The sequence below is a fragment of the Nesoenas mayeri genome (assembly GCF_963082525.1).
Source record: "Nesoenas mayeri genome assembly, chromosome: W".
NCBI lineage: Eukaryota > Metazoa > Chordata > Aves > Columbiformes > Columbidae > Nesoenas > Nesoenas mayeri.
In genome coordinates, this window is record NC_137553.1 from 9723601 (window position 1) to 9795689 (window position 72089).

Here is a 72089-nt window from a genome sequence, read left to right on the forward strand (position 1 = left end):
AAAAATGAATTATCTAATTAAAAAACAAATTGTAAAATTGGGAGAGGAGGCGAATTTGGCTTGCCCTCAGTCTTTGCCTTTGGCCCTCTTGCGTATCCAAACAAGGCCAAGGGCAAAGGAAGGGTTAAATCCTTTTGAAATCCTGTATGGGAGACCCTATAGTGTACAGAAGGGGATGTCTGCACAAGAAGGGGATGAAATTATGACTTCTTATATGGTAGTGTCGTGAGACGATGTGGAGAACGCAAAATTGTCGGCAGGACCTCTTTGAGCACGACAGGCAGGCTGGCGAGAGTAATGAGTCTAATTCAATATGAATTTAACATCAATACCCTTTAATGAACTCTTAACAACACTGAATATCACTGTCCGCAAGACCACGTTTTTCCAACCCTTATATACTCTATACCAAAAGGCCATGCGGCAAGCACAGGCCACAATTAGCTACACCTGCAGTCATTCTTCCCCCCCCCCACTATGGTGATTAGCTGCAGGGCACTGTCCACAAACTATTCATGCGCAGCGACGATGGCAGTGCCCCTCCTGCAGCCTGGGTTGAGGGCAGACCAGCTTCTGTTTACTTCCGTATGGTCCTAGAGCACCTCAGTCACCCCAAGCCCTGGCTTGTTCACAGCATACGGCCCAAAAACTCTCCACATGGTAGTATTGGGTAAACAACTTAACAAAATTGGGAAACGTGTTTGGAACTCGGAGTAGGGGTTTGGATGGGCCAGTACATAACATCCAATTGGGAGATTGTGTGTATGTGAAGTCTCTTGCAGAAAAGACTTTGGAACCACAATGGGAAGGTCCATTTCAAGTCCTCCTGACATCCTTCACTGCTATCAAGATTAAAGAACAGAACGTCTGGATCCATCATTCTAGAGTGAAGAAAGCCTGGAAAACACCATGGAGGGTAAGCCAGGTGCAGCCTGGAAAATTGTGTTTTTCACGATCATAGCTTTAGGACATGGTTGGCATGCAAAAAATTGGCATGTAAAGCTCACTCAAATGATTGGGAACAATTTGAACTTTTCAGACTCTTAGATATGCACGGTCCTCCCAAGAGGAATGGAATTTCCACTATTCGGAGTACCCCATCCAGACTGGAGTAGAGAAGGGGATGTATGGGGAAAGTGGGATGCAAACCAGAAGCAAACCTGTCTTTGTGGGTAGGACCTGAGTAAAACAATAGGAAGACATTTCAAATTTGTACCTTGGAATCAAACTGAAATTACGATTTATTCTATATGTATCAACTCCATAGATAAAAATCACCAGTTGGGAAAAGTTTCCAAATGGCAGTGAATGTAGTCAAAGGGTGTTGGAATCTTTAATATAACCAAGCTGAAAGAACTGGGGTTTAATTACAGCATACAAAACATTGAAAACTTTAACTTCCCTTCCAACATAGCAAAAAATTTCAGTCTAGCTCCTGGGTGGTGGCAGCTTTGTGGAGATAAACGAGCCAGGAAAAGCCTACCGGATAATTGGCAAGGCCATTGTACAGGTGGATACATAGTACCTCAAGAAAAGGTGTTTAACCATTCATACCCACCCCCAGGTATTGTTAGGACATTATGGAGAAAGACGTGTTCAGTGCCAAATAACCCTCTTGTAAAGAGGCCCTCTGGATTTCATAGTTTTGCTAGATGGTTTATTCCTCAACTAGGAGTTAGTGAACTAGAAAAAGCCATAGTAAATATATCAGCCACAATCGAGAAAATCGAAAATGCCACTATGGATGCTCTTCAGGGGCTCCAGGAAGAGATACCATCACTAAGCAAGATAGTCCTACAAAATCGCATGGTCCTAGACCTCCTGACTGCAAAAGAAGGAGGAGTGTGTGTGGTGATAAACCTAACTTGTTGTTCATATATTAATCAAGAGAAACGGGTAGAAACGGATATTCAAAAGATATGGGAGTAATCTCAGATCCTCCATCTAGTTACTAGAGACAATACATCATGGGGATTCTCTAATTTATGGGAAGGCCTCACTTCCTGGCTTCCCAACTTAACTTGGTTGTGATCCTTATTTGTAGCTTTAGTGGGAATATTAGCTTTAGGGATACCGGTCTGTATAATGATGATGTGTTTCTTGTGGTGTTGCCAGAGTACTGGGAATACTTACAGCAACTGGAAGAAACATCAACTAAGACAGGAGCTAGAATCTAATAGGTATTTTGTGAAGACATTAGATAAAGAATCATCATATTAGTAAAAGAATTTATTAACCTCTTAGAAAAGGGGGGAATGATACAGGGAATTGACAATTAACTAATTAACACTTAAAGAACTAACCCTACCCCACATCACTAAAGACACTTAGAGAGCTAACCCTTTAACCCACATAGCCTTGCTTAGCTTTATGTAACTTATTGTACGAGAAACAGGACTTCACTGACGCCTTGCAAAGATAATAATCCTTAGGTGCATCCTTGGGTGAACTAGATAACAGAAACTTGGGCACAGGACAGGAGATACACCAGTTTTAACCAGCTCAGCAGTCTGAGTCCTAACCAACTCATCACACTGGACCAAAGGTGACCGTGTACAGAGAAAGAGGACCTGGGTTCACGATCACTGCGCAGCTGCAACCAGGAGGAGCCGGGGGTGGAGACTATGGAAATGGTCTTCCATAACTCATTGTAATAACTGCCTTCTCGGGGACAGGTTATGAATATGTATAGGTGTTCCTAAAACTTTCTTGAATATCTAACACTTTACTGCATTTAACCAAGCTCACAGCTACTGGAAATTTACACACGTATTAGGTGAAATGATTCCCCGTGTGTCCGGTGTCATAAATAAATAGGTAAATACATACCTTCTTTACAATCTCAAGGGTTGTAAAGTCATTTCTGTGCCTCAGAGTTGCACTCTTTGTTAAGGAGAACCTTGAATGTATCGAAGCCAACTATGGCGATTGTGGAAGCCCTCTCGAATGCATCTGGGTCAAGATCACAGGGGTCGTCTTCAAGGGAGATCTTACAGTGGGCATCTGTTACCAACCTCCAAACCAAGACGATAAGGCTGATGAAGCAATATTTGAGTCACTTAAGTAAGCTTCGAGGCAACAGATGGGTGACTTGAACTACCCAGACATTTGTTGGAAGAACAATACAGCAGTTCACATTGTTAGCAAACGAGACACATAACCACAGACATAGTTATATGCGGTGCTTTTATTTCAGCGCTGGGAAACCAGGGGTTCGCACCCAAAGCTGGTTTCAACAACTGATTCAGATTACACCATATTTATACAATTTGGTCACATACATATTCATTACAATTCTTGACAACCATTCCACACCTGTTCTAACACAAGCTATCTGTTTAAGCGATGCTAAGTAACCTTTGCATGTTTATCAGTTATTTCTCAGTTACCTGTTTTAAAAGAATATGTCATAAATCTATGTCAATTTTAAGAATAGGGTATGGTTACTAAGTACAAAGATTCTATGGTTACAAAGTCTGCTTATACAAAGATTCTATGGTGACAAGGTTGGTTAATCTTTAAAGGTTGCTACCTTAATGTTCTCCTAAACTTGGATACAGTTTACAAAAGTTAGTTCAACTATAACATTTCCCCCCTTTGAAAATGCTTTTCTATTTTTAGACAATGCATTTTCACTTCATTTTAATCAGCTCCTTCAACAACTGGCCCTGATTGTGGCTGGTCAGTGATTGCTTTTAATTGTGGCCATGTGCGTTGTGTTTCTTCATAAGCTGGAGGGTTATCAAAAAGAGGGTTAGTATAATTTCTGCTGAGAACACTGAAGATATGATCGTTCCTGGTATTTACTCGACTTATTAGACGCTTAATACAAGCATACAGCAAAAAGAAAAGAGCAATCAGGACTATGAGTACAAATAAGCTTTCCAATGAAGAATGTACCCATCCTCCCAAATTCAAGTCAAATTTACCTAGTAAAGCCCCAATCCAGCTTTGTTCTGCTTCTTGTTTTTCCTTTTGCAATTCCTCTTCCGTTTGGGTTAGTTGGGAGATGTCTTTCTCAACCTCAGAAGTTACATTTGGGATATGAACGCAACAGTGATCGACCCTGTCTTTCAGATATCCACAAACACCATTTTCTTTCAGCAACATTATGTCAAGTGCCATTCTGTTCTGCAAAGTCATTTTGGTCATGGCTTGCAATTGTATATTGAAATCTCGAAAACCTTTCTTAGTTATCCTTACTAATCGATCCATCTGTCCAATTAATTTGTCAGTCATTTATCTGTTTCTATAGGCTGCAATTGGTGCAAATAAAGATTCTAGTGCCCAGCCAAATTTAACACTGCTTGATGGTTTGTGCCACACATCATCTTCATCTGTCGGGAAATGGCTCAAAGATAATGGACATGAATCCATGGAACAATTGTACGATCAGAGCTTGTTCTGATAGAGATAAGTTGGTAGCTTGACATGACTCAGGAACTTAGCATAACTAGGCCTCAGCAGAAATTGCTGATCTTAAGAGAAACGGCAAGGGCACTGTGACCTTGACAAGTTTCATAAACAACTCTGAAGAAGTGAGAGCTGAAAGAACAAGGAACTTGCATAGCTAGCTAACCGCAAGTAGGAAGACCATGCAAATGTAATCATTAGAGCTTAAGCCAATTAGTAAGTGACTAGTAAGCATAATTAGTGCAACTTGTATAAATATGTGCTGTTATCGTTAATAAATCGAACTATGCTTTATCACTCACGTTGAGTCGTCTCAGCTTGTTCCTCCGCCGCTCGCAATTGGCGCCCGAACAGGGACCCTCGACAAAAAGGGACTTAATTCAACATAAACGGAGACAACTATGATTACAGGAGCGGCAGACGCAGAGAAGCACCGGTACCGCAGCAACCGGGGGGTCAAGAGCGACTGAACGCTGGTCACACGGTGTGTCGTTCCGAAGACCTGAGCCATCCGAAAGGGGTTCACCGTCTGCAGGGGCTACCATAAAGGGCTGCAACTGGTGCCAGAATCTGGGAGGCATCGGCACCTGGTGCTAGAATCAGGGAAGCATCAGCGATAATCATAGGGTAAGGATATATTTCGTGATATATGGATATATAGAGTATAAGTGCCGGTGAATATGGATCTCGAGGAAGCCCTAGATTTATTGCAGCGCTTTTTAGAAAAGCGGGGAGTAGATTGTATCAAGCATTTAACGGGGTTAGTAACGTTAGGTAAAGTTAAGGGTTGTTTTCAGAATCCGGATTCTCTTTTTGATGTTAGTGAATGGCAAAATTTAGGGGATGTGTTATGGGATATGGTTATAGATGATCAGCGAAGAACCTCAGAAGACTATTAACTTGGTGCAGAGGCAATGGGTATCCTGCTGACCTGTCAGGAGTTTTTTAAATAGAGACTTGGGAAAAAATGGGAACTGTGTTGTGGAAGGCAATTAGTCACCGTGAAAAATATATTCTCAGCCTTGTAACCACCTGGAAACTGATAATTACTACAGTGAAGCAATTAAAACCTGAAAAGACTGTTACGAACATTAGTGACTCAAAACTTGAACTTTGGGACAATATAGGGCAGAAATTATGGGATAAAGTCAGCAATGGAGATAAAGAAGCTAAATCATTAGTAACTACATGGAAGCTTATAATCACTACCTGAAAAGATCTTAAGGCTGAACGGTGTCCTGCTGCCGGAATTTTTGCAGCGTTGCAGCCTGATAAATATCCTGAAAGTTGCTGTGAAGTTTACCCGGTTTGTGTCTGCGATACCCTCCCTATTCCATCCCCTGCTGTGCTTTCGGCATGCCCGATAATTCAGCAGTCTGGGGCGGGGGGAGGAACAATGCCGAGTGGGTGGCCTCCTGTACCATCGTCTAACCCTGGTGAGAACAGCAAGTCCAGAGGATTGGAGTCAGAGAACTTGCTCAAAGAACCTGTGAAAGCTGAGAATGCTAAAGTCATAAACAAGTGTACTATCAGTCCTTTTACCAATTTTACCAATCTGCTTTTACTGCCTTTTAACCCTTCAACTTCCACGAGAGAACAGAAGAAGTCACTGGATAAGAACCGGACAACAGAACTGTGTGACAGATTAGATCAGCTAACAGCAAGTGAATCTGACAGTCGGCAATGCAGTCATGATAATCGTGACAGGAAAGGGGGTGCTCCTGGGGAATCAGGGTATAAAACTTACAAGTTAAGGAAGTACTGGTGTTGAAATAAGCAGTAGAGAATGCTAATGTTTGCTATCAACGTGTTATTTGCGAGTTTTACAGCACATATTAAATGCTTCTGTGTATTGCCCCTCTGAAAATCAAGCAGCTTGTCAGGAATGTGAGTTAATTGTTTTACTGGTTGTTGTTAGAATTGTTTCTTTGTTGTATAAGTACACCATAAACCTTCTCTCCACTTTTCCCACTCATGCTGCAAGCAGCCCTGTGCTTTTCCATGGGGTCAGAAATTACTGTTTTCAGTCATGTTCATAAAAAATCGGTATTGGGAGGTGTTTCAAAACATAGGGAAGCATTTGGAAATATGAGGAAGGAAGATCTTGCAAAATATTGTAATTAATGGTGGCTGCTGTATAAGTTAAATGATTGGGAAAAGTGTCCGGGGAATAGAATATTGAAGTATAACACCTTGTTGCAATTAATGTTGGTTTTAGGGCGAGAAGAGTAGGACAAATTAAATCCCTACAAGAGATCATTAAATCATTTCAGACAGCTGAGAGAGAGTTAACTGATAACACACAGGTCACAGTAAACTTGCTGATGTCTGCACAATATTTTCCTTATTAACCTGTTTTCTTTGTAGGTATCTGTTTAAGCATATTATAGTTTGGTAAGTCTTTGCCTGTTATATGGTACAGTAAGTTCACAGACTGTTAAATCATGAGAATCGGTTGACTCAAAAGGTGCGTTTTGTGATAGTACAGAAGATCATGAGTAATTTAGTTCCTTACTGCGTGAACGTGGTGTTAAGATTTTGTGTGTAGTAGCTGTTATTTTTTTTCTAGCATACTAGCTTTATTCCAATATCCAGACTTGCGCAACTCTGTGACAGGCTGTCTCTCATCTCAGTGCACTAAATTTGGCTTTTTTGTATGCACATCAAGTAAAGAATCCTGGTTTTAGAATAACAGTTTTAGTGCACCAGCTGAGACACTAATAAAAGCCTTGCCCAGTCCAGCTTGCTGTGGCGCCGGGGGGGCGGGTGCTGGTTGGGCTCCAGCGTGCACTGACCTATTTTGTCAGGGAGACCCAGTGGCACCGCTACCTGGCCGAGCAGTAAGTGGTTCAAAGGTGCAATGCAAAAATTGAGATATTGTCTTGAATAAGTGTAACTGTGATCTATATGCATATTTGACCTTGGTATTTGGTTTTCGCATATGAGCTCAATATTATAATTTGCATATTTATAATGGGAACCGGTTCCATTGCTAAAATTCCGCCTTGCTTCCCCTTAGGATGCATCCTTACACATTAGAGCTTATATTGTTATCTAGCAATTTTGAGACCAGAAAAGAATTTAAATTGTTAAACTCTGTTTTGAAAACAAACAAACAAACAACAACAAAAAACAAACAAACAAAAAACACCTAAATGCTATAATGGATGTGAACTTGGTATTGTATGAAGTTATGAAGTTGTATTTAAAGGTTGCTGGAATGTGAACCGATTTGGATCTAGGACAATAGAATAATGGATTTATGTTTATCATACTGGTTTTTGACATCTGTAAATTGTAAAAGGTAAATGGAGCTAAGGAATGTAACTATTGCTGAGCTACTTGGAATTGCATATAAAGTGTATTATGGTTGGAATGAAATGGGAAAACAAAAGAGCAGAATATCCCAGGCCTCTGTGTAGGTTGTAACTGAGAAGTTTCCCAGAGCCTCCCACTTTGTACCAGCCATTATGCCAGCTGTGTGACCTTGGTTATATCTAAACTGCAGCAAGAAAGGAAAAACCTAGCTGCCCGTTTTTAAAGCGGTGATAGGGGGGGTTCTCTCTCCCCCCCACTGCAGCGATGTAATACTGAATAGAACAGTCTGAGAGTGAAGTTTAAAAGCATCCTGAGCAGACCCGTAGTTCTAATGAAACTGGAAAATTAAACCAAAAATTTGTTAATAGACTTATTCTATGGTAACTAGTTGTAAGAGACTCCTTAGTAAATTCACCATGCTAGTTTTTGAGGTCATGGGAGAGAACGAAAGAAAGGCCATTTTTTGAGACAAACGGAATGCCAAATTTAGAACAAAGTTTTAATACATGAATTTTTGTATTTGCCCAAAAGTCCTATACCTCTCTTGAGTCAGGATTTCTTAAGTAAATTGTAAGCTCAAATAACGTTTTCTGAGAATTCTGTTTAGATGCATGGCCTACAAGAAGCTGCTTGGATGGCGCAGATCTGCTTGCTGCAAGTGAGAAATCTCCAAGGAAATTTCAAATGCTGTATTTCCACTAGTATTAACAGCCAATGTTTCGATAAAGCAAATACTACACTGATAGATCTGAAACAGGACTTCAATCCGGTAAGGGAAAACATTATCCAATAAATATGACAACAAAATGGACTTAGAGATTTTGAAGAATAAATTTATGACAACCTTACAAGCTGACTGCATTCAATTGGACTTGCAGAATTGTCTGTTTATAGCTACAACATAAAAAAAAAAAACAGCAAACAAACTGTGGCTATTGTGAGACAGTATGATGAGATTGCTAGCAGCCTGATATACTGATTGTTACTCTGATCAAGAAAAGCAGGGAATGAATTTAAGTCTCAATAGGCCATGATCCTTTTGTCATATATGTACCATTTGTGAAATTTAATTTTGATTTTTTTTTATTTGAAATCTCTGTCTTTGTAAATTGCACTAGCTGATTTTCTTAACAGCACAGCTTTTAGCATGCATAAATGTAAAATATAAATTGCTGCAGAACCTGCAAGTCCTTAACATCAGGTCACAGGCCATACGTGTGTCTGGTCTGATCCTACATATTTGCACAGTTTTTGCTGATGGTTCTGGGAAGTCTCATAAAGCTGTGGTGGTTTAGTGTGAAGATAACAATTGGCATCATTCTGTGAAAATTATTGAAAGTTCGACCCAATTAGGAGAACTTGGCGCAGCTTTACATTACTTAGAGCTTTTTAAGGAGGAACCTCTAAATTTAATTTGTGATTTTGAGTGCATAGTCAAGATCCAATGCACATATCTAGTTTCTGAACTTTGTTTGTTTGTTTGTTTGTTTTTTTAAAAAAACAAAAAGGGGAGAGAAGTAGGGAAAACATCACAAAACCAATTGTCAAAAGGATTGTATGCGATGAATCACTTATATGTATGTGGTGCAGCCCAAATTTGCCCTGTGATGAAACACTTTGCAAGTATGACCCAAAACCATGCTAAATCAGAAAGAACCTACATTAGTTATGGTCAAATCACTAGTTAATGGTCAATGGAAAAGGCCACGCCAATTGATAACCTGGGGGAGAGGCTATGCTTATGTCTTTACAGATCAAGGGCCGCAATGGTTGCCAGCACGAAATGTGAAACCTGTGCTATCTTCCTGACAATGATTGCTGCAGCTGTTGCATTTTGGATGCCTGCACAGACAAAGAATAACATGTGGATTACTTTAGCCAATGTGACTGACTAAGACTCTATATGCCTAGCTATAGCATCTCCAGAAAAACCGTTCTACACATGCTTGGTTGGCATCCCCCTTGATGACTACAGCAGCATCACACAACTGTTTCAAAATAGTGGTCGGTGCAAAGGCATTGCAACGAACTGTAATAATACCAACATGGCACTTTGGATTAATTGCCTCCCGGAAGCAGGTATTGAACCACAGGAAGTGGAATTGCTGGCATCTATGCCCATGGATGCTTGTATCCAGCTGCTTTGTGAAAAGTGTCAGAACAATATACAAGAACATGAATGGATAAAACTGCAAAATGTTAATGCTACCCTTGGTGACTACAGAAATGAAACTCGATGGTGTAATGCCTCACAGAAGAATCCAAGGGATGTCACTGATAATGTGGGACAGCGACCCCAAAACCTCCTGTATGGTGTATTCTTGATCTGTGAAGATAGAGCCTGACCAGGAATTCCTTCTAATGCTGTTGGAGGACTGTGTATTTTGGGACTATTAACTCTCTTAACGCCCAATGTATCTATGATAACAGATCACAGAAGAGGAAGACGAGAAAAACACTTTTTGCGTGTATATGAGTAAAAATGTGATGATAATGTAGATTTTTGAGGATCAGGTTTAAGGGTTTTAGGATCTCTTGTATCTGGTGTTGGCATAACTAAAGCTTTAAATACTTTAGAAAAAATTAGGATGCTGGCTAGTTAAGCAAGCTAACAGAACTTCTAAGGCTTTAAGTGGACTTTTTGTTAGATGTAGATTCTGTAAGACATGCTACACTGCAGAATACAGTTGCAGGAGACTTTTGTTATTAGATCAAGGACATGGGTGTGAAGAATTTGATGGTCTCTGCTGTATGGACCTAAAAGGTAAATAGATTTCAACCCATAAGGAAATTCAACAACTTATGGACCACTCCCAAAAGATTCAAAAGGATATGGGGTTTTTCAGCCTAGAAAGTTTGACGAACTGGCTGGGACTGGGAGGATGGGTCAAAGACCTTTTGCAAAGTCTGTTAGCTATTGTGATTATTGCAGTTATTGGGCTTTCGTGTTTGAGCTGTGCTTTATCTTGTATTAAGAGAACATTTGAGCGCACGTTGGGACAAGCTCTGCTCGTACAAAAAGAAAAGTGGGAATTGTTGGGAAATGGCTCAAAGATAATGGACATGAATCCATGGAACAATTGTACGATCAGAGCTTGTTCTGATAGAGATAAGTTGGTAGCTTGACATGACTCAGGAACTTAGCATAACTAGGCCCCAGCAGAAATTGCTGATCTTAAGAGAAACGGCAAGGGCACTGTGACCTTGACAAGTTTCATAAACAACTCTGAAGAAGTGAGAGCTGAAAGAACAAGGAACTTGCATAGCTAGCTAACCGCAAGTAGGAAGACCATGCAAATGTAATCATTAGAGCTTAAGCCAATTAGTAAGTGACTAGTAAGCATAATTAGTGCAACCTGTATAAATATGTGCTGTTATCGTTAATAAATCGAACTATGCTTTATCACTCATATTGAGTCGTCTCAGCTTGTTCCTCCACCGCTCGCACTTCATCTATCTCTTGTTTCTACCTAACCTGTAGAAGTTCTTGCCTATTTTTCAAAGCTGACTTTTTCCAAATGGGACATAGGGTTGGTAGCCCCAAAGTAATTTCCCTTACTGGTTCTGCTACCGGTAAAAGTGTTGTCCAGGTCTCATCACTTAAGGCCCAAACTAGGTGTCCCATACTACCTATAACACCTTTGCAATCAATTACAGTATCACAGTATCACAGTATGTTTGGGATTGGAAGGGACCTCAAAAGATCATCTAGTCCAATCCCCCTGCTGGAGCAGGAACGCCTAGGTGAGGTCACACAGGAACATGTCCAGGTGGGTTTTGAATGTCTCCAGAGAAGGAGACTCCACAACCTCCCTGGGCAGCCTGTTCCAGTGCTCTGCCACCCTTACTGAGAAGAAGTTTCTTCTCAAATTTAAGTGGAACCTCTTGTGTTCCAGCTTGATACCATTACCCCTTGTCCTATCATTGTTTGCCACCGAGAAGAGCCTGGCTCCATCCTCATGGCACTCACCCTTTATATATTTGTAAACATTAATAAGGTCACCCCTCAGTCTCCTCCAAACTAAAGAGACCCAGCTCCCTCAGCCTTTCTTCATAAGGGAGGTGCTCCACTCCCTTAATCATCTTTGTTGCCCTACGCTGGACCCTCTCCAGCATATCTATCTATCTCTATCTATCTCTCTCAATGCCTATTCTATCTCCCTCAATGCCTATTTTGGTTGCTTCCTTTGGATCCAGTTGTTTCTGACAAATGCAACCTGCAATTACTGCAACTTTAACAATGGATAGAGGTATCTCTTTCACATCTGTCTGGCAGGTTATTACTCGTGAACAATTCCACCATGGTACTGTCATTCCTCCTGTCACATTGGACCATTGTACACACCATGGAATTGCTTCACTATATTGATATTGTTCTACAATACTTAATGTCCACATATTATTCCATGATTTGGTTATGTTTTGATCATCCTGGTCCTTGCATTCCCAATAGGCTCACTCAACCTTTTCATATACCGTTTTAGTGGTCCAACTTTCATAGGTGCACCAACCTATACTATTGAATCGTCCTATCTTATCGAATTTTGCTCCTGGCAACTTTAAGCAATCCTCTTTGCTTCCTGGCGTTCTCAATTTTTCCTGTTTCTTTACCCATTGTTCAGTTGGCACTTGCTCTATTTTAGTGCGATATTCACACACTATCTTACCAGTTTTGTTTATTTCTGGTAAGGTCGTAGATATTATTCCCCACTGTATTGGGTCTTTGGCTGATTTCGGGATGGGAAGGCAAGCAGTGATGCTACTGATATTTTGAGTCAGTGCGAAGTCTCGAATTAGTCCTATCATCAGATTCTCTGCCTGATTCTGTACACTCTGCACTACCTGTGGCTTTTGAGTGCTTTTACTATCTCCTATAGCCCTTCGTGACCTACACAATTGTTCTCTAGCGACTTTGCAGACTAGAGGGGCACTCTCTCCCTTAGTCACCACATATATTCCTCTTTTAAGGGGTACTTCCACGAAAGCAAGCAATCTAGGTATGTACACTGCCAAGAACAAAACACAATAACAAAATTTAGACATTCTGTGGTGTGATCTTAAGCGTGGTAGGACCCACTATTTGTGATTGCCACACCCTTGGGACTCTTTTCACTCGGGTGTAGTGTATCCAGGAGTCTATTCCAGCAACCTTAATTGCGGTAAATGTAGTTAAGAGTACTTGATAGGGTCCGTCCCAACGTTCTTTTAAAGGTTCTTCATTCCAAGTTCATATATACACCGTGTCTCCAGGCTCTATATCATGTACCAGATTCTCAAGCGCTAGTGGGCGATTCCACACTAGTGTGGATCTGAGTCGATTTAGTGTCCTGCCAAGAGACAACACATAACTGTATAAATCCTGATTACCTTTTACATGTACACTTGGATTTGGGTCAGGTGCTTCATATGGTTTGCCATACAGAATTTTGTATGGACTTACTGACATTCCGCTCCTAGGTTTAATCTGCTGACTTCCTTTACCAGTTGTGCAACAAAGTCTGGTCACCTATTGGATTATATCCCCAGTGGTACCCCAAATCTAGGGTTTATTTCCTTTAGTAACCATTTTGCAGTTTATTTCACCTGGTTGGTGCGACAAGGGAAAGCTTCTGGCCATCCTGAAAAGGTATCTACCCCAACTAGTAGATATCTAAATCCTCGAGTTCTGGGGAATTCCGCATAATAGATTTGCCAATACTCTCCAGGCTGTATGCCTGTCTTAATTTTTCCCATTTCTATTTTTCTTTTTACTAAAGGATTATTTTTCAAGCAATTTTAACACTTAGCTGTAATAGACTTTGCCATTGTTAACATCTGGACTGAGATAATTTGTTTTCTCAGATATGTTACCAATGCTTCTGCACCCCAATGACACTTCTGGTATTCCGCCTGAAGTATTCCTCTCATAATAGTGATTGGCACCACAACTTGTCCATTGGTGGTTACATACCACCCAGAATTATCCTTGCTGGCTCTTACTAAACTTGCCAATTTCTCCTCTTCTATAGAATATTTAGGTGGCTCTGAAGGTAATAAATCAATTGCTCTTACCTTCTGGGAGACAAGACCCACCATTGTCCAAACTTGTCGTGCCACTGATCGAGCTGTCTGATCAGCAAGCCGATTTCCCTCAATAATTTTCGATGTTCCACTTTGATGAGCTTTACAGTGCATAATGGCAACTCGTGATGGCTTTTGAACATCATTAATCAAGTTCAGTATTTCCTTCTGGTGTTTGATGCTTGCTCCTTGAGAGGAGAGTAATCCACGCTCTTTCCAGAGGGCTCCATGCACATGAACAACACCAAACACATATTTTGAGTCAGTCCAAATATTGACTTTCTTGTCTTCACTGAGCTCCAATGCCCTAGTTAGAGCAATCAACTCAGCTTTCTGTGCTGATGTGTTTGGTGGTAGGGATTTGGCTTCAATTACTGTTTTGACAGTAGTAATCGCATATCCTGTGTACTGCACTCCACTTTCCACAAAACTACTTCCATCAGTAAAAAGTTCCCAATCAGTTCCTTCCAATGGGGTATCCTTCAAATTGGGACGACTTGCATGGGTGTATTCAATGACCTCCACACAATCATGTTCCAAATCCTTTTCTTCAGTTTCTGTGCTTAAAAACACAGCTGGATTCATTAAGTTAGTTATTTTTAAGATAACATCATCTTGTTCTGTCATAATCGCTTGATATTTCATCATTCTACTTGGGGAAAGCCAATGGCCCCCCTTTTGTTCCAATACCGTAGTCACCATATGGGGTAAAAATACTTCGATCTTTTTCCCCATGGTCAATTTTTGAACTTCTTGGATTAATATTACTGTAGCAGCCACCGCCCGCAAGCACGCCGGCCATCCAGCACTTACCGGATCAAGTTGTTTAGAGAAATGGCCTACGGGCCTTTTCCAGGATCCCAGATGTTGGGTCAATACTCCTAAGGCAATTGGCCAATTCTTCTAGAATTCCATATGTCAAGAATTTCTCAATCAAAGATACTATTCCTAGTCTATCTTCTAATTTCAACGGGTACTGCCTCAACTGCACTGGTTTAGCATCTTCCTTCAGCTCCACTTTCACAGGTTGAGCTGTTTTTGACTTCCCGGGTATGTCAGTTTCCCATACTGTGGGAATCACAGCTTCTTCTACTGCCTGAGGTATTTTTACAATTGGATTTTCTTTTAATAATAAAATTTGTCCTACCTTTGACTTCAGAATTTTCATTACCAAATCTCCATCTTCAAATGTTATTATGGCATCTAATTTAGTCAGCAGATCTCGTCCTAAAAGAGAGACTGGACAACCTGGGACATATAAGAACTCGTGGGTTAGTTCCTTTTCTCCAAAGCACAAATCCAAGGGTTGTAAGAATGGCCGTACCTCTTCCTTCCCTGTGGCACCAAAAATTGTTGTAGTTTTATGACCTACTGCTCCCTGTAAGGAATTCAGCACAGAGTAAGTAGCCCCCGTGTCTACTAAAAATTTTACATCCTGATCTCCCACTTGTATTGTCACTAAGGGTTCCTTGTCCTACGTTTCCACTTTCGTACCTTCATATAGTCAGCTGTCATTACTATATTCCCCCAACACCATAGTCTGTACCGCATTTCCTACCGCATTGGACACCTGACTCACGGGGTTCTTAACAATTGGGCATTCATTCTTCCAGTGTCCTTCCTGCTTACAATAAGCACATTGATTTAAGTCAAGTCTCACAAAGGGTCCCAGGGGAGTTCCTTGGGTATTCCATAAACCACATCCCCGACCTCCTCCTTGACCATTTCTAACTCCCTTACCACGGACTCCTGCTCCCCTGCCTTGTCCCTGGATCAAAGCTAACAGATTTTGCTGGTGACGTCTCGATTGCTCTTTTTCTCTATTATTGTAAACTTTCCAAGCTGTTTCTAACATTACGTCCAAGTCTCTTAATTGTGCACCCTCTAGTTTCTGCAAATTCTTTCGAATGTCATCTTGAGATTGTCCTAAGAAAATTAAAGCTAACTGAGTTTTCGCCTGTTCTGTTTCTTTATCTAAATCTGTATATCTTTTGGCAGTTTCTTTCAATCTTTCTAAAAAAGCTGAGGGAGACTCGTTCTTTTCCTGCCTCACATTATATAATTTTGACCAATTCATTTGCTTTGGCATAGCAGTTTGAATGCCAATCAATAACCAATCCTGATACTTCTGGAGACGGCGTAAACTGCCTCCTGTATTATAATCCCATCGAGGATCTTCTTTTGGGAAGTTCTCATCAACATTACCATCTACTTTCCCATTCCGAATATCTTTTCTCACTTTATCCCTTGCAACCCGTATAACCATATCCTTTTCTGTAGAGTCCATTAATGTATCCAAGATCACTTGTAAATCATCCCAATCAGGATTCTGCGTCTTAATTATCATCTTGATCACTCTTGCAACCCTATCTGGATTTTCCCGATAAGGGCCAGCTGATTGCTTCCAGATTACTAAATCCCCTGGTGAAAACGGGACTTTTACATAGACTGGTTCTCCCCCAATACCTACTGCCTGTTGCAGGGGTGCTATTACTTTTGAGGATCCACCCCCCTTTTGAGCTTCCTTTTCCTTTTCCCTGTTTCTAGTTCGGTGAGACACTAGTGTTACCGTTATACCTTTTACACAAGTTACTACCTCCTTATCATCACTTGAATCATTATCACTATCAGTAAGAGGCATAGGTGCAGAGGGTCTAATTGATACCGTTTCCTCAGAAGGCACGACATCAAGACACAGTAAATCCATCTTTAAATCATTACCACTGCTATTTTCCACAGCCAAACATGTCGTGCATTTCTTTTCCGCTGTACATCCCGTACATTTATTTTCGTCGTTACTCTGCACTAACATCAATCCGCAACCCTTCCTCCAATCATGCTTTTGTTCAAGGTAGAAAAAGAGATCAACATATTGTACCTCATCCCATTTTCCTTCCCGCTGACAAAACCGCATTAGCTCAACAATAATTTCATGATTCAGAGTGCCCTCTGGTGGCCACTGAACTTCATTAGGTAGTTTATACTGGGGCCACCAATGAGTACAATCTTCGATTAACTTCTTTTTATGCATAGACTGTCCAAACCCAGCCTCCTTCCAATGTTTCAGTAAACAATTCAATGGCGATTCATTTGAATCAGACATATTATCAACACAAATACACAAACCAAACCAAACCAAATGCCTTGCCTGCAAAGGTTTCCCTTTGTCTAACGGACGGCACCTAGGCTTTACCTCGGGAGCTCCCTGCCCAACCGAGCGTGGCTTTCGCCGCGTCTGACCGGCAGGCTACCAAACCAAATATTGAGTACCAAAGTAATAAAAGCACCTTCTTACCAATCAGAGGTCCGTCAAGAGCAGCGGAGGTCGGTCGCGTCCGATGCACTCCCCAAGAATACCTCGGTGCTAGCCGGAGCAGGATCAAGACGCGATCCTCCTCAGCAGTGCTCACGAGGTCCCATCTGGGTCACCAAAATGTTAGCAAACGAGACACATAACCACGGACGTAGTTATATGCGGTGCTTTTATTTCAGCGCTGGGAAACCAGGGGTTCGCACCCAAAGCTGGTTTCAACAACTGATTCAGATTACACCATATTTATACAATTTGGTCACATACATATTCATTACAATTCTTGACAACCATTCCACACCTGTTCTAACACAAGCTATCTGTTTAAGCGATGCTAAGTAACCTTTGCATGTTTATCAGTTATTTCTCAGTTACCTGTTTTAAAAGAATATGTCATAAATCTATGTCAATTTTAAGAATAGGGTATGGTTACTAAGTACAAAGATTCTATGGTTACAAAGTCTGCTTATACAAAGATTCTATGGTGACAAGGTTGGTTAATCTTTAAAGGTTGCTACCTTAATGTTCTCCTAAACTTGGATACAGTTTACAAAAGTTAGTTCAACTATAACAACATGTCATCAAGTTGCTGGAATGCGTAGAGAACTGCTTCCTCATACGAATGTTAGATGTGCCGAGTAGGAATGAGGCACTGCTAGACTTGCTACTCACAAACCAAGAAAACCTGCTTGGTAATATCTCGGTTAGTGATAGCCTTGACTGCAGTGATCACAATATTGTGGAGTTTGGAATCCTACTGAGCATGCTGAAGGTTAGTACTAAGACAAAGATTTTAGATTTTTAGAAGAGCAAACTTCTGCTTGCTCAGAGCTCAGTTGGGAGGGATTCCATGGGAAGCTTCTGTGGAAGATAAAGAAGCTAGCGAGTGCTGGGAGTTTTTCAAGAAAGCTCTCCTGGAAGCACAAAAACAGATCATCCCCCTTAAAGGTAAGGGAAGTAGGCAGAGCAAGAGACCCCCTTGGCTTAACTGCAAGCTTCTGAGTCTGCTCAAAACCAAAAGAGAAGCGTACCAGAGGTGGAAAAGCGGACAAATAACTGTTGAGAACTACAAGGGCATTGCCAGGGCATGCAGAGATAGATACAGTTAGAAAAGCAAAAGCTCAGCTCAAATTGAATTTGGCCAGAGATGTCAAAAACCACAAGAAAAGGTTCTTCAGGTACGTAAACAAGAAGAAACATAAGGAAAATAACAGCCGGCTGTTAAACAGTAGAGGGGACCAACGACGCTGAAAAGGCAGAGGTTTTCAACACTATCTTCATCTCTGTCTTTACCAGCACTACTGGGCCCCAGGCCCTGAGAACAGAAATCCAGGCTGATGCTAACGCAGACCCACTGTCAATGAAGGAAGAGTTGGTAAGGGAACTATTACAGGAGCTTGACACCTACAAATCGATGGGCCCTGTGAGTGTTGAGCTGGCTAATGTCGTTGCAAGGCCGCCCTCCATAATCTCTGAGAAGTGGCGGAGATTGGGGATGTCCCAGAAGACTGGAAGAAGGCTAATGTCACTCCCATCTACAAGAAGGGCTTAAAGGAGGATCCAGGAAATTATAGGCACATCAGTCTTACTTCAGTCCCTGGAAAAGTTATGGAATGAATCCTCCTGGGGACTATCACAAGTCAGTTGAAGCACGTGACTGGGAATAGCCAGCACAGATCCACCAGGGGCAAGACGTGCTTAACAAACCTGATCATCTTCTATCACAAAGTAACACACTTGGTTGATGTGGGGCAAGCAGCGGATGTTGTCTACCTAGATTTCTCCAAGGCTTTCGATATGGTTTCCCACGGCCTCCTCCTAGGGAAAATGACACGTTATGGTCTAGACAAGTGATCTGTGCAGTGGGTGGGGAGCTGTCATAGAATGGAATGCTACAGAGCTTTGATTTAGTGACAATTTAGGATGTATTAAGGTAGATCACAAGTTTAATATATGATTTCTAAAAACACTTTATCAAAAGCTGATTAACAAAATGGTTTAAAACAATTCAGTGGGTTTTGTTATAATTAAAACGGCCACTTGATTACAGATTCAATGCTGTCAAGGGTCACACTGTACTTACAAAAGAGAAAATAAACCCATGTATAGACACACACACACACACACACACACAGAGGTATATGATTAAAAGCTTACGTACACAGCTATAAACACACATACTCACGCACATTAATCCATAGATCATAGATATTTGAATATATATTCACACACACTAACCTATAGCTTTGTGTATGTGGAATATATGTGGATGTACACCTATGAAATTTTCCTCTCGAGTTAAGCAAACTACTCACTTTAATGCATTAGCATTCCTCAAAGGGCGATTTGTCAAAACTCGAGAAATCTGTCCTCATCCATGGCTTCGCAGCTTCAGTTCGTTGCAAGGCGTCTCTGAGGGGTGTCCTACCTTGGAGGGAGATACTGAGTCACAACCTCCTGTGATCCAGGAGAACTCAAAGGGCCTCACTTTAGGATTGCTCTTTATAGAGTTGTGAGGTCACTGACTTCAGTCAGTATTTTTCCACTGTAGCCACTCTTAGGATGAGGTAATATTCTGGCAGCACCCAGAACTCTCCAGATGGTATAGTTCTGGTATGGGTTTGCTCAGGCTGAGTCCCAGGTAGCAGGTGTACCAAACCGTCCAAAGTTGACTGATGGTCGCTACCTTTCCCAGGCAGAAAGGGGGTCTATTCCCATACGGCAGGAGTTCCAAGAGCACGGAGGGTGTGCCTTTGCATCCTGACTCACTGCTCTCGTGCCTCAGTTTTCCCAATTTCACTGTACTTACACAATGGGGAATTGTTCTTGGCAGAGCTACGGAACACGAGAGTGTGGGGTGCCTCAGTGCTCTGTCTTGCCACACTCACACAATGGGAATTGTTTTCCCCAAATCAGCCTGAGGAGGACCCTGGTAGCCAGGTAGTAGATTAACCCAGGAAGTTGGGGGGGTGGAAGGGGGGGAAGGGGGGGGGGGGGAGGCTGCAATAACTGCAGCACTGTCTGACAGTCTGCACCCAGAGGGTGGTGGTAAATGGCTCCTTTTCAGTCTGTCAATCTGTCATGAGTGGAGTCCCCCGGGGATCAATATTGGGCCCAACACTGTTTAATATCTTCACAAGTGATCTGGATGATAGGATCAAGTGTATCCTGATGAAGTTTGCTGATGATACCAAACTGAGTGGGGAAGTGGGCACTTTGGAAGGGAGAGCCACTGTGGCGGATGCACTCGACCCCCATCCCCAGCCAAACCAGCAGCAGTTTGGTCCAGGCTCCAGAGGAGGTAAGGGCCTGAGCTGCAGCCAGGCCAAGAACTCCTTCCAGGAGACCCACAAGGAAGCAGAACAGCACACTGAACATCAGTGCCCTGTGGGTGCAGGTAGTCTCGTGCATACTTTTCCTACTGTATGCAATTTGACTACGAGTCAATCACTTCATTCTATACATACAGAAGCCTGGATCAGCCCACTTTGAGCTCTCCCTGCTAAATAAGTGAGCTGTATGGCAATGATTTTACTACACACAGGTCAGTGGATGAGCCCAATTCAAGTTCAATATTAATCATTTAGCTTAAGTAGATGCACACCAAATGTAATGGATTATTTAGAGATATAAAGTTGTATGATTTTTAATATAATCTTTGATTCATGTTACTTGGTAGACGAGATTTGCTAAAGTTTTAAGCTCCTATTTATCAAAAGTAACTGCAGACTACACTAAACGCCTGCAAGATAAAGTCTACCTTGCATTTTGCTGGGAAAAATGGAACTGACTGGGAAAACAACGATCCAAGGCTAACACAGAGACATTACAGACATCTGCAAAGCGGGGCCTATTTTGCACTTTGCTGAGAAGAAAGGATTTATCCAGCCAAAATGGCACCTTCAAGGATATGGACCAAAACCAATGTCTACAACTGAACAAAACAAAGGCCCACGTGAAGTCGGAGAAAAAGAGGAGCAAAGGACCTGGTGGTGAAATTTTGCTATTGGACTGGATCTTGGTGTGAATGGTCTGTAAAGATATGTTTGTAGTTTTCTATGCTTGAGCGGACCTCTGTGCAGGTACCCAGCTTGAGCCAGCCCTTCTGCTATTCTAATCCATTACATTTATTTTCTGAGAATTTTGTTTCCTGAAAGTCTGCTTTGCATGCAGTTATGGGTGTCCCCTGAAAGTTTGCCTTTGGAGCTCTAAGTACAGGCTCCAGAGCAAACGGTTATCAGGGGAAGAAGAATCCCGAACATTTGCATCGTGACAGATATAAGCCTCGCCTGAAAGTTTGCCTCCGGAGCTTCAAAACACAGCCCCTGGAGCGAACGGTTATCAGGGAGGGAAAATTCCTGAAAGTTTGCTTTGTGAACAGATACAGGCAGCTGGAGAGAAGGTAAGTAGCATTCGGCTTGGCATATTTCCCCCATCCAGTAAATAATAGAGCAAACCCACCACTGAACTCTTTAAGGTCGCGCTTCTCTTCAAGAAATCGAAACATGGTTCTGCAGCAAGCAGAACCCTAAAATCACTCCCCCGCGACAGCCACTCTGCAGGAAGACCTGGATAAGCTGGAAGAGTGAGCTAACAAGAACCTTATGAAGTTCAACAAGGACAAGTGTAAGGTCTTGCAGCTGGGAAAACATTATCCAGGAGTGCAGCACAGGCTGGGATCTACACATCTGGGGAGCAGCTCTGTGGAAAGGGACCTGTGGGTCCTGGTGGACAGCAAACTCAATATGAGCAAACAATGTGCTGCTGTGGCAAATAAGGCCAACAGGATGCTGGGCTGCATTAGCAAGGGCATCACCTGCAGAGACAAAGAAGTCATTATCCCACTCTACTCAGCACTTGTCAGGCCACACCTGGAATACTGTGTTCAGTTTTGGTCCCACCTATACAAAACAGATGTGGACAGGCTAGAGAGGGTCCAGAAAAGGGCCACAAAGATGATCAAAGGACTGGGAAGCCTGCCATTTGCAGAAAGGCTGAGAGAACTGGGTTTGTTCAGCCTTGAGAAAAGAAGGCTTGGGGGAGACCTTCTCACAATGTTCCAGTAATTAAAGGGTGGCTACGACGAAGATGGGGACTCCCTTTTTACAAGGAGTCACATGGAAAACATGAGGGGCAATGGGTACAAGTTACTCCTGGGGAGATTCTGATTGGACACAAGAGGGACATTTTTCACGATGAGAACAACCAGCCATTGGAATAATCTCCCCAGGGAAGTGGTGAATTTCCCAACATTGCACACTTTTAAGATTCAGCTGGGTGGGGTGCTGGGCCATGTTGTCAAGACCACACTTTTTCCAAGAAAGGTTGGACCAGATGATCCTTGCGGTCCCTTCCAACCTAGTATTCTATGATCCTTTCTGTTTGGCAGTAGAAATGGTGAACAGAAATGTTTTCTTTTAAGGCAATCCTATAAGAGCTCAGAAGACTAAATGCTGGTGTGTGAGTCAATGCAGGCAGGTTGCAGGAACAACCAGAAGCCACAGATGCAACGCAAAGAGCAAATTTATTTTTGTTATCTTGTGTGGGAACGGCAGGACCTATAGCTCCAGCCACCTGGATGATAAAAGAAGATCAGTACTAACATGACCATATGGATGGTGAAAGAAGACTAATGCTAACATGATTAAATTACAGCAATTAGTCAAAACACAAAGCAGCCTTTGGACAGGTTATACAGAAGTTTGTATGTTTGCATGTTTGTGAGGAGTGATAGCCCAGGTTGAGTGAGAATGATATCTCGGGCTGGAAGACTGCCCCCAAGGATGTATGGGCGTGTGAATGTTGGGCCTGGATGTGTGAATGAGTGGGCCGGAAGACCGCTCACAAGATGAGAACGTGACTGAAAACAGTCACAAGATGAGTGTGGTGCATTTGGAATAACATTTTTTGAAAAAAAAAAACCATCCTGTTTAACCTCTTGGTCCAGGCCAGTATCTGTAAAGCTATAAATTGAGAAAGAGTTAATTAGAGCTTTTGCTTGCTTGCTTTCTGCTCTGCTGGACTCAGCTCAGCTCTGCTATGCTCTGCTCTCGCTTCTGACATGAACTCTGTGTATGTGCATCTCTGTGTGCGTTGTTCTCGATCGACACAATCTTGCTATCCAGGGAATTTCCAAAATAGCACTTAAGCTCCTGGGCAGAGGTCACACAAGCAGAGACACAGGCGCTGCAGAATCCAGCCCTTGGTGATGATCAATGAACCTGCTTGTTTTGGCCTGTATATAGGGATTCACGCAGGCACAGTTTACCACACTGCTTTGATCTTTGCCTGCAGGAATCTCAAGGATGTACGATAAGGTGCCTTTATGACTTTTTTCACAGGCCTGTTATCTAAACAGAGAGGTTCTACTTGTGATTTATGTGTTTTTCTACATCCCAGCTGCAGTTGCTTGAGCATATTTACAATTCTTCTCCTAGCCAGACATTCCACTCCCTCGCTCAAGAGACAGCTTCTGCTGGGGCTGACAAAGCCAGAGGTGTTCATTTGGGCCTGTGACATGTAACACAGAGCAATTTACAGGTTTAGTTCAGTTCAGGTTCAGTTTGTTGGGTTTTTTTGGGTAGGTTTTGTTTGTTTGTTTTTAATGTTCAGTTCTGTAGCAGCCTTAGTCAATAGTGAGAAATGTGACCTTATAGTCTCAGTCTCCATTTTGAAGACATATTTACTGACAGAATTTTCAGAAGAGCGTAAACACAAAATGGTATGTCTGCATAGAATATACTTCTCCATCCTCCAAACAGAGTAATAGATATTATTTTATTTTAAAAATAAATCTAAATAGAGATAATGTATGCAGTGGGTTTTTTTTTAAATACAAGCAAATATTCAAGCTTTGCTGTGCAACAGTAGCCTTCCACAAATCAAAGTAAGACAGTATGAGGCAGAGGCTATGTTCAGGATTAATGAGATTAATTAGTCATGAAGCTTTGCTTTTAAAGTCTATGTCAGATGGATTTCCAGGGTAAAGCCCAAACTAAGAACTTAGCCTGCAGGTCACCTTTACTATCTCAAGCTTATGGTCACATGCTTACCACAATCTATTTCTGTCCAACAGTGTAGAAGAGTGTAGAACAATTTGGTGCTAACAAAAGCAGACTATCGCTTCATAGTTAATATATTGTTTCAATGGCTTAAAAAATAAATATGATGTGTTAGAAAAGTGTTAAAAGTGTTAAAAAAATATATATATAAATATATAAAAATATATATAAATAACATATAATATATATAATATATTATTATATATATAATATATAAAATAAATATATATATATATATAAAAATAAATATGATGTGTTAGCAAAGTGTTAAAAAAAGTAAATATGATGTGTTATAGCTAAGAAAATATGCAATCCTGGTCCAAAATGTAAGTTTACATTCGAAACAGAACATACACTCAGAAGAATCTTATGGCCTTGCTTTATACAAAAGTATAATAATGTTTGTCCGATATCCAAAATTATTCCAAAATACCATAAACCAACCTCATAGCCTTTTATGAGGACATAACCAGGTGGCTAGATGATGGTAAAGCAGTGGATGTGGTCTACCTTGACTTCAGTAAAGCATTTGACACAGTCTCCCACAGCATCCTCACAGCTAAACTGAGGAAGTGTGGTCTGGACGATCAGGTAGTGAGGTGGACTGTGAACTGGCTGAAGGAAAGAAGCCAGAGAGTTGTGGTCAATGGGGCAGAGTCCAGTTGGAGGCCTGTATCTAGTGGAGTCCCTCAAGGGTTGGTACTGGGACCAATACTATTCAATATATTCATCAGTGACTTGGATGAGGGAACAGAGTGCACTGTCAGCAAGTTTGCTGATGACACCAAACTGGGAGGAGTGGCTGACCCGCCAGAAGGCTGTGCTGCCATCCAGTGAGGCCTGGACAGGCTGGAGAGTTGGGCGGGGAAAAAGGTAATGAAATATAACAAGGGCAAGTGTAGAGTCTTGCATCTGGGCAGGAACAATCTCAGGTTCCAGTATAAATTGGGGAACGACCTGTTGGAGAGCAGTGTAGGAGAAAGGGACCTGGGGGTCCTGGTGGACAGCAGGATGACCATGAGCCAGCACTGGGCCCTTGTGGCCAGGAAGGCCAATGACATCCTGGGGTGAATTAAAAAGGGGGTGGTTAGTAGGTCGATAGAGGGTCTCCTTCCCCTCTACTCTGCCCTGGTGAGACCACATCTGGAATACTGTGTCCAGTTCTGGGCTCCTCGGTTCCAGAAGGACAGGGAACTGCTGGAGAGAGTCCAGCATAGGGCAACAAAGATGATCAAGGGAGTGGAGCATCTCCCTTATGAGGAAAGGATGAGGGAGCTGGGGCTCTTTAGCTTGGAGGAGACTGAGGGGTGACCTTATTAATGTTTATAAATATGTAAAGGGTGAGTGTCACGAGGATGGAGCCAGGCTCTTATTGGTGACAACCAATGATAAGACAAGGGGCAACAGATACAAACTGGAACACAGGAGGTCTCACTTAAATATGAGAAGAAACTTCTTCACAGTGAGGGTGACAGAATACTGAAACAGGCTGCCCAGGGACTTTGTGGATTCTCCTTCTCTGGAGACATTCAACACCTGCCTGGACACCTTCCTGTGTAACCTCATCTAGTTGTTCCTGCTCCGGTAGGGGGATTGGACTAGATGATCTTTCGAGGTCCCTTCCAATCCCTAACGTTCTGTGATTCTGTGTAAAAACCAACTGTAGCAAAATGGGTGCAAATGCACAGTGAAAGAAAACATAAAGTGGCTCTCATTTTATTTTGCTGAAATTTCTTAATAAGTTTACAAGAGACTGACCCAGCATATCAGAATATGTAAATCTAGCTTTTGTGATTTATAAGAACTGCCCATAAGAAGTCATTCTAATACATATGTCTATAATACTGAAAATAATTATCATATAACTGTCACTCACAAGATAGCTCTTGTTCTAGAGAAAAGCTGTACAAGTTTCCCTTCCATCTTACCTGACAAGATAGCTGAAGATCTCATTCTAAAAGTACAGACACATCTGTGATAAAATTGCCAGACACATCTTAGGGTCCATTAAATAATTAGTAATTTGAAAACAGAGTCATTTAAAAAAGTAGGAAGACAACTGTCGTGGTTTAACCCGAGCTAGCAATACAACCACGATAGCTGCTCGCTCACCCTCTCCCCCACCCCCCACCCCCAATAGGGGAGAGAATTGAAAGGGAAGGGAGAAACATGGACTGAGACAAACACAGTTTAATAAAATAACAAAATACTAAAACACTGCTAGAATATATATATAAAATAGAAAAAACAGATACTCTACTCAAGGCAATTCCTCATGAACATGCTGAGCAGCCAGTCCTAGGAAACAGCCTGCTCCTAAAGCCGATCCCAAAGAGAGAGAAGAGAGGAAAAAGGCAGAAAAGCCCAGAGGCCTCTGCAAAATGGCAAAAGACTGGAATAAATGTCCCGACTGAACTCCCCTGGCTGCATTCCCAGAGCAATCAAGCAAGAAAACGGAAGAGCAAGAGAAAAAGGAACAAGAAACTGGAAGGCCCCACTCTTAAATCTGAAGCATGATGCTAATGGGATGGAATACTCTTATTGATCAGTCTGGATGTCAGTGAAGCTCTGTCCCAGTTCTGCCCCCCTTCTTTGCTGCCTCACACCTGTAAGAAGGACACTCAGAATGTCCTTGGCTCTCAGACCAGAGCAGTTAAAAACATTAGCTCTGTGCTGGGGTGTTATCTCCTTGTTCTCAAACTAAGTCCAAATAATGAGCATGCTAGCTATGAAAAAGAAAGGTTTCTAACTGCACAAAGAAATTTAACTTATTTTCAGTCAAACCAGCACAACTTTACAAGATACAACCCCTCCTGGCCAAACCAGCAGCAGTTTGATACAGGCTCCAAAGGAGGTGAGGGCTTGAGATGCAGCCAGGCCAAGAACTCCTTTACGGAAACCTACAAGGAAGCAAAACGGCACACTGAACACCAAAGGGTTGTGGGTGCAGGGAGTCTCATGCAGACCTTTCCCACTGTATGCAATTTGACTGCAAGTCAACCACTTTATTCTATAAATATGACAGCCTAGTTGAGACTACTTTGAGCTCTCTCTGCTAAATAAGCTGGTTGTATGGTGATGGTTTTACTAGTCACGGGTCAATGTATGACCCCAATTTACGTTTCATATCAATCATTTAGCTTAAGTAAATGCATACTAAATAGAATGAATCATCTAGAAGTATAGGGCTGTGTGTTTTTTGATGTGCTCTCTGCTTCATGTTACTTGGTGGGCTGGATTTGCTGAAATCTTGAGCTGTAGAGTTCTGCTCATATTTACCAAAAACAACTGCGGAATACACTGAACGCCTGCAGGTTGGGGTCTGGTTTGCACTTTGCTGGGAAGAGCAGAATCAACTGGGGAGAAATGGCGACTTCAGGGCTGGCGCGAGGACATTATGGACATCTGCAGAATGGGGCCTATTTTACACTTTGCTGGGAGGAAAGGGATTTGTTCAGATGAGGTAGCACCTGCAAGGCTATGGATTATAAAGAATATCTACAGCTAAAGAGAATAAAGGCACATATGAGATCAGTGAAAAAGATCCAATGAGAAGCAAGATGATCCCAAACTGAAATATTGCTATTGGACTGAATCATGGTATGAATGGTTTGTAAAGATATAAAAAAAACTATGGTTTTCTATGCTTAGTTGGACCTCTGTGAAGGTACGCAGCATGAGCCAGCCCTCCTGCTATTCTACTCCATTTTTTTTTTTCTGTGAATTTTTTTTCCTGAAAGTTTGCTCTGAGAACGGTTATCACACCTCGCCTGAAAGTTTGCTTCCTGAATTCTAAAATACAGACTCTGGAGCAAACATTTATCAGGGAGGGAAGACGCCTGAAAGTTTGTTCCGCGAACAGTTGTCAGGCTCCTGGAGAGAAGGTGAGCAGCGTTCAGCTTGGCATGTTTCCTCCATGGAGTGAATGGTGGAGTGAGCCTGCCACTGAACTCTTTTAAGTTGCTCTTTTCTTTGAGAGATCTAGACATACTTCTGCAGTAAGCAGAACCCTAAATCACTCCCCTGCAACAAAAAGACATTAGATTCAAACAAGGTTGCTCACTACAGTAAAGAACAGCGCATCTATTAATATCTAATTTTCATATTAAGATGTAGCTCTGAACACTGAGTAACTAGTTCTTTTAAGCTATATGTAGGAAACAAGTGTATACTATATATATTTTAAAGGCACTGCAAGATAGCTAGTAGATGCATGGATCTTTTGCCATATTCTGCTTATTCCTAAAGAAGGTGGTTCAGGGAATTTATCAACCCAGAAGCACAAGTCAAGCTATTACAGCAAAACAGGTTTTTTCTATTTAAGATAGGCCTTATTGTCATTATTATACCCATCCTGAAATGGTTAACTATGGTTGTTCTGTGGATGGGGGGGTCCTCTCAAATTGATAATTAGCTTTTTCTGTGATGAAAGAGACAGGTTGATTACTGGGCTCTAAACACTGCAACCCACTCCAAAGTCTCATAATAATGGTTAATATTCAATGATCACCTCCTCCAAGCTCGGGAGAGATGCATCCCATCAAAGAGGAAGTCAGGCAAAAATCCAGGAGGCCTCCATGGATAAACAAGGAGCTCCTGGACAAGCTCAAACACAAATAGGAAGCCTTTAAAGGGTGGAAGCAAGGACAGGTAGCCCAGGAGGAATACAGAGAAATTGTCTGAGCAGTCAGGGACCAGGTTAGGAAAGCTAAAGCCCTGATAGAACTAAATATGTCCAGAGAGATGTCAAGGGCACTCAGTGACAGCAGCAGCTAGTTCCGGTGGCTAAGCACCAGATTGGCTAGCTCCTGCAGCTGAGCGCTAGATCAGAGAGGACAACGGGCTTCCCAGAGGCAGGGAAACCTGAGAAAGAGGCAGTTCTGGCATTCATGATGAGAAGTGGCAGATCTCACCAGAGAGGCTGATGCGGAGAGGACATTGCCAGAATATTTAAACAGCCCCTAGGGAGCACAGGCAACCAGGAGTGCAGCGAACAGGGCCAGCAAACAGGGGTGAGGCAGTTAGCGTGGCAGTTCACGTGGAAGGGCGAGCAGCAAGGGCGAGGAAGCTCTGCCAGCTCAAGAAATTAGTGCAGTTAGTGGTTATCACCTTCGCAGGAGGAGCCTAACTACAGTAGCCACTCAGAAGAAACATACGTCCCCTGCATCTGCCATGAAGGAGGCAGCAACACAGACAGAGCTGCCTAGGAAACATGCAGCCATCCAGACCTTGGGCTGCAGGGAATGCCAGAGTCTCTCACTGGCATGGAATGGTAAGAGAGAGAACAGCTGTGTGAGGTGTGAGCAGGTGGATGACTTGCTCAGCCTGGTGGAGCTAAAAGAGGAGATAGAAAGGCTGTGAAGTATCAGGGAGGCAGAGAAAGAAATAGACTGGCAGGACCAAGCCCTGGCCTCCCTGAGACATGAAAGGCCACCAACAAGTAACCAAGACCAAGACAGTCCATTACCCTCCCCTCAACTAACTGAAGACAGTAGGCCATGGGAAAGGGATGAATGGAAACAAGTCCACACTTGTGGTAGCAGACGAAACATCCCCTTGCCCATCCCACCCTCCCAGGTGCCTCTATACAACAGGTATGAGGCTCTGAAAGTGGACGGCCAGTCAATGGCTGATGAAAACAAAGGACCATCTATACCACAGGTGCTCACATGATCTGAAAGGCCTACCCCTCGTATTACAACCACCTCCACAAGAAAGAAAAGGAGGGTTATAGTTATAGGTTACTCCCTTCTGGGGGGTACAGAGCATCCAGTATGCTGGAAGGACCCTCCTCTTAGGGAGGTCTGCTGCCTTCCTGGGGTCTGAGTTAAGGAAACTTCCTAACTTGGTATGGCACTCAGACCATTAGTGGTTTTTCATGTAGGTGGCGATGAGGTTGTGACCCATAATCCAAGGGCAATTAAAAGAGACTTCAGGGCCTTGGGACAGTTGGTGAGGGAATCAGGTGCACAGGTTATTTTCTCCTCTCTTCTTCCAGTCATGGGCAGTGACATTAGAAGAAACAGACGGGTGCACTCTATTAACACATGGCTCCATGCTTGGTGTCGCTGCCACAATTTTGGCTTTTTTGATACTGGGATGGCCTACACGGCACTGGGTTTGCTGGCATTGGACAGAGTTCACCTTACACATAAGGGGAAGAGTGTCTTTGCACACAAGTTAGCAGGGCTCATTGACAGGGCTTTAAACTAGATATGATGGGGGAAAGGGATGTAATGGGGCTGGCCTGCAACATGCTGTGGGATGAGACAGCAAGCATAGAGAGGTGAGGCGCGGCAGGCCCTAAAGTGATGAGCTTGGGGGGTGGGGTCCAAAGTGGTGATGCTCACGCAATCACATCCAACTGGGGAACATGCCAGACCAATCAGAGCAGTGATAAATATTCCTTAGCTGACTCCCAAGATGAGATCCAGAAGGCCAACAACCTCAAGGGTATGCACAGCTGCAGTAGATCTTTCTGCACCCCTCATGAGTAACCCGCATGCTTGAGTACTTCCCTGAAGTGTCTATACACCAATGTGCATAGCATGGGGAATAAACAGGAAGAATTAGAGATCGCTGCGTGTTCACAGGGCCATGATCTCATTGCTATTTCAGAGACATGGTGGGACAGCTCATATGACTGGAATGTTGTCATGGAGGGCTATGTACTTTTCAGGAAAGACAGGCCAGCAAGGCGAGGTGGAGGAGTTCACACTTTATGTGAGAGAGCAACTCGAATGTCTGGAACTCTGCCTAGGGGATGATGACGAGTGAGTTGAATCCTCATGGGTAAAAATTAAGGGACAAGCTAACAAGGGGGACACTGTTGTGGGTGTTTACTACAGGCCACCTGATCAGGAAGAGGAAGTTGATGAGGCTTTCTACAGATAGCTGGAAGTAGCCTCATGATCACATGCCCTGGTTCTCATGGGAGACTTCAATCACCCTGACATCTGCTGGGTGGGCAGCATAGCTAAACACGCACAGTCCGGGAGGTTCCTACAGATTATTGGTGACAACTTTTTGACGCAGATGGTGGGGGAGCCAATGAGGAGAGGCGTGCTGCTGGACCTTGTCCTAGAAAACCACAAAGAACTGGTTTGAGATGTCATGGTTGGGGGCAGCCTCAGCTGCGGGTGGAATTCAGGATCCTGGCATGGAGGAAGCAGGACAATAAGTAGGACTAAAACCATGGACTTCAGTAGGGCGAACTTTGGCCTCTTCAAGGTCCTGTTTGGAAGAATCCCATGAGTTAGGACTCTGGAACATAGGGAGGTCCGAGAGAACTGGTTAATATTCAAACATCACTTCCTCCAAGCCCAAGACCGATGAATCCCTATGAGGAAGAAATCAAGTAAAGGGAGTAAGAGGCCAGTATGGATGAGTAAGGAGCTCCAGTCAAAACTCAGGTGGAAAAACGATGTTTATGTAATGTGGAAAAAGGGACAGACCACCTGGGAGGAACACAAGGAGGCTGTTAAGAGTATGCAGAGATGCGGTGAGGAAGGCAAAACTCCACTTGGAAGCAAATCTGGCCAGGGATGTCAAAGATAACAAGAAGGGCTTCTTCCAGTATATCAGCAGCAAAAGGAAGGTTAGGGAAAATGTAGGCCGGCTACTGAATGAGGAGGGTGCCCTGGTGATGGATGATACAGAGAAGGCAGAGTTACTGAATGCCTTCTTCACTTCTGTCTTTACTGCCAAAACTGGCTCTCGGGTGTCCCAGACCCTAGAGATAGGATAGAAAGTCTGGCAAAAGGAAGACTTTCCCTCGGTTGAGGAAGATCAGGTTAGAGATTGTTTAAACAAAGTGGAAATCCACAAATCCATGGGCCCCAATGGGGTGCACCCACGAGTGCTGAGACAGTTGGCAGATGTTATTGCAAACCAACTCTCCATCATTTTGGAAAGGTCTTGAAGAACAGGAGAGGTGCCTGAGGACTGGAAGAAAGCCAACGTCACTCGTCTTCAAAAAGGGCAAGAAGGATGACCCACGAAACTACAGGCCAGTCAGCATCATATCTATCCCTCGAAAGGTGATGGAAAAGCTCATTCTGGACGTCATCTCCAAGCATGTGGAGGAAAAGAAGGTTATCAGGAACAGTCAGCATGGGTTCACCAAAGGGAAATTATGTTTGACCAACCTGATAGCCTTCTATGATGGTATGACTGGCTGGGTAGATGAAGGAAGAGCAGTGGATGTTGTCTGCCTTGACTTCAGCAATGCTTTTGACACTGTCTCTCACAAAATCCTCATAGGCAAGCTCAGGAAGTGCAGGCTGGATGAATGCATGGTGAGATGGATCATGAACTGGCTGGATGGCAGAGCTCAGAGGGTTATGATCAACAGTGCAAGGTCTGGTTGGAGGCCTGTAGTTAGTGGGGTTCCCCAGGGGTCAGTGTTAGGTCCAGTCCTGTTCAACCTGTTCATCAATGACCTGGACGAAGAGACTGAGTGCACCCTCAGCGAGTTTGCTGATGATACCAAACTGGGAGGAAGGGATGACACACCAGAAGGCTGTGTTGCCATTCAGTGACACCTGGACATGCTGGAGGACTGGCGTGCTAGTTTAACTGAAAGTTAGTTAATTTTCTTCATGCAGTTAGAAACCTTTCTTTTTCATACCTAGCATGGTCATTATTTGGACTTAGTTTGAGAACAAGGAGATAACACTCCAGAAGAGAGTTAATATTTTTAATTGCTTTGGTCTGAGAGCCAAGGACATTGAGTTCTCTGCCCACAGGTGTGAGGCATCGAGGAAGGTGAGCATAGATGGGGCAGACCTTGACTGACATCTAGACTGATCAATAAGACTATTCCATCCCATTAGCATCATGCTTCATATTTAAGGAGAGTCGGGATCTTCCAGTCTCTCTCTTGGGTGCTCTCTCTCTCTTACCTTCTTTTTCGCTCTTTTTGTCAGAGCCAGGGGAGTTCTGTTTGGGATGTTTAGTTCAGCCTTTTGCTGTTTTGCAGAGGCCTTCGGGCCTTTCTGCCTTTTTTTTCCTTTTTTCTCTTTTCAGGATCAGCTGTTTGGGATCAGGTGCTGCTTCCTGGGACTGGCTGCTTGATGTGGACAGAGTTCATGAGGAATTGCCTTGAGTATCTTTTATTTTATATTCTCTTTCTATTACAGATATACATATTTACTAGCAGTGTATTAGTATTTTGTTATTTTATTAAACTTTGTTTATCTCAATCCAAGTTTATCCCTTCCCTTTCAATTCTCTCCCCTATTTGGGAAGGGGGGGGGGGGGAGTGACCATATTTCATGGTTGTATTGCTAGCTTGGGTTAAGCTATGACACTTATTTTATTGCTAATTTCTGATTTTAGGTATCAAGCCAATGTTATGAATTTTAGTGCTAAAGGTGGCAGTGGCCAGTGGGCAGCAGTACTCAGTGGCGAAGTTTGGGGACACCATGGGGGAGGGGTCTGAGATAATGTTTAGACCTTCCCCCTGCCTGAGAGCCAGAGATATGATATCATTCACCAAAGCAGAAAAAAATATGGTTTTGCTTTAAATGCCTCACTTCATACTGAATATGCTCTAAATTAACTACTCAGCCATCACTGATTGAGATTAAATATTTAAGGATGAAGAAGGTGGGGTCAACCAACAAAAACTGAGACACCCCCTAATCCTGTACTGTAGCTGGGTAGATGAGGGTTGCTCAGGCTCCTGTGATGTGCACAGGGATTTCTCCCTGGGAGATATTCCTGAGAAAATAGTAAAGGAGAGATAGGGACATTCTCCTATTTCTTGAAAACTTCTCTCCCACCCTGGTTTTCAATAGCCTTCTCTCCCACTGGTTTCAAGCTATAGTTCCCTTTAATTGTACTACAGCAACCAAGGAGGCAAGAAGTACCCTGATGTGAACCTCAATCTGTAATTTACTCAACTCCCTGCGACTTACAGGCAAAAAGGTTTTGGGAACACAGCAAGAAGAATAACAGATATACCTGCCCTTGATCATGTGGCCCATTCAGTGGCCCACACCAGCAAAGGGGGGATGATTGCAGCTATATGACAGCATTAGTTTGCTCCGCATTTTTCTTGTGTGTATATTTTTCAATTGTTTGTCTATTCTCAACATTATTTTGGATTGGGATGAGAGCACTGAGTTAATGGCCACATCATTAAAATGTTGATATATCTAAAGATACAGCTAATACTGAAAAAGGAAAGTTGAAGCCCTTCAGTATGTGATTCTCCTTTTTTTTAACAGTCCACATAAACTTAGGGTTTGTATAATTGTTGCAGGTGAATTATTAAGAGAAGTCATCATTATGGGGTTAACTAAAAGGGTTTTATTAATGATCAAAGGATGATCAAATGGTAATTAATCAATGACTGAATGAAAATCAAATGGTAATCAAATGGGATTAAGCAATAATTGAATGTTAGTTAAACAGTAATTTATCAATTATTTAAATGATAATTTAGATGATAATTTAGACAACTATTTAGAAAGCTGTAAAGCACTCTACTACTTACTATACTTCTAATAATTAAGCTATAGCTGGGTATATATATATGTCACTAGCATACAATATAATTTTAGGCCTAATATAAAATGTCACTTACCTCGTTATAGATATCAGATGCTAGGTAAGGGGTCTCTCAGCCTTGAGGAGTAACCAAGTAACCTTGAGGAGCTGTAGCAGTTTTAGTTTTTTTCTAATCTCTGGCCTAGGTTCCTTAGTTCCTGAGAAGATGCAGCCTAGCACTGTTCTCAGTTTGCACAGCAAGGCTGATTTTAGTTAGGCCTGCTTGTTGGTGATGCCTGACCAAAAGTACTGTTCATTCAGAGTGGATGCATCCATCACACTCCACCCCATGAGTACAGCCAATTCACTTTACTTCACATAGTGGTGGTATGGTCACCTCTTGCCTCTGTGCTATAAATCCATCACAATAATTTATACACATTTTATTTAACCAAATAATTCTATAACTTGAATGACCAAAAAGGGGCTTTCATTTTGTCAGAAATTAAGATGTCAATTACTGAATCTTGCTAGGAAAGCATTGTTCATATTCCCAGTCTTCATATTGTTAGGACACCTTTTCGACAAAATAATGTAGGACAGCAGGAAAAAACAAGTATAGCTGCACTCCCTAAACTGTGGGGATCATTTGTACATTTGCGAATTGACTTTATTCAAATGCCTAAATGCTGTTATTTTGAGCATGTCATTTTAGATATGTTCTCAGGATGGATAAACATGCAGATGCAACAACTGTTGCAAAAAGCAGTTGCTGAAACAGCTAATTCCTTGGTTTGGTATTGCCTTAACACGAGATAGCAATAGTGTAACAAGCAGTTCTGAGGAATGTTTGTTCATTAAAGCTCCTGGAGATGTTTGTTTGAGTTCCGAGACGTGTTTGTATGCTTACTTGCTTTGTTCTGTTTGATGTAATTACCTAATAAGGAGATGTTTGTTTGAGTTCTGAGAAGTCTTTGTATGCTTGCTTGCTTTGTTCTGTTTGATGTATTTACCTAATAAGTAACCAAAGTAAGGCGACCAAAACTGGCTACACAAGAGTCAACCTCACATGATGCAAGGCACACCGTGAGTTGGAAAGTTACACCCAGAAGCTGTGGACTAGAGATGTTCTATAAAACCCAGAGGACTGAATTAGCTGGTGCGCGTGCCGTGAGAGAGACTGAGGTCTCTAGGCCGCACCCAGCGCTGTCTTTGCTTATTGCCGGATTCTAAATAAATTCTTGTTATTTACAAGATCGAGTCAAAATTTATTACAATTTGGTGCCGTGACTCGGATGAAGGATATTCGGCGGCGATCCTTTTTGAGGGAGGCGCCCCGCTTCTTTTTCTAGCGGCCCTTGGAGGATTTTGCCGCCACCCTTCACCGACGAACCTTCTAAATTGCAATAAGCAAAGTAAATGCCGGCAGCCCCTTTAAATTTGTGCACGAAGATCCGAGTGAAGACGCAGGACCCGTGAGTATAGGCCGGATTTCCACTCGGATTTGGGCTGGGATTCTTCGGGTACGACGACTGAGACGTCCAATTGCGGACGAAGCGAGTGCGGACCCTCCAGTAGTGCAGTTCTCGTAGCCCGCGAGGGAGCGAGTCACGAACGAGGGGAGCGTGTGTGAGTGTCCGTGAGTGTACCCTGGAAGATGGGACAGAAGAAAAGTAGACCTTCTGGTCCCATGGGTGGGGATTCGCAAGCGATTCCTCAGGATAGTCTACTAGGATTAATGATCAAATATTGGAATGATTTACCCCTCTAGGCGGGGTAAGAGTAAAATAAAAATTATACACTATTGTATGGAAGTTTGGGGTGGTAAGGAAATCCGTAAGGACCACCTGTTTTGGCCAGTATTCGGATCCTCTGAGGACTGGATTTGCCAAGCCCCGAATCTTTATATTAACTCAAAGGAACCATGTAGTCAAGAGGAGAGTGATCATGCGTGCTTATAGATAGGGTCAGAAACTAGGATCAATCTGTATCCCTTAAAAGAAAAGGGGGATGAGAAGTATGATAAACGAAGAAACAAGCGGCATGGGGAAGAAATTCCCGTAACACCCCCACCTTATGTGCCGCTGCCACCACCCCTGGTGCCAGCCCCTAGTCCGAATGCTCCACCACTAGCACTGAACCTGGAGGAAATGAATCTTAGTCAACCCACAGGGCCTGTCACACGTAGTAAAACTGGACAGCAGCAGTACCAGGCGATGGGACAATTATATCCGTTGCGAGAAATTGCGATGGGAGGTCCACAGGTGGGAATGGGGTATGTGGCGGTGCCCCTCAATTCCGGAGACGTTAGAGATTTTAAAAAGGAAATGGGGAGTCTTTTAGAGGACCCGCTAGGAGTAGCTGAGCGGGTTGATCAATTCTTAGGACCTAATACATGTATGTGAGATGAACTGCAAGCGATCTTGACTGTGTGAATGTGGTAATGGAGTTTTGTGTGTGATAGCCAGTGCTTTTCTTTCTGGCATGCTGGCTTTGTTCTGGCATCTGGACTTGCACAGATCTGTGATAGGCTGTGTCACATCTCGGTGTGCTGGATTTGGCTCTTTTGTATGCACACCGGATGGGGGGTCCTGGTTTGGGGATGGTATAATTACAAAATGAGAACCTGTTCCATTATTAAAGTACCACCTTGCTCCCTGTTAAGATGCATTTGTACATATGAGAATAAATTAGTGGGGGAAGTGATTTGAATGTGAAATTCTGAGTTAGCTGTATTGAAGTTAGTGTTGTTCTGTGGATAGACTGATTTGGATCTAAAATTAATGTAAGGAATTTATGTTTAATATGTTGTTTTTCTGACGTCTGCAAAGGTAAATGAGACTGAGGAACGTAACTATCGCTGAGGTAATTAGAACTGCATATGAAGTATATTATGACTGAAATTAAATCAAAAAATAAGAAAGCGAAATATCCCAGGCCTGTGTTGTAACATAAATCACAAGCCTGTGCTAAGTTGTAAGATAAACTGAACCTCCCCCGTCCATGTGGCCTTACCTGTGTCTAAACTGCAAAAAAAAAAAAAAAAAAAAAAAAAAAAAAAAGGCGCTGCTAGAAGTGGCGGAGGGGGAAGGAGGTGGGGGGAGGACAAGCCGTATGCCTCTCGGGGTAGTCTGACACCTGAAATGGTGCGAGCTTCCCTAGAGAAGTAATAGAAACTGAGGGCAACAGAAAGTAGAAATTTGGAAATGTTGTTACATGAACTATTGAGGGAAGCTCAGAAAGTGTATGTCAGGAGAGAGGATGAAAAAGAGCGGAGGACTGTACGAATGATGGTTGCAGCAGTCAGAGAAGATACAGCTCAGAAATCCAAAGATCGAAGGGCAGAGTATAAGGGGGCTAGTACTAAGACAAGACCCCTTAATAGCGAGACTACAATGGAACGGGGTGAGCCGATAGAATGTTTTTACTGTGGAAAGAAAGGGCACATTAAGCGGAACTGTAGGAAGAAAATGGCGGATGAGAAAATGTTCAAAGCGGAATAGGGGTGTCAGGGGCTCTTTTTGCTGGGGACCCAAAAAGGAACAGAGCCCTTGATAAAATTGAAAGTGTGCCCGCAGCAGCAAGAAATTGAATTTCTTGTCGATTCTGGGGCAGAGCGATCTACCATACAAGCCTTGCCCAGGGGATGCAAAATATCCTCCGACACCATGCAAGTAATTGGGGCAAAAGGGGAGCCATTTCGTGTTCCCGTTATAAAGGGGGTGATTATTGAAACCAACTCCACAATAGGAGTGGGAAATTTACTTCTAGTTCCTGAAGCTGAATATAATCTCTTGGGGCCGGATTTAATAATCGAATTGGGTGTTAATTTAGAAGTAACGGAGAAAGAAATTCGGATAAGATTATGTCCTCTCAGGGTGGAAGATGAGAATAAAATTAATCCTGAAGTGTGGTATACGCAAGATTCAGTAGGGAAACTGAACATAACGCCCTTTAAAGTTAAAATCTCTAGCCCAGAAATACCCATTCGAGTAAGACAATATCCAATATCTGAAGAAGGTCGAAGGGGGTTGAAACCAGAAATAGAAAGGTTGTTAGAAAAAGGCTTGCTTGAACCTTGCATGTCTCCCTTTAACACCCCCATTTTACCTAAAAAAAAAAAAAAAAAAAAAGATGGGAAATGGAGGCTGGTACATGACCTGAGGGAGGTAAACAAGGGGACTGTGAGTTGATTTCCCATGGTGGCTAACCCGTATACCCTCCTGAGTCACCTAAGCCCGGGTGATAAGTGGTGTGGTGTGACAGACTTAAAAGATGCCTTTTGGACTTGCCCACTAGATGAGGAAAGTCGAAATTATTTTGCCTTTGAGTGGGAGGACCCAGACACTCATAGAAAACAACAGTTGCGATGGACGGTACTCCCCCAGGGATTTACAGAGTCACCCAACTTGTTTGGGCAAGCTTTAGAACAGATTTTACAGGAGTGTGAATGCAGCCCTGAGGCGGTGTTGGTGCAGTATGTAGATGATCTATTGCTGGCAGAGCAGGATGAGGAAGTGGTTCCAAAAGTAACTGCAATTAGTATGATGAACAGATTACATGATATTACACATTGGGGAACGCAGGCATTAGTAGATCAATTTGCTACAAAATACGCTTGTATAGGAGCATATAATGTAGTGAAGCGAATTGTTGAAAAGTGCCTCACCTGTTAGCGAGTAAATAAACAACAAATAAAGAGACGAATCCCTGGTGGGAGGGAACTCACATATTGACCATTTTCAAAAATACAAATTGATTTTACAGAGTTACCGAAGGTCGGATGCTACCGTTATTTGTTGGTGCTAGTAGACCACCTTACACACTTTGTGGAGGCATTCCCAACAGCTAGAGCTACTGCACGTACAGTAGCAAGAATACTGTTGGAAGAAATAATTCCCCGATATGGAATAATTGAAGCCATTGATTCCGACCGGGGCCCACACTTTGCATCAAAGATTATTACAGAGACCTTCCAGGCACTAGGTACCAATTGGCAATATCATACTCCATGGCATCCACAAAGTTCAGGAAGAGTAGAACGAATGAATGGAGAGATAAAGAAACAACTCACAAAACTAATGATAGAAACTAAGATGTCATGGGTAAAGTGTTTGCCCTTAGCACTATTAAATATAAGAACGTAGCCGAGAACAGACCTCGGGATCTCACCTTTCGAGATGTTATATGGTATGCCCTATGATTTAGAAATACCACAGGACCACTCAGAAATAAAGGATTTCCAAATAAGGAATTATCTAATACAGTTGTTAAAGTGGAGGAAATATCTTTGGGAAAAAGGGTTGGTGGTACAACGCCCGCCCTTAGACATAAAAATACATACTCTAGAACCCGGAGATAGAGTGCTTATAAAAACCTGGAAGGAGGCATCACTAACCCCTCGATGGGAGGGACCTTATGTTGTTTTACTCACTACAGAAACAGCTATTCGAACTGCCGAAAAAGGTTGGACACACGCCAGTCGAGTGAAAGGCCCGATCAAGACCGACGCGTGGACTGCAGAACCCACAGATGAACCTTTAAGAATTAAACTGAAGAAGCAATAAATGGACTTGGATTTACCAACCTGCATTGTGCAAGTACAGAAAAGCGATAAAGCTGATTATAAATACCCTCTTTGTAAGGATTATAGAGTTGTATGTGAAAACATAAATTGCAACTGTTATCCTTTTGTATGTTTTAGTTGTACAGTGTGCCAGGGAGATTGGTGGTTGCATTGCCTAGACGGTATTCCCCCTCGAGGGACTTGTTATTCAATTGAACGAGAAATTACTGAATTAGTATTAAAACTTAAAGTCTTACGAGGAGAAATCAAGACCGAAGATCCTAGTTGGTGGAACATATATGTCTATGGAATACGACCTGAACGGTTTTGTTTCCACCCTAATGAGCCAACTCCTCTGAAATTACACATAATACAAGTGTGCTGCCGAACCACTGTAAAAGAAATAACGTGCCATTCCCCCTTGGTAAAAAGCTGCAACTGGGAAGCTTACAAGCGACGGTGCAGTCGCCGGAAACATTCGGGGCCTCCTGAAGACTATTCTTGCTGCCGAGAAGATGGTTTACCCCGTGGCTCGAAGCAACCGAGTCGACGGGCGAGGCAGAGGAATAACACAAAGTGGGGGCAAAAACCCGAATGGAATTGTGCAGCAATGTTGGGAGAACTACCCCAGTGCTAGGCAGCACAACAAATTGCAAAATCAAAGCAAGCTGAACCTAGGCAAATGCAAACCCACCTGGTATGCTGTATTAATATTATTGCTAATAGCAGGTAATGGGGAAACAGCACACAGACCATACAAATGGACCTTAATTCAGGTAGAAGAGAGTCGGGTGATTAAAGAACACTACAGTAGGATCCCCTAGTTTTTCTGTTCCACTTTGTCAGTTAGCACCTATACAACCATGTTTAGATCGAAAAGCCTATTATTTTTGTCCCTCGTCTAATCCAGGGAAGGGTTATTGCAACTATCCTAATCAGTATTATTGTGCTTATTGGGGTTGTGAAACTATTGCCTCTGCTTGGGCACCTTCTATGCGAGATAAGTTTTTAACCACAACTTGGAGACCTTTGGGATGTAAACCTCCCCAACATGATTCGACAGGGGGAATAATAGAAAGCAGTGCGTACAGGTAGTAGTTATTCCTAAAATTACTTATAATGAATCTCAGCAGAGCTGGTATGAAAACTGGTTTAGACAATCACCCTGGCTTACAACCCTCTTATCCACTATAGCAGGACCACTGATTCTTTTAATCCTAGTATTAACCTTTGGGCCATGTATCTTAAATAAAGTAATAGCGATCGTGAAAGGCAGGCTAGAAGCCGCTCACTTGATGTTGATTAAAGCAAAATATGAGAAATTGCATGATCAAAATGACACCGAATTATTAGTATTAAGTGGTAAAGAGTTGCAACGCTTTAATGAACAAAATAAGTAAACAAATAGAAAAGGGGGAAATTGTAACAAGCAGTTCTGAGGAATGTTTGTTCATTAAAGCTCCTGGAGATGTTTGTTTGAGTTCCGAGACGTGTTTGTATGCTTACTTGCTTTGTTCTGTTTGATGTAATTACCTAATAAGGAGATGTTTGTTTGAGTTCTGAGAAGTCTTTGTATGCTTGCTTGCTTTGTTCTGTTTGATGTATTTACCTAATAAGTAACCAAAGTAAGGCGACCAAAACTGGCTACACAAGAGTCACATGATGCAAGGCACACCGTGAGTTGGAAAGTTACACCCAGAAGCTGTGGACTAGAGATGTTCTATAAAACCCAGAGGACTGAATTAGCTGGTGCGCGTGCCGTGAGAGAGACTGAGGTCTCTAAGGCCGCACCCAGCGCTGTCTTTGCTTATTGCCGGATTCTAAATAAATTCTTGTTATTTACAAGATCGAGTCAAAATTTATTACAATAGGAGGACCCATTTTACTAGACAAATAATGCAGAAAATTTGTGCAGCCCAATAAACAGAACCAAAGTTCCATTATGACTATCATCCCCAATCTAGTGGGGCTGTAAAAAGCAAAAATTCATTTTGGAAATCACATTAGCAGAGATTTGTATAGAGACTGGCCTGAAATGGCAGGATGCTTTACCTCTCCCAATGATGTATATAAGCAGCATTGTGAATAGAAAACATGGGCTGTCACCTTATGAGATTTTGATTGGCAGGCCCATGCAACTGCCTTACACAGCACCCTGAACTCCTGTACAGGCAAACTTACAGTTGACAGATGAAGCTCCTCTAAAATATTATCAGGCATTAATGAAATGTGTAAGGACTTTCCACACACAGCTGAAAGAAACGTCACTTGAACTTGCTACCGATGTGTGTCACTTCTTGAAACCAGGAGACTGAGTCTACATTAATGTATACCAGCAAAAACACACACTTCAACTGTGCTGGAAGAAAACTTATCAGGTATTAATACTGTGGTAAAGTGCAAGGGCTGCTCAACTGGATCCACACTTCCCAGTTGTCATGGATAAGTGATTTAGCATCCTGCTTGCCGCAGAGCAGCGTGTAGATTACTTAAAGAAAAGTGCAACTTAACAGAGTTCTATGGCAAGGTTGACTCTACTACTTACTGCATGGAGGAAATATGCCAAGGAGAACCAGGTGAGAGTTGTTTTAGAGTGATTTCTATGGGGACAGAAGACGCAAAAGGGTAGAGGGAGGCCCTCCCACTGAGCCACGAGGTTCAGAATGGACTCCCTTGCTTTCTAACCTCCTTCTCAGAGAGGAATCTAGGTGCAGCTGGATTCAAACTTAGTCTCAGATTTGGACAACGGTTCATGTCTAAGAGACATAGAGGGTAAGGGAAAACAGGTAAGGGATTATATGTGCACACACAATTATTTATATTGCTTGGCTAGGATTTCAAAGTTTCATCATGCTGCATTTCAACCTGCTTACCTCCCCTCTAGGCTCCTGGTGCCAGGTCGCTACAATGTCTGCATCCTAGGTCACTCGAAGTAAGCTCTCAGGCATCAAATTTTGTAGAAATAAATAATTTAGTGGAGTAGTACAGCAGCAGGGTCAGCTCAAGCTGGGTGCCTTCTCAGAGGTGCTGAACTGAGCATACAAGTCCCTGGGTAATTATACCCTTACAGACTATTTACCCGCCCCTCATGAGATGTTTCAGTCCAATAATAATATTTGAGTCTGGGGTCTTCTTGCTTCTCACTGGATCGTTTTCACTGTCTTCAGACAGGCCTTTGTTTTGTTTAGCTGCAGACATTGTCGATAGCTCATAGCAGCTTCGTGCTGGCCTTGAGGTGTTATTTTGTCCAAATGAATCCTAATTTTCTCAGTAAAATGCAAAACAGGCCTTATCTTGCAGGTGGTGTCAGTGCTTTGTAGCTTGTTTGTTTTCACGAAGAAGATACAAGTTTGGTGAATATGAGCAGAACTTTATAACATACGGTTTAATATTTCAGCAAATTTAGCTTACTAAGTAACATGAAGCAGGCAACATATTAAAAATCTCATGACCTTATAATTCTGATTCTTTCTGTTTAATACACATTTACTTAACCTAAATGATTAATATAAAACTTGAACCAGGTTCATCCAGTGATCTGTGATTAGTAAAAGATCATTGCCCTACAGCGAGCTTGTTCAGCAGAGAGAGCTCAAAGTAGGCTCACCCAGGCTGTCATATTTATGGAATAAAGTGGTTGGCTCATAGTCAAATTGCATACAGTGGGAAAAGTATGCATGAGACTCCTTGCACCCACAACTTATCAGTGTTCGGTGTGCCGTTCTGCTTCCTTGTGAGTTTCCTAAAAGGCATTCTTGGCCTGGCTATAGCTCAGGCCTTTACCTCCTTTGGAGCCTGTACCAAACTGCTGCTGGTTTGATGGGGGGAGGTTGGGGGGGAGGGGATCAAGTGCATCCATCACACCAGTGTAAAAAGGTCATGCCACCTTCAGACAGAATGCAGTGTGTAGCAACTTTCACAGCAGAGCTCAGTGATCTGGATGATCTTCCTTTGATCAAACATCAACAAAAGTATAATGTACAACTCTGCAAATAGACTTCGATTATGCTGTTGTTATTATCAGACCCTGTTGAATATTTCTAGAAATCATAGCTTTGTTTGCCCTGAAATTTTGCAGTTGGGTTTATATTACTGGTCATATACAAACCTATAATAATTATTACATAGTAGAACCTTAGGAATTGAATGATACTAACCATGGGAAATAACAGAAAACTGTTGGGACTTGGAAGCCCTTCAAGGCATTACTGTATTCATAGAATTTAGTGTTTTATTCACCAATAATCTCTTGTTGGCACCCCAAATTTTAACCATGGTAGAAATAATGTCGTGTTTTCTCCTCATACTCAAAATGATGCAAATTAATAGTTGGGAAAACACTACAGCTGTCCAATGACTAAAGGCTGTTGCCACCGCTGGCAAAAAGTGCAGTTGCTGCTACTGTCTTCATGGACCCCAGCAGACAGAAGGCCTTCTCCCTTGACACCACATGGTTATAGAGTAAAATCACTGATCATAGAGTCATAGAATCATTTTGGTTGGAAAAGACCTTTAGAATCATAGAATGTCCTGAGTTGCAAGGGACCCACAAGGATCATCAAGTCCAACTCCTGTCCCTGCATATGACAGCCCCACAGGTCACACCATGTGTCTGAGGGTGTTGTCCAGTCTCTTCCTGAATATTGCCAGGCTTGGGGCCGTGACTGCCTCCCTAGGAAGTGTGTTCCAGTGTTCCACCACCCTCCAGGTGAAGAACCTTTTCCTAATGACCAACCAAAACCTCCCCTGGCACATCTTCCTGCCATTCCCTTGGGTTCTGTCACTGGTTACCAAAGAGAAGAGAAGAGATCAGCACCTACCCTTCCTCCTCTCCTTGTGAGGAAGCTGTAGACTGCGATGAGGTCTCCCCTCAGTCTCCTCTTTTTCAGGCTGAACAAACCAAGTGACTTTAGCTGCTCCTCACATGGCTTCCTCTCCAAACACCTTACCAACTTTGTAGCCCTCTTCTGGATACTCTCCAGTAGCTTTATATCTATTTTTATACTGTGGCACCCAGAACTGCACGCAGTGCTCCAGGTGAGGCCACACCAGTGCAGAGTAGAGTGGGACAATCACCTCCCTCAAACGACTGGCAATATTGTGCTTGATGCATCCCAGGACACAGCTGGCTCTCTTGGCTGCCAGGACACACCATTGGCTCATGTTCAACTTGCTGTCAAACAGAACCTCCAGGTCACTGTCTGCAAAGCTGATCTTCAGCCTCTCATTCTTCAGTATGTACAGCCAGGGTTGCTGTGTCCCAGGTGCAAAATCTGGTACTTTCCTCCTGTTGAACTTCATGCAGTTGGTGATTGGCCAGTTCTCCAGTTTGTCCAGATCACTCTGCAGGGCCCCTCTGCCCTTGAGAGTGTTGACAGCTCCTCCCAATTTTGTGTCATTGAAACTTACTAAGTATTCCGTCAAGTCCTGAGTCTGAGTCATTTATAAAGACACTGAAGAGTTCTGCCCCTAAGATAGATCCCTGCGGAACCCTGCTAGTGACTGGTCGCCAGCCCAACATAACCCCATTTACTATAACCCTTTGGGCCTGGCCCATCAGCCAATTGCTTACCCGCTGTACTGTGTGTTTATCCAGCTGTATGCTGGACATCTTGTCCAGGAGGATACTGTGAGAGACAGTATCATAGGCTTTACTGAAATCCAAAAAGATCACATTGACAGGCTTCCCTTGGTCAACTAGGTGGGTAACCTTGTCGTAGAAAGAAATTAAGCTTGTTAAGCAGGACTTTTCCCTTGTGCTGCCATGCTGGCTGAGACCAATGACTGCGTTGCCATTCAGATGTTTTTCGATAAGTCAAAGAACAATCTTCACCATGATTTTGCCAGGAACAGAAGTGAGGCTGACAGGCCTGTAGTTCCCAGGGTCATCCCTGTTGCCCTTCTTGTAAATTGGGACATTCGCCAGCTTCCAGTCTTCCAGGACCTCTCCAGATTCTCAGGAGCATTGAAAAATCACAGAGAAAGGTCTCACTGTGATGTCAGCCAACTCTTTAAGCACCCTTGGATGAATCCCATCAGGCCCCATCAACTTGTAGGGATCTAGCTGAAGTAGCAAATCCCATACAAGTTCCGGATTGACTGAGAGTTTATTGTTCATGCAGCCATGGTTTTCTAACCCAGGGTTATGGGGGCCCACAAGTCCATCTTCGGTGTTGAAGACTGAGGTGGAGAAAGCATTAAACGTCTCAGCTTTATCTGTGTCCCTGTTAATAAGGTGACCATGCTCATCGAGTAATGGGCCAATGTTGTTTCTAGTTTGCCTTTTGCCATTAATATATTTTTTAAAGCCTTTTTTATTGTCCTTCATAGTACTGTCCAGCTTCAGTTCTAATTGAGCTTTGGCAGCACAAATTTCCTCCCTACAATGGTGAGCAGCATCTTTGTACTCCTCCCATGATGCCTGACCTTGCTTCCACTGGCCATGTAATTTCTTTTTTCCCCATATTTCAAGAAGAAGATCCCTGCTCAACCAAGCTGGCTTTTTGCCTTGGCTGCTAGATTTTCGGCATTTTGGAATTGCCTGGTCCTGTGCTTTTAGTAGGTGGTACTTAAAAAATGACCAACACAGATGGACTTCAAAAGCTTCTTCCCAGGGAATCTTACTAAGTAGTTCTCTGAGCAGCCTGAAGTCTACTCTCCTTATATCTGGAGTTGAGGTCTTGCTGGCAGTTTTCCTCCTATTAGCAAAGATTATGAACCTGTCTGCTTCATGGTCACTGTGGCCAAGGGAGCCACCACTCGCCACTTATCCCATGAGACCCTCTCTGTTAGTGAGAATCAAATCTAGGAAGGCACCTTTCCTGGTCAGTTCCCTTAGTATCTGTACAATAGAATAATAGAATCACAGAATCGTTTCAGTTGGAAGAGACCCTTTGTATCACTGAGTCCAACCATAACCCAACTCTAGCACTAAACCATGTCCCTAAGAACCTTGTCTAAACACCTTTTAAACACCTGCAGGGATGGTGAATCCACCACTTCCCTGGACAGCCTCTTCCAATGCCTGACATCCCTGTCTGTGAAGAAGTTTTTTCCCAATATCCAATCTAAACCTCCCCCGGCGCAATTTGAGGCCATTTTCTCTTGTGCTATCACTTGATACTTGGGAGAAGAGACCAACACCCACCATGCTACAACCTCCTTTCAGGTAGTTGTAAACAGCAATAATGTCTCCTCTCAGCCTCCTTGTCTCAAGGCTAAACAGCCCCAGACCCATCAACTGCTCCTTATAAGACTTGTGCTCCAAACCCGTGACAAACTTTGCCACCCTCCTCTGCACTCTCTCTAGTACTTCAATGTAAGCAGCCGAAACCGCACGAACACAGCGGAAACATCCGACTACGAGTCAACCCCTTTACACTATTAATACGTGCAGCCATCAGGCTCCGTTGAGCTCTCCCTCCATAGCAGCTGGCCGCACAGCGGTGATCTCCCCTTGAGTGGGGACGCCTCTCAAGGTTACCCCTCGAGGCTGAGAGATCCCTTACCTGACACCAGGCATTGACAGGCTGGTAAGCGACATGTTTTTGCATGCGTGTAACATTTAAGATGCCTATAGTGAGCTTACGCAAGAATCTTTGTATCCCATACTAACTTTAAGTGTCCTAAATAGCATCCATCTGTACTTATTAAATATTTTACACACCTAAATTTACTGATTAGACCTCAATAAAACTAACTACTAGACCAGATCAGATCTGAGCGACCTCCGACTCTTCTCCTGTGACGCCCGGACTCTACCAAAAGCATCACTGGTGCCCAATTCTCAGCTTTGGGTCTGCTTCACTACTGAAATTTCAGTTACAGAAGACGGATGGGTACCTGTGCTTCAGTCAAATCAACATTCAGTCCTAATCCTTCCCGACAAAAGGGTCAGGAACTACATCTTCAGCCTTGCTTATTGTCCTTTTACACCTCGCATCCTCAGGGCATTGCCTTCTCTAAGGCTCTGTTTTAATCGAGTTCAGCAAGACCAAGTTAACCACCAAGCTCACATCTACTCCATGACGTCTTTGTAGCTGTTCCTGGGTTTCCAACACACACACAGACAGACACACACAGACAGACACACACAGACACAAAGAGCGCCCAACGGGCTCCGAACATTTTCATCCCTTTGCACACAGGGGCTCCAGCTACCTAGCTTCTTCACCATCCCCCTGCCCCCAGAAGCAGGAACACCTTCTAGATGCCTTAGGGAGTTTACACAGACAGAACAACAGGTGTTACCTGGCTCAGTCAGTCAGTAAGCAAGCACTGCACCAGTGCAGTTTCAAGGCAACATCGTGTGTCACTTTCCACCTACTTGAGGTAAATCACTTCCATCTCCTCCCCGGGAAGATGAAACAAAGGTGAAGCCCTCGGGTCACTTCCATGCCCGCCTCACCAAACTTCACCTGATGGCTCAGGGATGCAGAAGCCGCAAAGACGCCTTCCAGTGGGCGTCTCAGCTGCCTCTGCCTCAGTAACAGCGTTCAAGGGCAACGTAGGATGTCCCTGCTTTCCCACGCCCATCTCCCTTTTTTAATAGCTGTTAAAGAAAGATGAAGTTTGCCGTCTCCCTGTGATGTACTTTTGGTTTGGGTCTGGCTGGGATGGAGGTAACGGTTCCCTTAGCAGCCCTCATAGTGCTGCGCTTTGTAGCTGTAGCTAGAAGGGCGTTGAGAACACACCGATGCTTTGGCTACTGCTGAGCAGTGCTCCCACAGCACAAAGGCTGTCTCTCCAACCACCCCCACCGTCCAGTGAGCTGGGGGCGGGCAAGAAGTTGGGAGGGGACAGAGCCAGGACAGCTGACCCAAACTGACAAAAGAGATATTCCACTCTCCTATGGAAGCACCACAGCTGCCATTCAGGCCAATTGTTTTCTCCTGCCGTATCCCTCCTCACCAGAAAAGGGATATCAACAGGGCCTTATCAGGCAGCCAATGATAAAGCGCTCCAACAGGAGTTGGATGCTGCCAACACATCATCACGCTGTGCCGAAACCACCCTCGTACGGCATGCCTGTAGCATCACATACGGTATTTTCTAAACTTTCAGCAGCAGCCTGCGCTGGCTTTGTGTACATTCGCGTACCACTTCCAAAAAGCTAAGAGTTAATTTCCTGCCAGACACAGGAGACTACTGCTAAGCGGTTCCGGCGTCATGCTTCAAATGACTGGGCAAATCATTATCTATCTATCTATAGAACACTGTTAACGGACTGAAACAGTCCACGTACTTGCGCTTTAACTTGCAGAACTCTTTCCCCTGAGTAAGACGCACAAGACAGAGGTGATATCCCCATGCTAAATCTTTATTGTGCAACTGCCGCTCAAAGTTTTTAGTACCTTCCACAGACGCACGTCACACAAAATTAGACATCAAGAGTGGCTAGACTGACGGGCCACAGACAAAATCCATTCAGTGGCGATTTGCACACGCGCAGCAACTCTCGCGGTGCAAAAAATCTTAGCCAGGCGGACAGCCCAACTCACGGCCGCCCAGAATAGGCAGACGTACGTGACAGACAGACTGCCTGCCCTCGGGCCCTTCATCCACAACCATCTGGAATCCATCGGTCAGACCCAGGCGAGCAGCACGCTTCTTGCCAACAATCATTAAATGCCCAGGAAGCTGGAGAAGGAAGCACAAACCCATAAATTAATAAAATTAAAAGCCACACACAAAGAGGGGAGAGGGCAGGAAGGGAAGGACTGTGAGCAGAGAACCACCCAGAGAAACCAGTTAGCCAATTCCTGCCAATTCAACCACTGCACTTCAAATTACTGCCTGTCCGCCCACCCGCAACTGACATTTGCCAAGCAAAGCTACAAAGACTGACTATGCCCACCATTGGGGGGAAGAAAAAAGAGAGACATGCAATTCTTTTCAAGCTAGACACTACCGGACTACAAAACGGCCACGGAAGCCAAGTTCATCTCCGGGTTAAAGCCCCCGTTCTATCTTCAGGCAACATAAGCAATCCTGGCGCAAAATGAGCTTTAGGCTGCCTTTTGCACGGCTTTACGGAGTCTCGACTTTTATAGCTAAAAGTGAAGCATCTAGCACCTCTCAACCAGCTTTGCCCTTCCTCACCCCTGACCTGCCAAAAACCCCAAGCCCTCTTCTCCATATTAGAGGAAGAACTACTCCTCCTCCTCTTACTCTATAAACCACGGCAACAGGCATCAGACTGCGCTCCAAAACAGCACTGCATTTTGCACCAGAAGTACATACCCAGGGATGAGCATTGCTTCACATCACCGCTGCTAGTCAAAACGCTCAATTCCACTACAAGCCGGAGGCAAAGGATTACAGCACCAGAAAATCCAGAATAGCCTCCTGTGCCCCATCAAGAGGAAAAGAGGGGATGGGAAAGAGTCCAGTAAATTAGGAACTAATCACAGGTACTCTTCAACGTACAGAAAGCTTCCACAGTACTTACAGAGTCACCAGAATCTTGAGCTTCAGGTAACCTGATAATTGGCTCCTTAGGCATGACTGGGAAAAGCGTCGGAGCTCGGGACGAAAGATCACAGAACGCAAGGCACTGGAGGAAGAGTAGACAGTTAAAACGTAACTGCCTTCAGAGAAAGGTAGTAGCTTAAGCAAATCAATATGCCCCACTGGACTCGTACAGAAACAGATTACCCGATACCCCAAACGCAAGCCGAGACGTTGACTTTTTTTTTTTTTTCCCTCTCTTATGCAATATTAATACTTTCTATACTTTAAAATACAACATATTTACAGAGCCCCCTCCGGAAGAGGGATTTGGCATGCAAGATGACGGGGCAAGGGGACGGGCCAGTACTTCAGATTAGTGAGCTCCAGTACATTGTAATTTGGGTTGATCATTTCCTAAGCAGTTTTTCTATTCAGTGGGGCCCACACAGAGGCGGGAGGCAAAGGGCTTAACTGAATCGGCAAAGAATTTAGCGCAGTGGAAGATCAGCAGCCATTTGCTTTCCACGGTTCGGGGAGCTCGAGCATTGAACAAAAGCATAATCACAGGAAGCCTGCAAGTGCATAGCACGAGCCCATCTTCTATACCACACAGAAGCCCTACCTTCAAAAGCAGAAGACATCCCTAATTGTTAACCTTCAGCATTTTAACAACAAAATTATACAGGATACCAACTGAAAGTTAACATCCCGTAGGTAACGGCTGTAACTTGTTTTTCCCCCGCAGTCTGAGCAGCTCACTCTAGTTCCTAGCACAATGCGGTGCACCAGCATCCGTGAACTTTGCAAGCATGCTGCTGTCACGGTCCCACTTCACCACAGAAACAAGAACTGGGAAGTTTTGGAAGCCTGCAGGATGACGCGTTTCTAGGATTGGTGGGGCGTTTGTTTTGTTCGTATTTTTTAGCTTTTTTTTTTTTTTAATTTATTTATTATTGCTTTAATAACAATAAGAACAGCTGTTATTCTTTGCTTTAATAATCCAGTTTGGGGGTTCAGAACCGAAGCCTAGCACAGCAGAGCTGCGAAGTCTCTATAACGCTATTACGAGGCACGTCAAGACCTGCATTTCTCCTCTGCGGAACTAACTCATTGCGGTCACTACTCCGACCTTCACAGTTTACGTACATACACCGGGAATCCCCGAGGACATTGACTGCGTGTACTTAACCTAAGGTTTCAAGACTACCACCCTACACGACGTACGGCCGCTCCCATCCCTCGGCAGCAAACTTTGCTCGACTTGCAGTGCCAAAGGGATATCACGCGGCAAACGTCTGCGTTCAAGGTGCCCGCGAGCGCGGGGGCGGGGCGGGAAGGGGAGGGGGAGGTGTGGGGTGGAAGCGAAGAAGAAACGCGCACAGAGCAAAGCCGCGGCTACCTCCTCGTCCTCGTAGACGATGTCGGCGGGGACGCGCCTTACCGGGGACCTTGCCGAAGACAGCAATGGCACCGCCAGACCGCCTGCGCCCCAACAATCTCGGCAGCCACGACAACGCCCGCTGTCGCCCCCGCACTTCCTCCACTCGGCCAGGCCCTCCTCGGCTCCCATTGGGCCGCCAGATCGCCGCCGGACGATCCCGCGTCTCGATTGGCTGTCTCGTCTGTCGTTTGCGCTTGTCCCCGCCCCCCTCGGCGGGTCCGCCCTCGTCGACCCGGCGCTTACCGGCAGCTTGGCTGCGCTGGGGGAGCGGAGGGATCCGACCTGAGGGTGGAGGGAGAAGACCTTGAGCGTCTCCGCGGAGGGATCTGTGCCGTGTAGTGCTGCGACCCTGCGGGCGGGCAACGAGGTCTCAGAAGAGGCTGTTGTTGCTAGAAGTACTCTTTACTGTCATTTATTACCGCAGCAAGTCCACCCCGAGCGTGCTCGTGGCTTTTTGGTGCTGCTCCCTCCAGTCAAATGACTGCTTTTGCCAGGCCAGGCAGGCCTTGACTTTTCAGAACGTTTCGCAGAACCAACAGAGCTTGCTCTGAATTGATGTCTGAAAGCCCCACTTCAGCTGCAGACGTCTCTAAGCTGCACGCCTCCTGAGAGAAAATCAAATACAAAGCGTGTGTTCAGCACTGGTGGCTTGAGGGCTGGAGGGCAGCCCAAGATGTAATTTGCACTAAGCTGGGTAGGAGGCTTCCAGAAAAATAGGCAGTGCCCCCAAAACTGCCCAAGGGTGATCTCTGGCGCCCTGCGCCCCTGGGGATAGCAAGCAATTTGAGTGGTCTACGCAACTGTATTGTAACAGATATAAACCCTGCTTTCCTCTATATCGGGCTAAGGGTATCCTTAGCCTTCTTTGCGGCAAGGGCACGTTGTCGGCGCACGTTCAACTTGGTGTCCACCAGGAGCTCCCCGTGGAGCAAAGCAAAGCTGCTTTCCAGCCAGTCGGCCTTCAGCATATACCGGTGCCTGGGGTTGTTCCTCCCCAGGTGCAGGACTTTGGACTTCCCCTTGTTGAACTGCACGAGGCTCCCACCTGCCCCTTTCTCCAGCCTGTCTAGGTCCCTCTGGATGGCAGCACAACCCTCCGGTGTATCAGCCACTCCTCCCGGTTTTGTATCATCGGCAAACTCACTGAGGGTACAGTCTGACTACCCATCATCCAGATCGTGCATGCGGGAACAGCGACCGAAGGTTGAAATAAGAACGCTTGGTCAACATCCCCCTCTTGATCGGGTGGCCTACAGTAGACACCAACTGCGAGGTTTACTTTGTTGGCTCAGCCTCTAATCTTCACCCATAGGCTCTCAACCCCATTCATCGCTGTCTTTTGGAAAGACAGCTCTGTGCAATCAATCCTTTTTTTTTTCCTTGTCTGTTTCTTTGTTTGTTTTTACATAGAGGGCAACCTTCTGCCTCTCCTTCCCTCTGAACAGTTTCTAGCCCTCCATTGCAGCGCTCCAGTCGCGTGAGTCATCCCACCAAGTTTCAGTGGTAGCGATTAGGCCATAGCTTTCCAGCTGCACAGTAGCAGTGGCTTCCAACTCCTCCTGTTCATTACCCGTGCTGCGTGCATTGGTATGGAGGTGCTTCAGTCGGGCTGTCGACCGTCCCATCTTTTTGGAGGATCAAGCCCCAATTCCTTTGCGGCGTTTCACAGATGTTCCCCAGTCAGTTCCCGTATAGGAATAGCGCAAGAACGGCGAGGAGGCTAATTGTAAATACGCTCAAGTGACTGCAGCTGGGGTGTAGAAAAAGCACATACATCACACTAATTGTTTTATTGACTTTGTGTGGTTGACAAGTAGAACCTCTGTGTTAGATAACATAGGCCTATGAGAAACTCTAAGGCACCTTATCATTATGCCTGAGATTCCTGCTTCGTTGTGAGAAAGAGCAGAAGGCTGTGCCTGCTCAAAGCCTTGAAATACAGGCGAATGCAGTAAGCCCAGTGATCTTCTACCAGGGCTGAACTCGGCAGCGCCTGCGTCTCCGCTTGTGTCACCTCTGCCCGGGAGCTTAGGTGCTGCTTTGGAGATCTCCCCGTAGTGAGGTCACTAAAATAAAATTTGCTCTCTGCAGTTGCATTCGTGGCCTCTAGTTGCTTCTTGTGACGTGCCTGTGTTGGCTCACACAGTTCCTAATGTGTCAGCAGCCCCTGTCTCTTCTCTGTTGCTCACGACTCCGGCCCCTGCCCCCGCTGCGCCTAGATGAAAGCCCTCCTCGTCAGTCTGGCCAGCTTGTTGGCGAAGACCCTCTTGCCCCACCCGGTCAGGTGAAGCCATCAGCTCCCAACAGACCTGGCTTCTCAAAGGTAGATCTGTGATCACAGAAGCCAAAGCTCAGAATATGGCACCAGCTACATGGCCAGGCGTTCACCCGTTCAATTCATCTCCTCCTTCCTGGACCCCTTCCTCTGACTGTTAACTTTAAAGAAAAAAAAATTTATGCAGACCCTCATCCTCATCCAAGTCATCAGATAACGCGGACTTGAACGGTGCTGGAGAATCGTTGGTAACAGGGGGGTTTGGAACAATGCACGTTCTTGACAATACTTTCTAGCATCATAATTATTTGTATAACATGAGTCCCCAGGAGCACCCCCTTTATCGTCACGATCATCATGACTGCATTGCCGACTGTTGGATTCACTCGCTAATAGCTGATCTGGTCTTTCACACAGTTCTTTTGTCCAGTTCTCATCCAGTGACTCCTTCTGCTCTCTCGTGGAAGTTGGAGGGTTAAAAGGCATTAAAGGCAGATACAAATTGGTAAAAGGACTGATAGTACACTTGTTTACAACCTTAGCATTCTCAGCTTTCACAGGTTCTTTGGGCAAGTTGTCTGACTCCAATCCTCCAGACTTGCTGTTCTCACTAGGGTTGGGCAATAGTACAGGAGGCCACCCGTTTGGCATTTTTCTTCCCCCCGCCCCAGACTGCTGAACTATTGGGGGTGCCGAAAGCACAGCAGGGGATGGAATAGGGAGGGTATCAAAGACACGAATCGGGTAAACTTCACTGCAACTTTCAGGATACTTATCAGGCTGCAACGCTGCAAAAATTCCGGCAGCAGCAGACCGTTCAGCCTTAAGATCTTTTAAGGTAGTGATTATAAGCTTCCATGTAGTTACTAATGATTTAGCTTCTTCATCTCCATTGCTGACTTTATCCCATAATTTCTGCCCTATATCGTCCCAAAGTTTAAGTTTGAGTCACTAATGCTTGTAACAGTCTTTTCAGGTTTTAATTGCTTCACTGTAGTAATAATCAGTTTCCAGGTGGTTACAAGGCCGAGAATATCTTTTTCACTGTGACTAATTGTCTTGCAAAACACAGTTCCCACTTTTTCCCAAGTCTCTATTTGAAAAACTCCTAACAGGTCAGCAGTAAACACATTGCCTCTACACCAAATTAATAGTCTTTTGAGGTTACTCTCCTCATACTTCACCCCTCTCTTAGAGAGAATATGCGAGAGGAGCTGCAGTATTTCTTCTTCTTTAAAAATATTCTGCCCCATCTCCTCTTGCCCCCAGCTGCTCACCACTTTGGGTGTCCGTTGCAATGATATCGGATCCTTTATCCCTCCTCTGTCGCTTCTTTAGTGATCAGTCAGGAGTCACGCAGCCTGCAGACTGCGTCCTGGTCACGGTCCAGCCGAGCCGTTCCAGCTGGGGCTCACTCCCTGCAGCAGTCGTCCGCCTTCCGTAAATTCTCCTTATGGATCACGTCGGGGTCACCACTTGCGAGGGCGAAAACTCATGGACTCCACACAATCCAATATGAATTCAAGCGAAGCCATTTATTACAGAAACAAGCCTCCTTATATATGCAGTTATTTCCTGATCACTCATCCACACTCCAAGCATGCAGTAGCTGATTGGATATTGTCCATATTCACGAGCTGTCCACGCGCCCGAGTCTCACTGCTAATAGGTCTGTTGATTTACGTCTTGTTGAGGCCCTGTTATTGTAGAACTGCCTCACTCCCACAGCAGGTCCTGTTTTCAGCTTTCAAGTTGGCCTTGAAATTCCTTTGAGCCTGGCTAGTTCAGAAATAAATCTCCATCTAATAGAAACCCATCCACACAACAACCTCAAGAAAATCCCTCAAATCTCCCACAATTCCCCCTTTTTGTTTTTGAACCAGCCAGGCCTTGTTTACAATGCCCTCAATCATCTTTGAAATACACTGCAGCATACAACATATGATTAACAACAATGATTACAGTTACATATAATGTAGCTAAGCCTTACATAATAAGATCAAACAACTACCCACCATTTGTCAAACCCTAATTCTACTATGACAATCTTATTAACGTCCTGTTTTAGTTTGTCTGAAGTACTATGAATAGATCCAGAATGATTAAACAAGTTAATACAACATCTTTCTCTTAAATTCATCACAACAATGTCCTTACGATAACAACAACAATCTATAGCAACACGATTTTGAAGTGTAACATGCGTAATACCATCAACATCTACTATTAATTGAGTTAGTATATCAGAAGTTAGATTAGCCTGTTTAAAAGACCAATAGCTTAACTTTGATATTGTTGGAAAGTAAAATGTGGGAAAGCAAGATGTGCAGTTCCAGCCACCTGGATGATAAAGGAAGATCAATAGTAACATGACCATTTGGACGGTCAAAGACATAATACTAACATAATAATATATAAAGGGCCTTGGACAGATTACTTTGAAGTACGTTTCTCGTAATTGTAAAAAGTTATAGCCCAGACTCGTGAGAATGGTATCTTGGGCCGGATAACCGCCCCCAAGTGCATGAGATGTGTGAATGTCCTTGGGCCTGGTCTGTGAATGAGTGGAGAAACAAGTGAGACAAACAGCACATGAGTTTAGTGTGTTCTTAATAACAATTAGTGGAAAAGCACCTTTTTTGTAAACATCTTAGTCCAGGCCTGTACCTGTACATCCTATAAATAGTCAATGGTGAATAAAGAAGGCAGCTTAGGCCTAGGTCAGCTCTCTGCTTGGCCAGGCTCTGCACTTCTTCCTGAACAAGATCTCTGCCTCTGCGTGAATTTCTGTCTGCATCGTGGTATGCGTCGTTCCTAATCGCCGCAAATATGTCTCCTAAAGCTTTACCAGCTGCTAGACGAGGAAGAAGGAGTGCAGTAGATACTATGGTATGTATGTCTCATAATTTTACCTCATTTTTGCATTGACTATCTAAATGTAATATCACCCTTTTGGCTCTCCTAGCTTGGAAATCCTAGAGGGAAGGGATGCCATCCAGAGGGACCTCGCTTTTGTATTGTGGGTTGTTGTTTTTTGTTGTGGGCTTTTTTTGTTGTTTTTTTTTTATTTTTTTTTTCCTGTCCCCTGGCTGGCATTGGCTCATTGACGGCTATTTCCCCTCATCCTATCACTTGCTACCTGGGAGAAGAGACCAACACCCTGCATTCTACAACCTCCTTTCAGGCAGCTGTAGAGACTGATAAGGTCTCCCCTCAGCCTCCTTTTCTCCAGACTAAACAATCCCAGTTCCCTCAGCCTCTCCTCATAAGACTTGTGCTCTAGACCCTTCACCAGCTTCATTGCCATTCTTTGAACTCGATCCAGAACGGCAATGTCTTTCTTGCAGTGAGTGACTCAACATAATATTCAAGGTGCAGCCTCACCAGTTCCAAGTAGAAAGGGATGATCACTTTAGTCCTGCTGGCCACGCTATTTCTGTGGCAATGAGAACGATTCATACAGACACAGACAGAGACACACAGACAGAGAGTTCTTGTTAGCAGCAAGAGCAGAGCCAGGCAGAGCAGAGCAGCAATGAGCCAGGCTGAGCTGGCTTTTATTAACAGTTCTCAAGTTATAGGTGTACAGATATGGGCCTGGACCAAGAGGTTAGACAGGATGCTTTTTCAATAATTGTTATTACAAACACATCACACTCATGTTGTGTCTGTTTTCAGTCATGTTCCCATGCATATCTTGTGGGCTGCATTCTGACCCACTCATTCACATGCCCAGGCCCAACATTCACACATCATACATATGGGGGTGGTTTTCTGGCCTGAGATATCATTCTCACTGGCCTGGGCTATCACTCCTTAAACTCATAAAAAACATACTTCTGTATAACCTGTCCAAGGCCCTTTAGCTGGAACCTCACGTCCTGCCGTTACCACAATTTCTGATACAAGCCAGGATGCTGTTTGCCTACTCATCCACCTGGGCACACTGTTGGCTCACATTCCAAATCCGCCACTTTAATCCTAGCAGCCTGATCTGCCTGCTGATTGTTTTGATCTTCCTCAGTGACCCACCTTTTAGGCACGTGAGCATGTACATGACGTACTTTTACAGTCAGGTTCTCTAGCCAGGCAGAAATGTATTGCCACAATGGGGCAGCTGAAATGGGCTTACATCTGTGCTGCCAGTTGCTCTGCTTCCATTGCTGCAACCACCCCCACAGGGCATTTGCCACTGTCCATGAGTCAGTGTAAAGATAAAATACTGGCCACTTTTCTCATTCAGCAATGTCTAAGGACAGCTGGATGGCTTTTACCTCTGCAAACTGACTTGATTCATTTTGTCCCTCATCATCCTCTGTGACTTGTCGTGTAGGTCTCCATACAGTAGCTTTCCACTTACAGTGTTTTCCTATAAGACAGCAGGATCCATCAGTGAATAGGGCATACTACTTTGCCATTCTCCATTGGTCAGTCCAAGTGGGTTAAGTGATCCCTAACTCTTTCTTCTGCTACTGTGGCTACTGCTTCACTCCCTCTCCCAGACTCTGCTAGTAGTCTCAGGGACTTGGGAAGCCTGAAGGCAAACCTTACCAGGGAAAACTGATGCAAAAAAAAAGGCATTGAATAACATCAGGGAAAAGTGTAGAAACTTAGAAGTGTGTGCGTATATAGAATTTTAACTGCATTATTATTCTTTCTTTTTCTGTAACACTTAGATCTAGACCCTAACAATACATTCTTGACATAACTTATATATAAGGTGTATTTCCTCCTTGCCTATAAACAAGATTTTGAGAGTAACAAGCTCCAGAAGGAAAATGTAGCTTTCCAGGTCTCAGGTTTCAGGGAGTGCCTGAGGCCTCTCCCTGAGGCTGTGACAGGTGGAGGCAGTGTCTTTGACTGCAGTAGGTGTGCTCTGGCTGAGGAGCTGTGTTGCCAAGTTAAGGAGGTGTAGGAAAAAGTGAACAGACTGTGCAACATCAGGAGATATCAAATAGAGATTAACAGGATGTGGGGCTAGTACTGCCTTATATGGTATTTCTGAGCACTGTGAACCAAACCTCCAGCCAGTTTGGGTACTCCAAGAAGCACTTCCCCTACCTCCAATTTCCCATGATGTTAATTTACAACAATATCTTGTGAACCCCAAAACCCACCACCTCCCTTCTCACAGAACTGGAAGAACAAGGAGTAGTTGAGAAGTACTCAATGCCATTCACCACCTTCTCATCTATGGATGGTGGTTTTAGATGTTAAAGACGTTCTTCCAGTGCCCTATCCATTCAGCTGACCAAGCTCGCTTTACTTTTACTTGGAATGACATTCAGTACACCTTTACTTTCTTATCTCGAGGCTTTCACCATAGTGCTACCATTGGTCATGATCTAAGAGACCATCAGCTAAGGCCTTAGCCTTAGCTGAAATTTCTCCTACTCCTGATGTTTCTCACCATCGATATATCAATGACATTCTTCTGGGCAGACCTACACGTGAATCTGTTGCATGAGATATGACCTTCTTAATTTCAGCCCTCAAAGAATGCTGGGATCTTTGTATTCCTCCCAGTACATGCCAGGGTCCTGCTGAAAACCTAATTTTCTCAGGAGTCTCCTTGTATGCTGGTACCAAAGGTATTCCTGAAAGTGTTTTGCAATCTGTTTTATCTTTACCTATTCCCTCTGCCAAATACAACCTCCAGAGCTTCCTGGGCACTTAAAACTTTTGTTGTGCCCATGTCCCTGGTTTTAGTCAGCTAGCTCATCCTCTGTATTCCTTGCTGTGCAAGCATTCCACCTGGAACAGGAATGTGAGTCATCAACAGGCCTTAACCCTTCTCCTACAAAGTATTTAACAGTATCGGTATTTGGGACCCTTCACCCGTGCTGGCAGACTTGAACTCAGGGTCCAGTACAGTGAAAACAGTGCCTGAAGAGGATTGTTCCAGGAAGGAGGTTCCAAGGACCCTGCCCCTAAACCAATCCATTTTGTTAGCAAGGGGTGACAAGGTGTGCAAGCCTCTTATTGGGAATGGGAGCATGCTTTACTCAGCACCTTTCTTGCCCTTTCTGATATTTACAAACTCCTTGGGGATCACTCCCTTACACTTAAGGTTTTACATCTTAGTCTTCACGATGTCCTTTGTAACGTTCCTTTCACAAAGGATGTGCGCAATCCATTACCGTTCAGCATTGGGTTCTTGGTATCTCTGCTATCATTGACAGAGTCCGAGCTTGAAGTCCCAATCATTTTATTCTCACCCCTCTCTCCTTTCCCTGTCCTGTAGCTACTGATGATCCCTCCAACTCACCTATTACAGAAGCCTCTCCTTTCACCACCCTCACAAGCTCTTGTAGAGACTACAGTGCGAGCACGTATTCCCCCTACCAACACCATCACCATAGCTCTAATTACAGGGGTACTAGGACTAAATTTGTATGAAGGAATTCTGAAAGGAGGAGCTCAAATAACTACCTGCTGCTTTGCTTGTAGCCTAGACAGGATGCATTTTGTTCTTTTCTTACAGATTGCCTCATTTGACATCCTGCTACTCTGAAGAAGAAATCCTGATTTCATATGACTCTCGGTTCAATAAACTTACAGGACAAATGGGAAAACCTGGCTCACAGAGCCCCACGACTGATCCATGATCTATCCTGTGGATCGTCGACAATGGGCCTGGCAGGGAACAAAGGGATGATGATTGGTGGACACTGAGCTTGCATCCCTGAGCCAGATCTGGAGTTTATATGTGAAGGGATTTCCTTTAGAACCTTTGATATGTGCCTTAATTCCTCTAGCAGAGTCTGTAATTTCTCAATGGACCTCGATGAACACATGGAGACGACACTTGTCTTTATCTACTTTATCTACTAGTGTCAACCTGTTATTTTACAACCCTATCTGGATGCGATTTTAACTATCCTGCCCCAATTGTTGTTTATCAAGTTCTCTCAACTAACTATACCCTCTACCACCGCATCACCCCTGCCCTTATTGGTATGAATTTATCTTGGATTGAATGGGTTTTGCCACATGAAGACTTACATCGACTATTGAAACATGCAAAGGAGCAGGCACAACAAATTTTAATAGCTGTCCACCATGATATCACAGATATCAAGCCAATCCTGGAATGTGTTCAAAAAATAGTCAGACATAGCTGGTGGGAGTCCCTTTTAGGATGGTCTCCACTGCTACAGGGATATTGAATATCTCACTTCATCCCTCTAGTAGTTTTCCTCATTTTGAGCAGTTTCTTACTTGTTCTAGTCATCATATTATATATTTGTACTTGGGTTTTGGCCTGCACTATTCTGATGGTTTCTCAACACACCACCTTATTGACTGCCTTTATCACTCCACGACCAAACTTCCTTCTGTGCCTGACACCCCTGGGGAGGTGGAAGCCGTTGACATCAGTGTTGGCCTTATGCCACCATGACAAGATGACCGCTCTTTCCCTCACTGAGTCATGTAAGCAAGGGATGGAAATGTGGGACTAGTATTGCCTTATATAATATTTCCAGGCCCGGGCACACCAGGGGCGGAACTGGCGCAGAGGGGGAGCAGAGGTGGAATGTGTCAATTGGTTAACAAGCCCAGGTAGTGCTTCCATGACTCAACCAAGGAGGACCATCCAATCAGGGAATTTGCAATTCCTCAAGCCTGTTGGCTCATCTGACTCACTCATCTGAAGGAGCCACACCTCACTTCCTGCCGACCTGCCTCATAACCATGCTTATATAAGTCTTTGCACATCTTGATATTAAGTTTAGCCCTGTATAAGTGAATTGCTGGACTTACTGTCATTTTGACATGGTTGTCATTGTATTTGTTACTGTGCCGTTATTCTGAAATAACAGTAAATCTAAAGCTGTTGGTCTGCTGCCTGTTACCGTATCCCAAACATTTAACTTGACTGGGACGCCTTAAGGCCCTACACAGGATCTTCACAGAGACCTTGGGAACAATAAAACAAGGCAGAAGGGGGCTCACCTCAAGTGTAGGTACAGAAAATGCAGCTTGGGTCTGGTTGGGATGGAGTTAATTTTCTTCATAGCAGCCCATATGGTGCTGTGTTTTGGACTGGTGACCAACACAGTGTTGATCGGAAGAGACCAATGAGTTATCCTATACCATATGATGTCATGCTCAACAATAAAACTGGGGGGGGGGGGGGATGGGGGATTTTTTCCAAGGTAGCTGTTGCTCTGTTGCTCAGAGACTGGATGGGCATTGGGTGGTGACCAATTGCTTTTGTATTGTGGGTTGTTGTTTTTTGTTGTGGGCTTTTTTTGTTGTTTTTTTAATTTTTTTTCTCCTGTCCCCTGGCTGGCATTGGCTCTCTCAGACATGGGGGAAGCTTGTAGGAGCTTCTCACTGAAGCCACCCCTGTAGCCCCCACCTGCCTGCCACTACCAAAACCTTGCCACACAAACCCAATACGATGAATCAAAGATCCTGGTTCTTATGAGGGACTTAAACCTCTCCGACATCTGCTGGAAAAGCAACACAAAGGGACGCAAGAAGTAATCTCTCTTCCAACATCTCTCAAGCCCCTGAAACTCAAGACAGGGGCTGGGGGAACGAAGTCCTTCCCATCATAGGAGAAGTTCAGGTTTGAGGACCACCTGAGGAACCTGAACATACATAAGTCCATGGGACCTGATGAGATGCATCCCAGGGTCCCAAGGGAATTGGCTGATGTAGTTGTAAAGCCACAAGCCATGGCAGTCAGGCAAAGTCCTCAGTGACTGACTGGAAAAGGGGAAACATTACACCCATTTTAAAAAAGGGAAAAAGGGAGGACCCTGGGAACTACCAGCCCGTCAGCCTCATCTCTGTACCCAGTAAGATCATGGAACAGATCCTCCTGGAAGTTATGTCATGTCGAAGCATATGGAAGGATTAAAGACAGCAAACATGGCTTCAGCAAGGGCAAATCGTGCCTGACTAATCTAGTGGCCTTCTATGATGGAGTGACTGCATCCATGGACAAAAGAAGAGCTACAGATGTTATCTACCTAGACTTCTGTAATGTCTTTGACATGATTCCCCCCAACATTCTTACCTCTAAATTGGAGAGATATGGCTTTGACAGATAGACCGCTAGGTGGATAAGGAATTGGCTGGATGGTCACATCCAAAGAGTTACAGTCAACGGCTCAGTGTCCAAGTGGAAACCAGTAACAAGTGGTGTCCCTCAAGGGTCTCTACTGGCACCAATACTATTAAATATCTTCATCAACGACATAGACAATGGGACTGAGTACACCCTCAGCAAGTTTGCGGATGACACCAAGCTGAGTGATGCAGTTGATTTCCTAGAGGGAAGGGATGCCAGCCAGAGGGACCTTGAGAGGCTTGAGGAGTGGGCCCATGTAAGCCTCATGAAGTTCAACAAGGCCAAGTGCAAGCTCCTGCACCTGGGTCAGGGCAATCCCCAGTATCAGTGCAGACTGGGGGATAAATGTGCTGAGAGCAGCCCTGCAGAGAAGGACTCGAGGATACTGGTGGATGAAAAATCGGGTACGAGCCGGCAATGCGCACTTGCACCCCAGAAAGCCAATCGCATCCTGGGCTGCGTAAAAGGAAGCATGGCCATCAGGGAAGGGATTCTCCCCCTCTACTCTGCTGTTGTGAGACCCCACCTGGAGTACTGCATCCAGCTCTGGGGCCCCCGGCACAAGAAAGACATGGACCTGTAAAGCGGGTCCAGAGGAGGGCCGCAAAAATGGTCAGAGAGCTGGAACACCTCTCCTATGAGGAAAGGCTGAGACAGTTGGGGTTGTTCTGCCTGGATAAGTGGAGGCTCTGGGGAGACCTTATTGTGACCTTTCAGTACTTAAAGGGGACTTCTAGGAAAGATGGAGACTTTTTACCAGGGCCTGTTGCAACAACCAAAACCATTCTGTGATTCTGTGAAGCTCCATCACAAGCACTCTGGTTAGGCAACCAGGTTAGTACCTAAAAGTATTTGGTTAGGTACTTTTAGTCTTTAAAGACCTGACAGCTTTCCTCAGCTCCCTTGCCCTTCAGAGCCTCCTCCCGTGGGATCCTACTTTCCAGTTTCCTGAATGAGCCAAAATATGCTGTGCATTCCAGATGATTTCTGGAGAGTGTCAGGTATGCCTTCTTGATACAGGTACTAGATGAACCAACCAGGGATGATGCACAGCTGGATCTGTGTGGTGGGTTAACCTTGGCTGGCCACCAGGTGCCCACCCAGCTCCTCTATCACTTCCCCTTCTTAACAGGACAGGGGGAGAAAATAAGATGGAAAAGCTTATGGGTTGAGATAAGGACAGAGAGGTCACTTCCAGTTACCGTCACAGGCAAAAAAAGCTTGACTCATGGAAAATAAATTGAAATTATGTCACAGGGGGAGTAAAAAAGCAAAATAGGCCCTGCTTTGCAGCTGTCTGTAATGTCTCTGTGTTAGCCTTGAATCATTGTTTTCCCAGCCAGTTCCATCCTTCCCAGCAAAATGCAAGCCAGACTTTATTTTGCAAGCGTTTAGTGTAGTCTGCAGTTGCCCTTGGTAAAATTTTAGCAAATCTAGTCTACCAAGTAACATGAATCAAAGAGTATTACAACTGCTGCTGGTTTGGCTGGGGGGGGGGTGGGGTGGGTGGGTGTCGAGTGCATCTGCCACAACTTAGTTCAAATTAAAATACATTTGTGTAGTGAGAAACAAAGACAAAAAAGTTACACAACATCTTCCCTCCACCCACCCCCTTTTTCCCAGTCTCACCTTCAGTCCTTCATTCCCAACTGTGCCTCTTTCATCCCCCCCCCGAGCACCACAGGGCAAGTGGGGAATGGGGGGGGGGGGGGGGTGGGGGGGTGTTACGGTCAGTTCATAACAGTTCCTCTCTGCTGCTCCTTCCTCCTCACACGTTTCCCCTGCTCCAGCATGGGTCCTCTCCACAGGTTGCAGTCCCAGAGGGCCCAAAGGGGGAACAATAAAATAGAAAAGAAAGTTCACGCAGAGGGCTCAACTTGTTCAGGAAAAGGAAAAGTACGTGCAGCACAGGAAGTTCTCAGAGAGAGAAACTCCATTTTGGTTAAAAATTAAGTCATTTTTATATCACAGAGACATAAGAGGGCATGGGACATACTTTTCCGAGCAGCCAACAGATGCTGCTAATTTCTGGTTTTCACCTGGAACAGCCAATAGATGATGAAGTTTTCTGTTCTTTCAGACCAATTTTTATTTTTCCAGACTGTTTTCCTGTTCTTACAGTTAGACCAGCCAATGGCAGCTACCTATTCCTACTTCCTCAGGATGTTTTCCCTTTTTTCCAGACTATTTTTCACCTTTTCCATGTTTATGCTCTTATCGGTGGTATCTCAGGATGTCTCCAGTTTCAAGGTACCCAGCTGTACTTCAAAGATGCCAGCTGCACTTTTCAAGGATGCTTTGGGTTCACAGGCCTAGTTCCCAGGCTGGCAGGCAGTTCTGTTTGGTAATTTCCCCTTTCTAACCAGGTCACCTTTACAGCTGCTCATATCAGGTGTAACAACTACAGTATTGGTGTCTTGAGAGTCTTGCAGAAGATATTGTATTTGAGGAGTTAGTGATCTTGGGCAAGCCATGTCAGCCACATTAGGCCTAGCAACCCATACGTTAGCATGAGTGACTGCTATACAGCCCTATGTATGTAACAATGCCAGAGAACAAGGGACTCTTCCAAGCAGATATTTGAAGAGGCCAAAGTCTGCTCTCCTGAAGTCCAGGGTTGTGATCTTGCTTTTCACTTTCCTCCCTGCCCTCAGGATCCTGAATTCCACCATCTCATAATCACTGTAGCCAAGGCTGCCTTTGACCTTCACCCATAAGGTCTCAGTTGAATGCAAAAAGGCTTTACGCACAAGGAGAGGCAAGCTACAAAGGTACGTTGAAGAAATATTGCCTGAGAATGTAGAGATGGTGTCAGGAAAGCTGACTGTGGTGGATTAACCTTGGCTGGCTGCCAGGTGCCCACCAAGCCACTCTCTCACTCCCTCTCCTCAGCAGGACAGGGGAAGAAACTAAGATAAAAAAAATCCTCGTGGCTCAAGATGAAGACAGGAAGATCGCTCACCAATTACTGTCATGGGCAAAACAGACTCGACTTGGGGAAGATTAATTTAATATATTGCCAACTGAAAACAGGGTAGGATGGTGAGAAACAAAGACAAAACTGTAAACACCTCCCCCGCCCCCTTCTTCCCAAGGTCAACTTCACTCCTTTGTTCCTGACTCTTCTGTCTCCTCCTCCCCATCTTCAAGAACTACTCCAGTGTGGTTATGTTCCATGGGGTGCAGTCTTTCAGGAACATATTGCTCCAGTGTGGATCCCCCATGGGCTGCAGTTCCTGCCAGAAAACCTGCTCCTGCATGGGCTCTTCTCCGTGGGCTGCAGTTCCTGCCAGGAGTCTACACCAGCGTGAGCTCTCCACAGGCTGCACGTTCCTTCAGGTCACATGCACCTGCTCCAGTGTGGGGTCCTCCACGGGTTGCAGTAAGAATATCTGCTCTGATGTGGTTATCCATAGACTGCAGGGGGGCAACCTGCTTCACCGTGGTCTTCTCCATGGGCTGCTCTGGTGCCTGTAGCACCTCCTCTTCCTCCTTCTTCTTTGACCTTGATGTCTTCAGGGTTGTTTCACATTTTTCTCACTCCTCTCTCACAACTGCTGTGGAGAATTTTTTACCCTTTCTTAAATATGTTTTCACAGAGGTACCACCAGCTGTACTGACTGGTTCATCTTTGGCCAGTGGTGGGTCTGTTTTGGAGCTGGCTGGAACTGGCTCTGTCCAATAAGAGGGAAGCCCCTGGTCTTTTCTCACAGAGGCCACCCCTGTGTCGTGGTTTAACCCGAGCTAGCAATACAACCATGACAGTCACTCGCTCACTCCCCCCACCCCCCCAATAGGGGGGAGAATAGAAAGGGAAGGGAGAAACTTGGATTGAGATAAACACAGTTTAATAAAATAACAAAATACTAATACACTACTAGTAAATGTATATATATATATATATATATATATATATATATATATATATATATAAAATAGAGATAGAATATAAAATAAAGGATACTCAATGCAATTCCTCACAAACTGTCCACACTGAGCAGCCAGGCCCAGGAAACAGTACCTGGTCCCAACAGCCAATCCCAGAGAAACAGGAAAAAGGCAGAAAGGCCCAGAGGCCTCTGCAAATGTGCCGCGGGGGAGTAATTTAGGGTTCTGCTTACAGCAGAACAATATTTAGATTTCTTAAAGAGAAGCGCGACTTAAAAGAGTTCGGTGGCGGGTTCACTCTATTATTTACTGCATGCCAAGCCAAATGCTGCTTACCTTCTCTCCAGATGCCCGTACCCGTTCACAAAGCAAACTTTCAGGCGTCTTCCCTCCCTGATAACCGTTCGCTTTGGAGTCTGTATTTTAGAACTCCAGAGGCAAACTTTCAGGTGAGGCCTGATAACCGTATGCAGAGCAGACTTTCAGGAGACAAAATTCTTAGAAAATAAAAAAAATTAATGGAGTAGAATAGCAGAAGGGCTGGCTCAAGCTGGGTGCCTGCGCAGAGGTCCCCCCAAGCACAGAAAACTACAAACTTTTATATCTTTACAGACCATTCACACCATGATTCAGTCCAATAGCAATATTCCACTTTGGGGTCCTCTTGCTCCTCATTGGATCCTCTCTCTCTGATTCCACGTGGGCCTTTGTTTTGTTCAGTTGCAGACATTGTTTTTGGTCCATAGCCTTGCAGATACTGTTTTGCCTTATCTTAAAAGTGCTCAGTGTAGTTTGTAGTTGCTTTTAGTAAATATGAGCAGAACTTTACAGCTTAAAATTTTAGCAAATCTAGCTTACTAAGTAACATGAAGCAAAGAGTATACTGAAAATCATACAACCTTATATCTATGCATCTACTTAAGCTAGATGATTAATATTGAACTTGAATTGGGCTCATCCATTGACCTGTGAGTAGTAAAATCATTGCCGTACATTCACTTATTTAGCAGGGAGAGCTCAAACTGGGCTCATCCAGGCTGTCGTATTTATAGAATGAAGTGGTTGACTCATAGTCAAATTGCATACAGTAGGAAAAGTATGCACGAGACTCCCTGTGCCCACAAGTTAGCGGTGTTCAGTGTGCTGTTCTGCTTCCTTGCGGGTCTCCTGGAAGGAGTTCTTAGCCTGGCTATGGCTCAGGCCCTTCCCTCATCTGGAGCCTGGACCAAACTGCTGCTGATTTGGCTGGGGGAGGGTCGAGTGCATCCACCACAAAATGGCAGGATGGCAAAAAGGCCGAACTAATGAAAGTCCCAAACAGAACTCCCCTGGCTCCGACCAAAAAAAAAGGGAAGAAAGCGAAAAAGTCGGAGAGCACTGGAAGATCCCGACTCTGCTTAAATATGAAGCATGGCACTAATGGGATGGAATACTCTTATTGATCAGTCTGGATGTCAGTCAAGGTCTGCCCCATCTATGCCCCCCTTCCTTGATGCCTCACACCTGTGGGCAGAGCGCTCAGGACATCCTTGGCTCTCAAACCAGAGCAATTAAAAACATTAATGCTGTCCCAGGGTGTTATCTCCTTGTTCTCAAACTAAGTCAAAATTATGACCATGCTAGCTATGGAAATGAAAGGTTTCTAACTGCATGAAGAAAATTAACTCATTTTCAGTCAAACCAGCACACCCTGCACCCCCACCCCCACCCCCCCCCCCCCCCCCCCCCCACTACCAAAACCTTGCCACATAAACCCAATACACCAATGCTCACCTGAACTTTAGACTTGCAAGGGACATCAAGGGCAAAAAGAAGAGCTTCGACTGTAGGAAATATCATAGAAACATTGTATCAACAACGTAGCAAATATCAATGTGAGACCTTATAGGAGGGAAAGTGATTTTATTTAAAATAAAAACTGAAACAAAGCAATTGCCAGTCACAGTCTCACACTCACAAGCAGCACAGTAAGTGTCCAAGAAGTCCAGCAGTCAGGCACTCGTCAGCACTAGTAGGCCTTAATGGCCCTGAGCAGCCTCAACTGAGGTTTCCACCCACAGCCCCTACCCATGGACCCAGGAGCTCCGTTTAAGCTCAGCCATGAGCCATGGGTCTTCTGTCCTGGCCTGAGCTACGTTGTAGAAGTACCCGCCTCCAGCTCAGACACAGCCATGTCTGTGCCAGACTATGGCCCCCCATTGAACTGGACCCTGAGCTGCAGACTGTCTTCCTGGCTTGATCTTGGACCTGCCCCATCCTCATGAACTTGCCTGATGATCTAGACTCTTGGTTGACCCTGGCTACCCTTCTTGGGTCTGTCTTGGGTTGGGTATTGTGGGACTGGGCCCTGGCTGGCAAGGCTTCTACCCTGCTGGCCCTGTTGTCATGCCTACCTCCTTGCTCCCCATCCCTTAGCAAGCAGCTAGCCCTCCTTGCTCCCTGACAGCACCAGGGCTATGCATGTTCAAGCCATCCGTCCAGCAGTCAGGCAGCAAGATGCCAGATGTTAATTGATGACATGGAGGACAAGGGACCCCAGCTGTCAAGTCCTTCGAATGTATCCTGTGGATTATCTTACAGTCACCTTGAGTTACTGGAATGACCTTGACCAAAATAGAATGAGAAACCAGAATGTTTTTTGACCAAAATAGAATGAGAAACCAGAATGCTTTTGTACAAGAAAAGATATTTACAATGTGTTAGCCAAACTGCCAGAGCACGTGCAACATTAAGTAAACCAATTGCAAGATAACTTTAAGCGTGTGAACAGCTGGCATAAGCCAATTAAAACAGAAAGTTAAATGCGTGTACAACAGCTACTAACTATAAATGTGTCTTGCTGAAATAAAGGGTCTCTTGGTTCGCCCACACCAGGAGTCCGTGTCGTCAGTCCCTCAAATGGTGACCCTGACGTGATAGGGTCGAAAAAGCGCTGAAGTGAGCATCCGGAGGGACTCCAGCCAAACTATCATCTCGACAGCCGGACTGATCGAGAAACAAAGAAACAGAAGAGAAAGATAAGAGAAAGAGAAATGCGCCTGGGCAATCACTGTATCACGAATACAGGTGAGCGGCTGGATAGTTAAATATGTGATCTAATTTGTCTGTAGAAGCAGCAGCTATGGTGAAACTATTATTGCAACTTTTACAAAAGCAGGGTATAAAATCTGAAGAGTGTAATGTTAAGCTAATGTTAAAATGGCTTAAAATAAATGATGCTCCGTCATCAGGAATGGAAGTCTTTGTTTCAATAACTTGGGAGCACGCAGGGACTATAATTTGGGAAGCTGCTTCCAAAGGTGACCTTACAGCAAAAGAAATAATGACAACTTGGCGCTTAGTAACAGAGACTTTTAAAGCTATAAAAGCCGAAAAGAAAGTAGCTGGAGCAGCGAGACAATCTTTGAGCTCCCCAGTAGATGTCAGCAAAGACCGAGAAAAAAGAGTGCAGAGGAAAGTTTCAATATAATTGAAGATTCTGAGCGAGACCTAACAGACCTTAATGTGACTATACCTCGCGTGGCGATTTCTAAACCTTTACTGCCACCTTCTGATACCAAACCTGTAGCGAAAGAGGAGCCCACTGTCTCTAGCACTCCACCGTTCCATTCAGAGCATGATTTTGATCCGCGGAGCCGATGTCGGTTATTACAAGGAGAGGCGATGCCGCATTAGCTTTTCCTGTGACAGTGTGCGATCGAGCACCAAACGAATGGACTTCATTTCAATGGGACTTGATAAAAGAGCTACACAGAAAAGTTACAACCTGGGGTTTGTCTGCACCATTCTCACAGTCATTACTGGAGAACGTTTTTACAGGACAGTTGCTAACACCTTTCGACCGCAGACAGCTTGCGGCCATGATCTTAACGTCCACACAGAAATTACTGTGGGAGCAAAACTGGGGTGATTTGTGTACAAATGCTGCACTTGAGAATTTAGAGCGGCCACAAGACGACCCTAGCTTCGGAGCAGGTTTGCCGCAGCTCCTAGGACAAGGGCAGTTTGCAGATCCTAGGGTACAAGCACGGCTGCACACCAACATTCTGCGAAGTTCAGCTCAGCCTGACTCAGCTCTGCCTGGCCCTGCTCTCGCTGCTAACAAGAACTCTGTGCGCCTCTGTTTGTGTCTCTATGCATCGTTCCTCATCGCCGCAAATTTTGAATACCCAGTTTGCACATCGGATGCGACAGTCTTTGACATACTGTTCCTTGGATAAAGAAATATGGAACCAATCCAATCACAGGAGAAAAACTAGATGCCAAATCACTTATAAAGCTGAATTTTGCTAAAAACAGTGAAGGTAAATACCACTGTCCAGTGCTGTTTACTGTATTCACCAATAACTCCCATATTGTGGCCATCAAGACAACTGGAAATGTGTTTGTCTATGAGGCAGTTGAGCAGCTGAAGATAAAACCAAAGAGCTACAAGGATCTTTTAACAGATGAGCCCTTTACTTGGCAAGACATCGTGACACTGCAGGATCCAACAAACCTGGATAAGTTCAATGTCTCAAACTTCTTTCGTGGTAAGAACAACATAAAAGTAATTGATCCAGATGAAGAAAAAGCAAAATTAGACCCATGCGACATAACAGCTATAGATAATCTGGGGCAAAACGATGGGGATCCATTGAAAGGGAAGGGTATCCCCCAACTCTTGGAAGAGACACTAATATTTGGATAAAAGACTAATATTTGGATAACTTTAGCCAACATGACA